We start from the raw sequence: 72,089 nt of genomic DNA on the forward strand, positions 1-72,089 counted from the left end.
ACAAGTGAAGGATAAAGTGACTGTACACATCAAATGCAATAAAATATAGAACACAGGTCTAGAGCAGCCTGCAAGCTGTCTGTCCAATACAAAATTAATAAATCCTCATCCAGAGGGGCATCTAGAAATTTCTTAGAGGTTCAAGGGGGATTTTTGATTGAGTACACACAATTAATATTGTCGACGTTTCGACCCAGATTAGACCCAGAACTGGGGTGGCAAAGTGAGCTAAAGAACGATGATGGATTCAACCCAGATCTGTGACTGGGGGTGAGTGTCTGAAAAGTTTCAGTGCTCCATCCTTCCTCTCTTTATGTTTGCTTTGGTGGGCCAAATTGTCAGACTATGCCCAGATGTGGGTTCCTTGCTCACTTTGCCACTGGATTCAAGCTAGCCTGGCTGATATGGGGTGATACTTCGAAACCGGTTCCATGATGCTTGATTCCGGTCTAGGGAAGACCTGGCTTGGCAGTTCAGTCTGAACTGTTCCCATGAACCACATGGTCAATGACTGATTTTCATATAGCTGGGTTTGAACTGGGGTGGCTAAGTGAGCTAAAGAATGATGATGGATTCAACCCAGATCTGTGACTGGGGGTGAGTGTCTGAAAAGTTTCAGTGCTCCGTCTATCATCGTTTTCTTTGCTAGCCCAAATTGGCAGACTATGTCCAGATGTGGGTTCCTTGCTCACTTTGCCACTGGATTCAAGCTAGCCTGGCTGATATGGGGTGATACTTCGAAACCGGTCCCATGATGCTTGATTCCGGTCTAGGGAAGACCTGGCTTGGCAGTTCAGTCTGAACTGTTCCCATGAAGCACAGGGTCAAGACCGATTTGCATATAGCTGGATTTGAACTGGGGTGGCGGAGTGAGCTAAAGAATGATGACGGATTCAACCCAGATCTGTGACTGGGGGTGAGTGTCTGAAAAGTTTCAGTGCTCCGTCTATCATCGTTTTCTTTGTTAGCCCAAATTGGCAGGGTATGCCCAGATGTGGGTTCCTTGCTCACTTTGCCACTGGATTCAAACTAACCTGGCTGATGAGGGGTGATACCCCGAATCCGGTCCCAGGATGCTGGAGTCCGGTCCAGCGAAGACCTGGCTTGGCAGTTCGGGCTGAACTGTTCCCTTGAGGCACAGGGTCAAGACTGATTTGCATATAGCTGGGTCTGAACTGGTGTGGCAAAGTGAGCTAAAGAACAATGATGGATTTAACCCAGATCTGTGACTGGGGGTGAGTGTCTGAAAAGTTCCAGCGCTCCGTCCATCATCTCTTTGTGACTCCCGCCCAGACTTGAACAAATGTTTAAAGCTAAACATAATCAAAATTCACCTAGCTTTTGTTCCAGATGTCAAAGGTAACTACTAGCTTTGGTTTGAAACTTGATTCCACCCAGTCACAGGCCTGGGTGGTTCTGAGGCAGGCAGGTAGCAGCTCTGGGTGGCGGGAAAGAAAAGGCGGTGGCTGGGAAGATACTCCAAGAAGAAGCTTTGAAGTCCAAGCAGCTTGTGTCTGGAGCAGCAGGGTGTGTCGATGGTCAGCAAGAGTGCAACAAACCAGGAAACAATGTGGGTGACCAGAGAACCCCTGGCTTAAATGCCCCTTCCTGTGCCCTACCAGCCACCCAAGTGACCTCAACGATCTGTGGCAGCCAATGTGTGCCAAATGCACTTTCCCCGGTGTCCCAGAAAGCACGTGTTTAAAAACATTACACCTGAGTGGCAAATGCTGTTGGCGTGCCCCTCCCCATAGGCCAGGTACAGACCCCTCCCGTGGCCAAGGTCTTCAGTGATGGCATTGTTCCTACTTTCCATTTTCAATATTTTTACAGAAAAATGAAGATGTTTGGGAAAACATTGGCTAAATCCAAATGCAAATCCCTTAGTTTAATTAGTTAAATATTTTCTTTTTGAAGTGTATTCAAGTGGGTATTCGCTATCCAGTTTTACTGTGGTGAGCTACCACCCTCTTGGCCATGGTGAGAAGGGTAATGGGGAATGGCATTTTTGACTCTGAGATAGTGGTATTCAGGCAAAATACACAGGGTTTTCTAGATCAGGCTTTGGTTTACATTTTTTCATCTAGAGTGAGTCAATTTTAATTTGGTTCAGTCTTTAAAAGGACAACCCTGTTCTCCACAAGGGTTTCTGAGTACACAGAATGCAAAACAATGTTTTTTCTGGAATTACTGAGCAATACAACGCCTCACACTTAATGAAAAATCTGTCTGAAGGCTTTACGTGCACCGTTCGTTTGTCCCATTTGCTGGTTAACAAGCATTTCCTCTTACCATGCCAACTTGCATGATGGATCGGTTTTTATTTAGCTCATCCGGGTCTTTGGCATGATCCAGAAATTTCGATGGGAGGGTTTAAATTTGTTACTAAACCTACTGAGTGATTATTAGAATCGAATCACGTGAAGTACTTACTTTAAATCGTAGGTTTCATTTGGTGTGTATTGCTTCAGCAATCATATTTATAGCTCACACAGACACTTTAAAATGTATGATGTTTTGGTTGCTAATGTGGGCCAAGGCTCCTAGGGTTGTTTTTTCACATATGGTCAGTCCCAGCCCCTAGACCTTGACCTGGAAGCAAACCACCCCTGGAGTCTCTTCCCGCTCCTGGGCAACCTTACCCCCATTGTCCCCCTTTAGCACATATTAAACACAAACATATCCTTAGAAACCTTTTGGGTTAGGCGTTGTAAACCGCGTCTGTATTTATTATGCACAACACATCAAACATTAAACTTTACATATAATTTTACACATTAATACGTGGAAGCTCCCATAACACCCCATATACAGTATTATTTACAATTTTGGATGGCTAACCATAATACAGATTAATAAATAGCCATTCCTGCAATAACTAGCCATTGTGTATCCTGTATTGAGCTGAAGGAAGTGGCCCAATTAGGGTCACTCAGGTCACTCACAAACACCGCTCTGCCTTCCCAGTAAATGAAGAGTAGAGAAGACAGTAGAGAATACAAACCAGTTAGTTTATTGCTAATACACTGCAGCAGAGCCCAGTCTGACCAGTCTCCTGAGATGACTGCAGAGGGACTGCCCCTCAACTACTTGGTAACACAAAATATACATTTTCAACACCTCTAAAAACCAGCCCAAACTGGAATTTTCCAGCTCAGGCCATGATGAACAAAGAAGGCACACAAAGATGAGTATGTTACTGGGCTGAGAACAAGCTATCTCGACCCCAAGGCAGCTCGGCCAGTGCCTACCATTCCAAGACATGGGAACGGGTCTTTCTAACAGCAAAGGTATGCAACAATAAATGGTACATTCATTAGTGCAGCAAAGCTTCAACCTTGAGAAGTACAAGCAGGAGGCGCAGGGACAGCCTTTCTGCTGAGACGAGCACTGTGAGACAGAAACTTAATCTTGGTAATAAAAAAAATGGTGCCAATAAAGATGGTGCCATGAATGCTAACTTAACATGAAATAGAGTTTAGGCATAGCAAGAAAGGGCATTTTGATTCTGCACATTACCGAAATAACATTTCAAGTCTAACAGGCTCTTCTTTTAACATGCATGCTAATCTTTATTGGTGCTATGAGGTAAGGGTCATTACAATTCTAAAACAGGATGGGAAATATTCACACTTGAGCCACCATTATTAGCATAAGAAGTATCTAGTAGTGTTATTACCACATGATGTTAACACATATAATTAGTACTAGAATATGCCTTCATCGATGCTGAGCAGGTCTTGGATACCCTGCATCATCATGGTGCTTGCATAAGAATTACGCCTCGTGTTCGCAGGACGTCTCTTGTACATTGATATACAGCAGGCACAACAGGCAGGGAGACAGTGTAGACACAGACAGCAGGTCAGAATGATACCTGCTATGGCAACCAGAAAAATGAGAATCTTCCAGCCCCAAGTAGCGAACAGACCCAAGAACCACCCTGTAAGTGACCATGTACCATTCTCCTGATGTATCTCTGAGGCTATTTTGTGCAATTTCTATATGGCTGCATATACAGTGGAGGCGTGGTCTGGTATGTATACACAGTAGCTACTACCAATGAACGGACAGGCCCCACCCCGATCAGGTAAGATAACGTCTAAAACCATACAATTTTGGTGGGCAACATGCCTCGTAGCCTGGACCTCTACTGTGATATTTGTCAATATTCCCACAGTCGTATTAATGACCCCTTCCACTACCCGAGTGAGCCGTCGAATATTGAGACTATTAGCCATAGGACCCCCAAAAGAGTATGATGCATTTCATGGCATCAGTGAACCGCTGCAAGGTGGTGTCTGTCTGATCTATGTCATTAGTGCTAATCATTCGCTCAGACCAGGATACAGGGGTATCTCTACGATGCAAAGAATAGTCTTTATGGTAATTGGGAGGGGCTATGTACACAGGTGGAGGAGGTTAGAGAGGTAACACCTTCCCGACCATCCTTCAGGGAGCCAAACATAACTGTGAGCTCCACAAACAAAATAGACATTAGGTGGCGGGATCAGGGGTGGACTCTTAGTTACTCTAAGATTGTGTATGGTGTTGCACCTGCTCTCCCCAAGGGTCTACTTCTCCAACCCCCTGGATGCAAAAAGGGGCCATGACATCCACCACTGACAAGGGTATCAGCTTATCTTCAGTAACGTTGCAGACTTGAAAGGACTGATAGTATTCAGACGTGTTGAACTGCAAAAATGTGTCCCTCTCCACCTGAGACCAATTTCCCTTTCTTACCCCCTTGAACGCCTGCATACAGGAGCTGAAGAATAACCTGCCAAACGGCTCTTTACCTGTGAGAGCACCAGGGGGTACTCTATGCTGGAAATGTACATTTTGGTTCACGGTACGGGAACCAATACTCTTTAGTTCAAGTGGACTAATCTGAGAAGGGAAACTGATCATGCTGAGCAATGCAAACCACCCCTTACAACTACTGACATATGATAAGGGCATGGATAACAAATTCTCTCTTCTATGAGTCTCTAGGGGCAACAATCCACATACCCAACACTTTGTTGTATAAGCAGCGTGTGTCTGATGCAGGGTCTGAATGAAGACATTATCTTTATAAGACTTCATGTGCTCCTCCTTGTGGGGCGCCAGAGTAACAAAGATATGTTTGGGGGGGACAGGCATAGTACCAATCAGAGTATGCATAGGATATTTTCCTTCGAGAAAGTACGTTACCCCAAGCTCTAATATTAGAGATATAAGAATTATTGCTACAAATACAATTTTGCTTCTCGAAGCCCAGGAGGACCAAACAGGCTCATTTCATTCAGGGCGCGGAGCTGCAAAAGGCTCCTCCTCCTCCTCTATGGGACGACCAAAAGGATACATTCTTGTGCAACTGTGGAGAGACTTACACTTGCGCAATTGTGGTTAGACTAACACTTGTGCAATTGTGGAGAGACTTACACTTGGAGCTAAGCTGAAATAAACCAAGAAAAATCAAAACAATATATATTGTTCATTAAACGTTGGTGCTCTTGAACACCGGCAAGGGAGCTGCTCGTCCAGCTCATATTCTGCTCCCACGTGGCAGGGCAAAGTATCTTCTCCTCGAAAACACAGTCCACTTGCCCTGTTTGGTGACTATCTGAATAACGTACCAATCCCCCTGTCCCTAAGCTAACGTTGATACCAAAGGCCGGGTACATGTATACTATTCTTCTGCAATGCAGTCCATCCCTACTAGCCAGACTTTCCCTTTGGTGCACTGTTCCTCCGAAGGGGGCGCAAATTGTATCTCAGCACTCCAGGACAGCAGGGTCGGAGAACATGGGGTCAGGCTCAAGGGGACCAAGGGGTGAAGGGTCACATTCAGGCAAATCGGTGGATTGGGTCTCAGCTGAACGTGACTCAATCACAGTTGGGCCAACAGGCTGGGACTGCAGGATGGCCTTGATTTCAGGTGGCCCGCTTCAGTCAGCACTGCATTACTCTCCTCCTCAGTCGGTGCCCATGTGAGTTGGGCATCTGAAAAGGGGAAGAACTGCGGCACTTGCTCCCCCTCACAGTCCCTGATCCCATCTGCAACCCACTGATCATAGGGCAGTGGAAGGGGCACCCTTTTGCAATGAGTGCTATGTATCCAGTTCTTCCGCTTGTCAACTTTCACTGATTTTCTGGTGGCCAAAAAGACCTGGAGAGGTCCATTCCAGCGTGGCTCCGAGCTGCTCCTTTGGAAATTCCGCACCAACACCCAATCTCCGGGCCGCAGTTCATGACCAGGAGCCTCTGGAAGTTGCTGTAACATCTCAGCGATCTGTTGGTGAATAGAACGCCGATATTTGGTCAACTCGTAAAAATAATCGATAAGCAAGAGGCATTCAATTTCAGAGAACCTGTGCGGTCGCGGGGCTCCCCAGACATTTGCCGGGCACCCAAACACAACCTCGTACGGGGACAATCCTGTACTAGAGTGAGCGGTGACTCTCGTGGATATCAGTGCTAGGGGCAAAGCATCAGGCCACTGCAATCCTGTGCTCTCTTTGATCTTAGCCAATTTCAGTTTGAGAGTACCAATGTACTTCTCAACCAGGCCTGCTGACTGGGGATGATTTGCTGCATGGAACTTTTGTCTAATGTGTAACCTGTCACACACCAACTGGATGACCTTAGTATTGAAGCGGCTGCCGTTGTCACTCCAGATAAAACAGGGCAAACCAAAATGCAGGAAGAACTTTTTATGGTCACATTGTTTTAATTAAATGTTTTTGCACAGTAATAAGAAACAAGCAGGATAATACAAGTTCCAAAGATCGACGGATATTGCTTACATGCAGCTAATTCGTAGTTACAGAATCATTCAATAGATCCGTCAACATCATCAGACCTAGCATAGTTCTTGGATTATTTGCAAAACTTAACCTGGCCGTTGTCAAGCTTGATTACATGTATCATTGTAATACACTCCAAACTAGTAAAACAAAACTCAGGTGATTCATAAGGTAATAGAGTATATACCCTACATGTTCTGAAGTTGGTGGCGTTAACACAGAGCACAACCCCTTGTATGCCTCCATGTTGAAGTGTGACAGTGCAGAAACAGTTTCCGGTAATATGAAGGCACAACGGGTAGCCTACAACTGTAGAGGAGAGATTCAGTCCACCATTGTGTTCGTGACCAATATCGAGTGGAACCCTACCAATGGGGAGGGTAACATAACTCTAAGTAACGAAAAACCCTCTCCCTCCCCCTAAACCAACAAAAAAGGTGGAATGGTGGTGGTGTCAGATGTGCAGCGTGGTGGGTAGGTGGGCCAGATCGGAGCAGAGGCATATACTGTTGTATGGGTGGTTGTCATCATCACCCTAGAACTAGCTTGGTGTGTCACACAGAACACTGCAAAGTGGTGGTGATGCATGACCTAGAACTGAAAAAGATGCATGTCTCTAACGGATGGTGGGCATATGGCTAGGGGAAGCCTGTGAGTTAGATAGGAAACTAGTGGACCCCATTTATATTAAAAAATGTTATAGTCGTCTCTGAAGATATCCGTCACCCTCTCTAGACAGTATTCTCCAGAGCCGAGCTTGCCACATTGACAAGGTGGGGGCCGCTGTGTTCTTCCAAGCTGCCGCAATGGCGATTTTGGCCGCCCCCCTAAGCAGGACCAGAGAAAGGCCTTGTCTGCTTTGGTCTGATGTGTCAGAGAGGGGTCTCTAATGCCCAGAAGTACCCCCTCAATAGTTGTTGATATGGGGTACCCCAAAATAGTTTTGATATGAGCTAGTATCTCCTCCCAGAAGGGTCTGAGCACAGGGCAGTCCCACCAAATGTGTTGAAAGTTGCCAAGGAGGCCACAGCCCCTCCAGCACGTCAGATGTATTCTGGAATATTTTTTTAAGTTTGGTGGGGTATAGATACCGGTCTGTCATAGTTTTTAGGTGAGCCTCCCACAGTTCCAGGAAGTGGTTGAATTTGGCCTTATCTGACCATATCCCGGCCCATTCCCTTTCGGTTATGTCTCTCTGAGTTATCCAATCCCACATGGCCATATATCTTGGTCTTGGTGCAGGGTTGGAAGCTAGTAGAATCTTATATAAAAAAGAGATGGCCCCTTTCGTAGAGATAGCTGTTTGAATGATTTTTTTTGAATTTAGTTTTCTCTCGCGTAGCAGCGTTATGGATCTGAGGTGTGCGAACCCAGGGCTTGAGTTGAAGGTAGTGATAGTGCTCCTCGGGGCATAAATGAAATTCTCTCCTGCATGTCTCGAAAGTCAGGATGTCATAATTGTGAAATAGATCTTGTAGCATGAGGCAGCCCCCTCCCTCCAGGCGTCAAAGAACCCTTCGCTGAGAGCTGGTGGGAATGCCGGGTTGAAGTGTATTGGGGTATGTGGTGAGGGAAACGTAGTCCAATCAGCCCCTCCCGAGTCCCATGTCCTCAGAACAGTGCATGTTTGGGGTGCTAATATAGGCTTTAGCTTTCCTGTCCTTTTTGGGTTTCCATAATAAATCCCATAGCGATCTCCCCGCAATGGCCCTATCCAGACCCTCCAGGATTTCACGATTTCGCGGTTTGCCACGAAATCGGCACTTTTGTAAAAATGCAGCCATTTTTACAAAAGTACCCATGAAATCGGCACTTTTGTAAAAATGCCGCAATTTTAACGAAAGCGCCCACAGTGTTAATGCAGACAAAACACCTAACAAACAGAATACTGCTTTCCATGCATTTATGATTAGAGATCAGTTTCGTTTCATAAAGGCGTGCAAACAGTGTCATGTTAGGTGGACTGTGGGGGATTCTGGGATAGAAATATCCCATTTAATAGAGTCAGTGAAGTTGGGCAGCACAAATGCACGCCTATAGGGCATTTCATAAGGCATACAATGTGGCAGAGAGCTCAGTTCAGACCAAAGAAGGAGCTTTGAGGAGGTTAAGATGATTAGTGATAAAAATCAAGCTGGAAATGAAGGAACAGAAGTATAGAACAATCAATGTGTAAGGATCTTTCGGCTTTATTCTGTGAATCATCTTTTTTAATCGTGGTCCTGGTCTGTCAGTCAATCACTATGGAATGAAGGGTTACCGTAACAAATAAGCTGGGTTGTTGCCCTATTGCAGAGCTAATTGTGAAGGAACAGTGATTCTGCAATGGTTCACACTGCAATAATAAAACCTTCCGTTTTCTTTAGAAAAATAAGATAGTACAAGGAAGTGCAGCAAAATTGGTCAAAGTTTAATTGGAGAAAGTTAATTCTGAATTTGAATGCAAGGCACATTGATTTCAAGTCTGTTGCCCCTACCCAGACTGTATCTCTTGAAAGTAGAGTATTTAACTGAGGTAACTTGCAGCTTAACAAGTTCCCAGCACATGCTACAAAGAGTTGAGGAAGCTACTTTAGGGGCAAAATTGAATACCACATCTACTGTTTTAAAGGCTTTATAAATAACCATTGCATGTGACTGAAGGCATCAATGCCCAGACAAGAGAAACATCAGGCATAATGACTTTATTGGGCAAGAGCAACCAATAATGCCACCAATTGTGTCAGAAAAGGGGAACCCAACATTGAGCATGAATGCCAGTTTGTTGACAAGAGTAATGAACACTGTTGCTGCCAGCTCCCATAGAATAGTACAGACCCTCCAGGATTTCGCAATTTTGCGATTTTCCGTGAAATCAGCACTTTTGTAAAAATACGACGATTTTTACAAAAGTGCCTGCGAAAATGGCACTTTTGTAAAAATGCCGCAATTTTTACAACAGTGCCCACAGTGTTAATGCAGCGGCTTAGCCTGATGAAAACTAAATACTTTTGGGCTGGGTGGACTAAAGGAAAATGAAAGCGCATAAAACCCCACCAAAATCGGTTATTGAAAGGGGGGATGCTAAGCACCGTACTATGGAGGGAAAGTCTCAGATTTGTAAATAAGGATCCCGCTAAATGTGGTCGCTCAATAATACATTGGGCCAAGAGGTAAATGCAACAGAGGAGTTGTATAAAAAAAAGTAAGGTAGAATGGCAGCTATGTGTAGATGTGGCACCCACTCCCGACCCGCTGAGGCAGCAGCACTCCTACAATCCAGTGGAAGGCCGCTCAGCTGGACTCCATCACGCTGCCCCAGCATGTGCTCGATCTGCCCCTGCCGCTGCGTTGCTTTAACGAGAGGAAGAGGACAGCAGATGGACCTAAATACCCAGACCCTCCAGGATTTCGGTATTTGCTGCGAAATCTGCACTTTTGTAAAAATTCTGCGATTTTTACAAAAGTGCCAGCGAAATTGGCACTTTTGTAAAAATACTGCAATTTTTACAGAAGTGCCCGCGAAATCACTTCTGTGAAGTGGAGGCAGCATCTGATCTACTGCCCGGTTCATTATAGTGAACCAGAAAATATGAAGTGTGTGAATGCAGCTCGGTTTTCTGCTACGTTTGTAGTGACAGATTCTCATAATGCAGAGAGGAGGACATGATTTAAGGGAGCTTCCTAATTGGGTCAAACAGTTTTTGGCTGAGGCATTTCGAAGACTTGTGTAGCACAAGGTATCCGTCTCACTCCACTTAAGGATTTTGCATGTTAGTGAAGCGTTGCACTTACAGTGATTGGATTTCTGCTGCCTATTGTATATGGACAGTGCTACCTGCTTAGACTGATGGGGGCTGGCACTGCAATGCATAGTGCGGCAATATACACTGGCATGAAACTTGCAAGAGTCTCGTGAGTGCTTGCTGCTGTTAGGAAGGTGAGTCTGCCTAATAACGAAAACAAAGTAGTTTTTTGGAAGAGTATTGCGGCGCAGCTGCATGCAAAACGAGGGGCGGGGCTCAGGGCTTAAAGTGAACAGTCACGAATAGCGAAAACAAAGAAGTAATTTCAGAATAGTTTAATGTTGGCAGGTGATTTTGGTGGGATGGAACAGGTCGGAGTGTGTGCATGGGGTGGGGGAGGAGGAGGTGTGGAATGGTGCCAAAATGGTTGTACAAGATGTTAATGATATACCTCTGGTTTCCGTGGAGCAGAGGGAAGCTACTCCTCTTTGCCATGCCCCGGTTGTACGGCTAGTTCGGTACCACAAGAGGTACCTCGCCGTAGACGTTTAGGTGCTGTGCCTATATGAGTGCTCTGTCCTGTTACATGTGTGTGCACTGATTTATGTAGACACTGGGCATAGAGATCACCATGAAGGGCAGGGAGGGTTCAGCTGACCCTTGACCGAAACATTGCCCTAGCATTCCTTGGCCCCTTTGTTGCTGTAGTCTGCTCACATTTGATGAATGGGGTTTGTGGTGAGCTGCAGGTCAGGGATGACCCCAGATTTGCAATTTCTATACCCTATATTAGCCAAAAATGAGCTGCATGAGCAGTAACTGTTCCATACCTTGCATCCCAAGCAAAAACTAGGAGTGACACTTGTAGGGGACGTTTTATTCCCTGGAAAAAGCATGGTTTACAATGCATCTTGGGATCCTCAGTCAAACAGCACCAAGGCAGAGCCAGGGGCTTGATGCAGGTACAAGAGCGAACTTTGCCTGCAATAACTGTAAGAAACTAAGTGCGCTCTCCTTTGTCCACGCATAACAAACCCAGCTCAATCCCCGGTCTGGTTGATGCTGCGAAACCGCTGACAGCGTCATTTGTCAATTGTAAAGCACGACTACTCACCCGTTATGGTCTCAAGTTGCTGATTGGGTGGAGTGGATCTGCGGTATAGTCGAAGAGCAAGGTCTTGAGATCCTTCCTGAATTGAGGCAGAGACGGTGATTGGCTGGTATGTAGAGTCATGGAGTTCCAAGGCCTCGCAGCAAGGTAGCAGAAGGATCTACCTCCAGCTGAGGTCTTGTGGACCCATGGGGTGGGGGCCAGGGCCAGTTGGGCAGAGCAGAAATGCCTGGTGGGTGTGTGGAAGAGGAGGTGGTGGTTAAGGAGCCTTCACCTGTGGACTGCTTCCTCTGTTCCATATCCCAGGTTGCCTATTGAAAGTGGAATACTTGCTAAAACAGTTTCCATTGATTTAAGGCTGAAAATGAATGATTATGAGTAAAATAGAAGGCCGCAACAATGCCGCTAAATTTCTATATTTGTGCCGCTAAATTTCCATATTTGTCCCGCTAAATTTGCTAATCCATGCCGCTATATCCTGGGGGGTTTGATAATGTAACCAATGTTTTTCCGAGGCCCGTTTGGACCACTCTGTCTCTATCCGAAGTTGTGCAGGCTTGTAGTAGAGGCCAAGGTCAGGTAATCCTACACCCCCCTCATCCCTGGTCGCCGTAGCAAGTGAAACAGTAGACGTGCTCGGCCGCCTTGCCAGAAGAAATTAGTAATTAGGTATCGCAGTTTAGGGAGAAGGTCTCTATCAAGTTGTACAAGCAGTGCTTGAAAGAGGTATAAGAATTTCGGAAGCACTGTCATTTTAATTGCGTGTATGCGGCCTAGCCAGGAAATGAACATTGGCTTCTATCGTTTAAGGTCACCCTGGAATTGGCAAAGGGGGGGGGGGGTTGGCCTTGTAAAGACCTTGTACAGTCGGAGTGCGCCTTCTCTACTATGTCCAATTCTGCCTCCAGTGACACTCTTTCCTTGGCTCTCTGTTTGTTAAGTGTAGCGTTAAGCTTGAGGCTTTTGCCCCTAATTACTGCTTTAAATGCATCTCAGTTGTTGAAAATGGATGTGTCTTGTGGGTAGTTAAGATCAAAAAAATCCATGAAGGAGGATCTTAGGGCGTCCCACAGCAGCCTATCTCTGGTGAGGGAGGCCGGGCAGTGCCATTTAGTGGACTTGGGTGATGTGGTACTCCAGCTAAGGCAGATTGCGACCGGGCAGTGGTCTGAGATTGAGAGAGGAAAATCTTCGCTTCCTGGAGGGAACCCAACAGGTTTTCACTCGTAAAAATATAGTCTAACCTGGAGTAGGTGCGGTGTACATGCAAAAAAGGTATAATCCTTAGTCAGAGGAGAAAGTGAGCACCAAGCATCCCAGAGACCAAGGTAGTGTATTGTCTTTTTCACCGTAGAGGGGAAAGAACTTGCCGCAGCCCTATGAATATGTGTACTGTCGAGGTCTGCCTGCCAAGTGAGATTAAAATCACCCATGAGTATTATCGGGCCTTCTACAAATTCTCTGATTTGTTTTCAGAGGGCAGTTAAGAAGGCTAGTTGGCCCATGTTGGGGGCATATGCTGTGATGAATGGGCTTAGTGTGCCCATTAGTTTACCCTTAACCATGAGGAGTCGCCCATACTTGTCAGCGTGAACCGCCTCTGGTTTTAATGTGGTCGTCATGTGAAACATTAGGGCCACTCCTCGTTGCTTTGTCCCCGCTGAGGCTCTGTAGATAAGGCGGTATTGTTTGTGCCTCAGCCGCATCTCTTCGTCCCTTGTGTCTCTTGGAGGGCCACAACATCAAAATGGTGATCCATAATATACTTCCAAACCTGCTGACTTTTAAACGGTAAATTTAAACCCTTAACGTTCCATGAAGCTACGTGATTACCATGCTATCATGACTCCCCCCTCACTCCGTGCTCATGGCCATTCCACCCCAGAGCTCGCCTCCAGCTTGGATCGCTAGTGTAGATTACACCCCACCTACCTAAACTTTGTGCTATCTTGTACGAATTACAGCATCTCCAACATGTGTAGATGGATGTCCATTGCCTGACTTCCACCCACCACCATTCAAACAGAAAAACACCCCCCCAAGAAATAAAAAAAACACCCCAACAATATGAATGTCAGTGAGAGTCAGGTAGATGCAATGTCCTGACTGAAGATAGTGTCGCCCCTTCGGGCTAGTCGGTAGAGATAGGGGTCTAAGTCCCTCCGCACGCCTCTCCTGAAGGTTCAAAAAAGGAATGTCATGTGGATACACCAACCGTCAATGTATAAAGTCACTAGACTCCGTGCCTCCACATTCATGAGGGCGGCCATATGCTGATCCTATAATATAAGGCTGTGAACCCCCCAATGGCTATGCCAATTTAAATCAGTAAGTGCCACCTCTACCATCACTTGTGTGCACCCCTCAAACTCGTTGCCCACTGGGATCTTCTGGCGTCTTTGCCGTTCTTCCCCCCTGGCGGCCCCGGCAGGCGATCCCCCTCAACCGGGGGAAGGCCCAACAAAAGGAGACCCTCGTCGAGCACTGTGATATGACGGGTTTTATTGTCATAATCAAAGCTCAAGCCAAATGGGTAGGTCCATTTATATTTCACATGAGTCTCTCGCAGTTTCATTGTTTGGGAGTGAAATTGGTGTCGTCGTCCAATGTCGCCGGGGCTAGGTCCTGATAGAGAGTGCATTTGTGTCCCTGGAATAAAACTTCTCCCTTGTTCCTGGCCTCCTGTAGGATTGCTTCTCTGACTTTGAAAGAGTGAAATTTAACTAACACATCTCATGTCCGGCGCTTCCCACTCCCAGTCAGTCCCCCCACCCGATGGGCGTGTTCCATTTTAACATAAAGCTGGCACAGGCTAAGGATCTCGGCGCAGAGACTCTTGAGGAACACCTCAAGGTCCGGCCCCTCCGCGCCCTCTGCTAGCCCCCGGATTCGAATGTTGTCATGCCGAGCCCTGTTTACAAGATCTTCGGCTTTCAGTTGAGCCAGAGAAAGTTTGTGTTGAAGGTCTTACAGCTATTCACGTGTTTCCTTTGTGTGGCGTTCCAATCCCTGGGTTTGTGTTTCCAGGTCCACCACCCTTGTGCCCACCGAATCCATGTCCTGCTGTAGCGAAGTCAAATGCGTGGAGAGGTCTGTGCGGAGCTGATCAATGGAGGCCTACATGTCTTGGTTAAGCAAGGCGCGAAGCTCAGCCTTAAAGTCGCGCAGGGAGGACAATAGTTCGTCTTTGGTGAGGGCCATGTCGGTCCTGCGTTCTCCCTGGTCAGGAGGTTGCTGTTTGTCTGAGGGGTGGAAGAAACTGGTGACCTTGGGTGGTGGTGGTGCCTTTTTGGTGGCATAGATGTGGGCTCCCCAAATGCAAAAAGAACAGTTGATGCACAGAATGCAGAACAATGTCATATATTCACCGCAGTATTGAGATCTGGGCCTACATCCATCGTTTTTTGGTTCACCATGCCATTCCAGTTTGGACCCAGCCATATGCAAATCAGTCTTGACCATGCGCAAAATGGGAACAGCCCAGCCCGAACTGCCAGGCCAGGTCCTCCCTGGACTGGAAACAAGCATCCTAGTACCGGTTTCGGGCTTTCAGCCCTCATCAGCCAGGATAGCTTGACTCCAGTGGCATGGAGAGCACGGGACTCACGTCTGAACATACCTGTCCCACTCGGGGTGGCAAATGCAAAAGGAACAATTGATAGACAGAATGCAGAACAATGTCATACAATCACCCCAGTACAGAGATCTGTGCCTAAATCCATTGTTTTTTTGCTCACCATGCCATTCCAGTTTGGACCCAGCCATATGCAAATCAGTCTTGACCCTGCGCCCAATGGGAACAGTCCAGCACGAATTGCCAGGCCAGGTCCTTCCTGGACTGGAAACAAGCATCCTAGGACCAATTTCGGGCTTTCAGCCCTCATCAGCCAGGACAGCTTGACTCCAGTGGCATGGGGAGCACGGGACTAACGTCTGAGCATACCTGTCCCACTCAGGGTGACAAATGCAAAAAGAACAATTGATGGACAGAATGCAGAACAATGTCATTTATTCACCCCAGTACAGAGATCTCGGCCTAAAGCCATCGTTTTTTTGCTCACCATGCCATTCCAGTTTGGACCCAGTCATATGCAAATCAGTCTTGACTCTCGCCGAATGGGAACCGTCCAGCCCGAACTGCCAGGCCACGTCCTCTCTGGACTGGAAACAAGCATCCTAGGACCGGTTTCGGCTTTCAGCCCTCATCAGCCAGGATAGCTTGACTCCAGTGGAATGGAGAGCACAGGACTCACGTCTGAGCATATCCGTCCCACTTGGGGTGACAAATGCAAAAAGAACAATTGATGGACAGAATTCAGAACAATGTCATACATTCACCCCAGTACAGAGATCTGGGCCTAAATCCATTGTTTTTTTGCTCACCCTGCCATTCCAGTTTGGACCCAGCCATATGCAAATCAGTCTTGACTAACCCTGGGCGTCCGAATCGGCTACACCCACGGAGTAGGCGTAGTGTTGCCTTCTACACATTTTGCGTAGACAGCGTAGCCGGCAACACTACGCCCACTCCGTGTGCGTAGCCGAGTCGGCCGCCACCCGCCTCCCTCCCGCCCTCCCCTACATACATTATTTAAGCAACTAACCTTAATAAAACAATTTTAAAGCACTTACCGTGTCCGGTGTTCGCCTGGGGCTCCCTTCTTGGAATAGCGTCCCTTCCTGGATACCAATGCGCATGCGCGGCCGCCCGCGCATGCGCATTGGTATCCAGGACGACGCTATTTCAAGAGGGAGCCCCGGACGAGCCCCGGACATGGTAAGTGCTTTAAAATTGTTTTATTAAGGTTAGTTGCTTAAATAACGTATGTAGGGGAGAGCGGGAGGGAGGTGCGTAGTGGGGCTACGCGGAGTGCAGGAGTGGGCGTAGCTTCTCGCCCACTCCGCGTAGCTCCGCGGAGCCCCCCTATGCCCACTACGCCCAGGGTTAGTCTTGACCCTGCGCCCAATGGGAAGAGTCCAGCCCAAACTGCCAGGCCAGGTCCTCCCTGGACTGGAAACAAGCATCCTAGGACCAGTTTCGGGCTTTCAGCCCTCAGCAGCCAGGACAGCTTGACTCCAGTGGCATGGAGAGCACTGGTCTCACGTCTGAGCATACTCGTCCCACTCGGTGTGACAAATGCAAAAAGAACAATTGATGGACAGAATGCAGACCAATGCCATACAATCACCCCAGTACAGAGATCTGGGCCTAAATCCATTGTTTTTTGCTTACCATGCCATTCCAGTTTGGACCCAGCCATATGCAAATCAGTCTTGACCCTGCGCCCAATGGGAACAGTCCTGCCCGAACTGCCAGGCCAGGTCCTTCCTGGACTGGAAAAAAAGCATCCTAGGACCGGTTTTGGGCTTTCAGCCCTCATCAGCCAGGATAGCTTGACTCCAGTGGCATGGAGAGCACGGGACTCAGGTCTGAGCTTACCCGTCCCTCTCAGGGTGACAAATGCAAAAAAAACAATTGATGGACAGAATGCAGAACAATGTCATTTATTCACCCCAGTACAGAGATCTGGGCCTAAAGCCATCGTGTTTTTGCTCAATAAGCCATTCAAGTTTAGACCCAGCCATATGCAAATCAGTCTTGACCCTGCGCCCAATGGGAACAGTTCAGCCCGAACTGCCAGGCCAGGTCCTCCCTGTACTGGAAACAAGCATCCTAGGACAGGTTTCGGGCTTTCAGCCCATATCAGCCAGGATAGCTTGACTCCAGTGGCATGGAGAGCACGGGACTCAAGTCTGAGCATACCCGTCCCTCTCGGGGTGACGAATGTAAAAAGAACAATTGATGGACAGAATGCAGAACAATGTCATAAAATCACCCCAGTACAGAGATCTGGGCCTAAATCTATTGTTTTCTTGCTCACCATGCCATTCCAGTTTGGACCCAGCCATATGCAAATCAGTCTTGACCCTGCGCCCAATGGGAACAGTCCAGCCGGAACTGCCAGGCCAGGTCCTCCCTGGACTGGAAACAAGCATCCTAGGACCAGTTTTGGGCTTTCAGCCCTCATCAGCCAGGATAGCTTGACTCCAGTAGCATGGAGAGCACGGGAGTCAGGTCTGAGCATATCCGTCCCTCTCGGGGTGACAAATGCAAAAAGAACAATTGATGGACAGAATGCAGAACAATGTCATACATTCACCCCAGTACAGAGATCTGGGCCTAAAGCCATTATTTTTTAGCTCACCATGCCATTCCAGTTTGGACCCATCCATATGCAAATCAGTCTTGACCCTGCGCCCAATGGGAACAGTCCAGCCCGAACCGCCAGCCAGGTCCTCCCTGGACTGGAAACAAGCATCCTAGGACAAGTTTCGGGCTTTCAGCCCTCATCAGCCAGGATAGCTTGATCCCAGTGGCATGGAGAGCGCGGGACTCAGGTCTGAGCATGCCCGTCCCTCTCGGGGTGACAAAAGCAAAAAGAACTATTGATGGACAGAATGCAGAACAATGTCATAAAATCACCCCAGTACAAAGATCTAGGCCTAAATCCATTGTTTTTTTGCTCACCATGCCATTCCAGTTTGGACCCAGCCATATTCAAATCAGTTTTGACCCTGCACCCAATGGGAACAGTCCAGCCCGAACTGCCAGGCCAGGTCCTTCCTGGGCTGGAAACAAGCATCCTAGGACCAATTTCGGGCTTTCAGCCCTCGTCAGCCAGGACAGCTTGACTCCAGTGGCATGGAGAGCATGGAACTCATGTCTGAGCATACCTGTTCCACTCAGGGTGACAAATGCAAAAAGAACAATTGATGGACAATATGCAGAACAATATGATACATTCACCCCTATTGTGGAAATCTGGGCCTGAATCCATCGTTTTTTTGCTCACCATACTATTCCAGTTTGGACCTAACCATATGCAAATCAGTTTTGACCCTGCACCCAATGGGAACAGTCCATCCCGAACTGCCAGGCCAGGTCCATCCTGGACTGGAAACAAGTATGCTAGGACTGGTTTCGGGCCTTCAGCTCTCATCAGCCAGGATAGATCGACTCCAGTGGCATGGAGAGCACGGGACTCACATCTGAGCATACCCGTCCCACTCGGGGTGACAAATGCAAAAAGAACAATTGATGGACAGAATGCAGAACAATGTCATACAATCACCCCAGTACAGAGATCTGGGCCTAAATCCATTGTTTTTTTCTCACCATGCCATTCCAGGTTGGACCCAGCCATATGCAAATCAGTTTTGACCCTGCACCCAATGGGAACAGTCCAGCCCGAACTGCCAGGCAAGGTCCTTCCTGGACTAGAAACAAGCATTCTAGGACCAATTTCAGGCTTTCAGTCCTCATCAGTCAGGACAGCTTGACTCCAGTGGCATGGAGAGCATGGGACTCACGTCTGAGCATACCTGTCCGACTCAGGGTGACAAATGCAAAAAGAACTATTGATGGACAGAATGCAGAACAATGTCATTTATTCACCCCAGTACAGAGATCTCGGCCTAAAGCCATTGTTTTTCTGCTCACCATTCCATTCCATTTTGGACCCAGCCATATGCAAATCAGTCTTGACCCTGCGGCCAATGGGAACAGTCCAGTCCGAACTGCCAGCCAGGTCCTCCCTGGACTGGAAACAAGCATCCTAGGACCCGTAACGGACTTTCAGCCCTCATCAGCCAGAATAGCTTGACTACAGTGGCATGGAGTGCACAGGACTCACGTCTGAGCATGCCCATCCCACTTGGGGTGACAAATGCAAAAAGAACAATTGATGGACAGAATGTAGAACAATGTCATACATTCATCCCAGTACAGTGATATGGGTGTAAATCCATCGTTCTATTGCTCACCATGACATTCCAGTTTGGACCCAACCATATGCAAATCAGTCTTGACCCTGCGCCCAATGGGAACAGTCCAGCCCGAACTGCCAGGCCAGGTCCTCCCTGGACTGGAAACAAGCATCCTAGGACAGGCTTCGGGTTTTTAGCCCTCATCAGCCAGGATAGCTTGACTCCAGTGGCATGGAGAGCGCGGGACTCAGGTCTGAGCATACCCGTCCCTCTCGGGGTGACAAAAGCAAAAAGAACAATTGATGGACAGAATGCAGAACAATGTCATAAAATCACCCCAGTACAAAGATCTAGGCCTAAATCCATTGTTTTTTTGCTCACCATGCCATTCCAGTTTGGACCCAGCCATATGCAAATCAGTTTTGACCCTGCACCCAATGGGAACAGTCCAGCCCGAACTGCCAGGCCAGGTCCTTCCTGGACTGGAAACAAGCATCCTAGGACCAATTTCGGGCTTTCAGCCCTCGTCAGCCAGGACAGCTTGACTCCAGTGGCATGGAGAGCATGGGACTCACGTCTGAGCATACCTGTTCCACTCAGGGTGACAAATGCAAAAAGAACAATTGATGGACAGAATGCAGAACAATGTCATTTATTCACCCCAGTACAGAGATCTCGGCCTAACGCCATCGTTTTTTTTTGCTCACCATGCCATTGCATTTTTAACCCAGCCATATGCAAATCAGCCTTGGCCCTGCACCCAATGGGAACAGCCCAGCACGAACTGCCAGGCCAGGTGCTCCCTGTACTGGAAACAAGCATCCTAGGACCGTTTTCGGGCTTTCAACCCTCATCATCCAGGATAACTTGACTCCAGTGGCATGGAGAGCAGGGGACTCTTATATGAGAATACCCGTCCCACCTGGGGTGACAAATGCAAAAAGAGCATTTGATGGACAGAATGCAGAACAAAGTCATACATTCACCCCAGTACAGAGATCTGGGCCTAAATCCATAGTTTTTTTCTCACCATGCCATTCCAGTTTGGACGCAGCCATATGCAAATCAGTGTTGACCAGGCGCCCAATGGGAACAGTCCAGCCCAAACTGCCAGCCAGGTCCTCCCTGGGCTGGAAACAAGCACACTAGGACCGGTTTCGAGCTTTCAGCCCTCATCGGCCAGGATAGCTTGACTCCAGTGGTATGGAGAGCACGGGACTCACGTCTGAGCATACCCATCCCACTCGGGGTGATAAATGGAAAAAGAACAAATGATGGACAGTATGCAGAACAATGTTATACATTTACCCCAGTGCGGAGATCTGGGTCTAAATCTATTGTTTTTCTGCTCACCATACCATTCGAGTTTGGACCCAACCATATGAAAATCAGTTTTGACTCTGCACCCAATGGGAACAGTCCAGCCCGAACTGCCAGGCCAGGTCCACCCCGTTTCTCGTGTCAGCCCGAGTGAGAAGACGCGAAGCGCGAGCGAAAAAACTATACACTGATTTAGTCAGCTCCCCCCTGCGAGAAGAGAATAACTCCTTGTGAGAAGAGTAAAAAACTCACTGTGTCCAGTGGAAGGACTATAACATATCCATCGCCTATGATCGCTTTTTGAAGTATGAGTGCTACTTAAACATATGGAATTGTTGGAACTAAATAATGGAGTAGGAAGACAGGAATGACGCAGGTCTATCACTTCTGATCCTTGATGAGGGCACACAATTACGAAGGAGGACGTTTTCATTAATTGAATTTACAAAAGAAAAAATCATCATAGAATCATCCATCAACGTCAGGGGTCATCCCAAAGATACATGGTTGCCCGTTGTAGTCCTGATGAAGACTCGCCCGGCCCAGGCTTAATCCACCGTGTGGCCAAAAGTCAAGTCGAAACGTCGACGCTTAATATAGATCATTGACCTGGACCAATATAATTCCCCTTTGTTTGTGCATTTGATTCACCAATCATACAGGTTTTGAAAAATTGAAAATATGAAAATATTGCTGAATTGATTTAGGGTCACGTCTCAATGTCAGGATGATTATTGATCCTTTGTTTGAATCGTTGGATTGTTTTTTATGTCACACTCTTTGAAAATTTCCCCCTTTTTCTTCATCACTAAATCCACTTCACTTTCCTATTTTTTGCACGCTCCTTTCGGGGCAACCATTATGACCTTCTTGTATTATATAAAACATTTATATTGTCTATAAGTGGTAGAAAAATAAATAAATCAACACTGATTCTGTTTTTGTTGGGTTGTTTGCTTTGTGAGATTATTCTACCACGTGAATTATAAAATGTTGACCAATTGCGACATTTGAAAATAAAATATTAGTCCCTTGGACCACTGTTTCTTAATACTGCGAAATACCCAGGTCCTGGACACCCTGGACTGGAAGCAAGCATCTGAGGTTCTGTGGTTCTCGACTTCGCCTCATATTTAGCCGCCATTTTGTGACCGTCGCCATTTTGTGTTGCCTTTACTCAGGCAGCACGGCGAACGGAGTGTTTTTGCTTTTCCAGCTGCTATGCGTCTCTTCTGTTAAAAAGTAACCCCTTGTCCTTGTTTACGAAACCGATGTCAGGGTCTGGCCAAGTTTGTTAATCCATGTCTAGACTGATTGATCCTTGTTTTAGTTGACTGTTTGGGTCCCACCATTCTTCCTTTACTTTATCTTATTTGACTGGCCTTCGCTATTCTCTCCTTATATTCTCCTATTACACAACTATCCTTTGAAGCACGCAAATACGTCCTGCCACCTGCAAATTGAATTACATGCACTAGCATTGATTAACTTGAGGGGAGGAGAGAACACGGGGTCTGAAAGAAGGGCGTATTCAAGATACTTGACAGCTTGTTTTCAAAGTTTTCCTATTTGTCAGTTTTGTATGTTTTGGGAGTAGACATTGTAAATATGTGTGCTATAAAAGATTGTGCGCCACGGAATTAAGTGGCAGTCTCCTAAGAAAATACTATTGTACTTCTTGGATAACTGTGCTTAGCTGCAGCTAATAAACTCGATTTTCTATGCCTAACAGAGTGTCTCCTGTCTCTGTCTGATAAGGCAGGTGAACCCGGAGATATTAGGCGTGCCCCGCGCCGCTCGGCCCATAAGGCCAAGTTCTCCAACTGGCACCCAACGTGTGGGCGGCTTCAGTGGTAGTGGTTTGGCCCGAGGGTCGTGAGGAGCCTCGCAAGAACATTCTGGAGGATTCGCGAACCACGTCAAGCGACCCCTGTATGTCGAAGTGGACCAACAGTCTTTTGCAGCGCGGCTACTCCTTTCCGACGGCTGCTGACGACTGCTGCCCTGACTGCCGCCCTGCCTGGGCCCTCTGGTGATGATTGGTATCGCGAGACGTTAGACGGACATCTGTTGGCGTGAGAAAACACTTAGTTAAGTATTCGTGGGTAGCGCCCACTCTTTTGTCTTGTTTTTGTTATTCGACTTTTGCACTAGTCGAAGCCAAGGGGTAAGTTCGTTTGTGCTGTGATCATTGTTTTAACCCCCTTGAAGTTTGTGAACAGTCCAGTTTGTTACGAAATGCCTAGGCTTAGTACGTTTAGGAAGTTTTGCTGTCTTGACTGTAATAGGGATTCCCGGCTAGAGGACTCTTGTCCAATTCCTCCGGTTGGAACTCCCACTTATGAGCTCTATTCGAAACATGGTCTTAGCCCTATTATTTTTAATGAAACATGGATCCGATATACAAAGAAAGATGGGGTTCTGCAATGGCCACAAAATGGTAGCTTTGAGCCTGACATATTAGATAATTTGGAAGCAATTTTGTTTAAGAGAAAAGCCCGGCCGGCAATGTTTGACTCTTTCCACCTATGGCGTAAAGAAGCCAAACAGAAAGAAATTAAACAGGCGAAAAGACATAGGAAAGCGCAAGATATGATGATTTTACAGGCTGCCCAACAGCTTAAGAATAATGAGACTGATCAGATGATTGAAGTATCAGAAAGACAGCATTGTATGGCAGTAGATAGATGTTATCCTGTATTGCCTACTCCCCCACAGAATAAAGATCTTGACGAAGATCCCTTAATGTCCCATTTGTTGCGAGTGCCTCCGCCCTATGTACAAGGTGCTAATGCACCCCCAGTGTTGCCGCTTGTTCAGCCACCTGTCGGTCTGCCACAGGTCCCGGCTCTTCCACAATTGCCTCTTCCAGTAATTCCACCTCCACCCCCTTTGCCTCCGACTTCTGTACCTCAGTCTCCTTTACCGTCAGTTCCTCCTATGACCGTTGGTTCGTCTCCTGCTGTGCTTAATACATTGTCTCCCGTTCTACTGTCAGATTCCCCTACAGCTCGAAGACGGTTGGTCGATACTGTCTCTGGCCTTTTCTACCCTCTCTTTGGATCTTTTAACCTGACTCCTGCTTTGTCTTGTAGACAATCTCGTAGTCAACTTCCAGGTACTGACGAACAAACTGTGTTGGATAATCTTGCCCGTAAATGGATCACGAGTGGTCCACAGTATAGTGTGCCCGATATCATGAGCACCTTTTCCCAGTGGGATGAGCCCAGACAGAGATATGCTTTTAATGTCATGTGTGACACCCTTGTTAAAGGTTGGGAAGATATGGAATTGGGTCTCGTTCCCCAGGGTCTGTTAGATGTACAGGCTACGTTTGATAAGGGACTCATTGTGGGTTCAGAGGTTGAAAACGCCGTAAGGACACTTGTCACCTTTCGGTCTTTATTTTCTTCTCAGGCTTCTCTTGAACCTGATCCTGCAGTAAGACAAAAAGTTAAACATTACCCTATGAGAGAAGTTCCTTCAATATGGAGAGATGCAGTTCCACAAGCAGGTGCTAATCCGCCTATCTCTGCTCATTTCCAGCGTATATGGGTACATGTCCCCTGGAAACGGTCTGAAGTCTTGGCCCTTAAGCAGTCTTTACCGGACCCTCGTAAGAATCCTGCTGGGTATTATAAAGAGCTGTCCCAGACTGTTGATGCGTGTGTCATGAATTTGGCCGATATTGATTTGCTGATGGGAAATTTAGTCCCACAAGCATTATGGGCTGGGATTCGTAAGGAGGACCATGATCAACCTTTAGGTGGTGCCTGGGCTGCTATAACTGCCGCAGATGCAGCACAAGTAGGTGATGTTAAACCCGATGCTTTGATTACAGAATTGCCCGGTAGGATCATTGCCTTAATGAAAACGATGATGCCTGCCTTACGTGTTAACTGGGATAAGTTAGCTGCGTGTAAACAGAAGAAAGATGAAAGTGTCTCCGATTTCTTTACTCGTTTTGAGGAGACGTTTATTGACCATAGTGGTCAAGATATGAGTACTGAGGGTGGACAGCGATTATTTGTGGATAAATTCGTATTTAATTTACTTCCAGAATTATTACATAAATTAAAAGACTCCGAGAGTTCGTGAGCTATATCATCGTCTGCCCAGATATTAGCTACTGCTCAGTATTATGAGAATAGGGATAAGGAAGACAAGGATAAAATGGAGAAAAAGACTAAAGAGTTGAAGACGAAGGTTCTTTTGCAACAAGCTTATCCCACTCGTTCTGCTCAGCGTCCATTGCAACAGCCTCCACAGTTTCAAAGTTTGTTGCAGAAACCTGCACCTTTTGTTCGGCGACCTTTGTTGGGTCCTAATCAATGTGCTTATTGTAAGGAGGAAGGTCATTTTAAGAGTAGTTGTCCGGTTTTATTGCAGCGTAATGGTGGACTGCCAGGACCACGAGGTCGTGGTGGTTTTCAGTCAGCACCTAGGGGTAGAGGGCGAGGTGCGTTGTCTCAGGGACAGCGTTCTTTTCCCCCTCAGAATTCTATGAATTATTTTGATCAGCAGAATTCTCAGTCTGCACAATATTACAATGATGATTATTGTACTGAAAGTGAAATTCAGGATTTTCATACTAGCTAGGACAGCCATGGACGAAGCAAGGTAGTGGTATCAGTTCCAGTGGATCAGAATGGGCCTTATGTTAACGTTGTTGCATTGGGTGTTTCAGAGCCATTTCTTTTGGATACTGGTGCAATGAGAAGTTCTATCATTCACTCCAAACTCCCTGGGGCACCTTTGTCTGGCTTAACGAATGTTTCTGTAGGATTGTCTGGCGCCCCAGTTCACAACCCGGTTTCTTGTCCTTTGCCCATCTCCATTGGTCCTTATGATTGGGAAGCCCCGCTCATTTTAATGACTGGTTGCGGTGAGAATTTGTTGGGTTTGGATTTATTAAAACGTCTACATGCAACGTTCTATTGTTCCCCCTCTGGTCTACATCTTACTTTGGGTGATAAATTGGTTTCTCCTATGTATTTGTCTAAGGATCAACTACCACTTTAATTGCATTCACTTCCTGCTACGCTTTGGGCCACGGGTCCGAATGATGTTGGTTTGCTCAAAATTCCACCTTACGTGGTTACTGTCAAGCCTGATGTTAAGATACCACGCATTCCTCAGTATAACATTTCCAGGGATGGTGAAAGAGCTCTGTTGGCCATCATTTATGATTTGGTTCAGAAGAGTGTGGTTGAAAAACGAGAGGAAATGCTTGCAATAGTCCTGTTCTGCCTGTTCTTAAACGTACTGATCCTTCTAAGCCTCCTGTATACCGTTTTGTGATTGATCTTCGAGAGGTCAACAAAATTGTTGTCCCTCAGTTTCCTGTTGTCCCAGATATTACTGCTTTTCTCACAATGATACCTGCTTCGGCCGCTTGGTTCTCAGCTATTGATCTTAAAAATTCTTTCTTTAGCATTCCTATTGCTGAGGAGAGTAGGGATCTCTTTGGTTTCTCTCTCGGAGGCCAAAGTTTTTGAATTAAACGTGCACCTCAAGGTTATTGTGAAAGTCCCTCCATTTATAGTCAGGCTTTGAAATCCCAGCTCGACGCTTTTTCTTTGCCTCCAGATGCTACTCTTATTCAGTATGTGGACGATTTGTTAGTGGCTGCCGATTCAGAGCATGTTTGTAAAAATGCAACAGTTTCACTTTTGCGTCATTTGTCCGATTTACATCATAAGGTGTCACCTTCTAAACTACAATATTGCCGCCAAGAGGTTATCTATTTAGGTCATCTCTTGTCGAAGGAGGGAAGGCGATTGACCCCAGAATGTATTCATGCAATTGCACGAATGTCTGTACCATCAACACAAAGGGAGGTGCGTGCCTTTCTAGGCATTACCTCTTATTGTAGACAGTGGATTCCAAATTTTTCTCTGTTGGCTAAACCTTTGTTGGCACTTACTTTTAAAGATACACCCCAACCTCTTCCTTGGACTGATGAATGTCAGAAGAGTTTTTCTGATTTACGTACTGCTTTGTGTTCTGCTCCTGTGTTGGGTACTCCAGATTATAGTAAGCCTTTCACACTCTATGTGCATGAAAGAGAAGGTTGTGCATTGTCAGTTTTAACACAACAATTTGGAGAAAAACAAAGGCCATGTGCCTATTTTTCGGCTACATTAGATCCAGTAGCCAAGGCATTGCCTAGTTGTCTCAGAGCAACAGCAGCAGCAGCGATCTCTATTCGTCAATCTGCTGGATTGGTACTGGATCACACTCTTATTGTTATGGTACCACATGCAGTGGATACTCTCTTGAATAGAACAAAAACGCAACATCTCACGAGTGCTCGCTTGTCTGGGTATGAGTTGACGCTTTTGGCTAGTCACATACATAGCAAGCGATGTAATGTTTTAAATCCAGCAACATTGTTACCTATTCCAGATGAGAAAGATACACAAGAACAGCATGATTGTTTTCTTTGTACAGAAGAGGAAACTAAAGGCAGGATAGATTTAAAAGACACACCACTCGTGGACCCGGATGGGATCCTATGGGTGGATGGGTCTTGTTTCAAGCTTCCTAATGGCGAGATGACTGCAGCCTATGCTGTTACCACTTTGCATACAGTAGTAGAGACTGCACGCATTACACAGAATTCAGCACAAGCAGCTGAATTGATTGCACTGAGGAGAGCATGTGTGTTGGCAAAAGGAAAGAGAGTGACTGTTTACACTGATAGCCAATACGCCTTTGGCGTGGCTCATTGCTTCGGTCGTTTGTGGAAGGAAAGAGGATTCTTTACTTCCCATGGGTCTAAAATACAGCATGGTCAGTTGGTAACTGACCTTCTTGAATCACTTGCCTTGCCTACCCAGATAGTGATTGTGAAGTGTAGTGCACACAAAAAAATCATCGATGATGTAGGTCGTGGGAATGCTTTTGCAGATGAGGTAGCGAAAGAAACAGCGAGAGATGCTACAAGTCGCATGTATGTTGCAGGCCCTGTAAGATGGGTCGGAGAAGGAGGTATGTGTGAAGACACAGTAGAAAGTGTGACAATGATCCAAGAAGAAGCAACTGAGAAGGAATTGAGTAAGTGGAGAGAAAGTATGGGAATGTTGGATGCGACAGGGTGTTGGACGGAATTGTCAGAACACCAACGTTGGTTTTTACCAGATGCCTATGTATTACCAGTGGTTACTATGGCGCATGGTCCAGCTCATATCAGTGCGAAAGGAATATGTAAGCGTTTGGCTCTAGTATGGCAGAATGAAGGTATTCCCAAATGTGCAGAAAACGTGGTAAAGCATTGCATTGTTTGCTTGATGCATAATCCAGGAAAGGGAACACCAACTCCGGCAGGTCATTTTGCTCCCCCTACGTATCCCTTTGAGGTCTTACAAATTGATTACATTCATATGGAACGTTCCAATAACCTCAAGTATGTTCTGGTGGTGGTCTGTGCCTTTTCCAGATGGATAGAGGCCTACCCCTTAAAGGATAATACTGCTTTGTCCACTGCCAAAGTCCTCTTAAAGGAATTCTTCCCGAGGTTTGGTTTGCCGAGCATTGTCTGGAGTGACAATGGAAGTGAATTCGTAGGTCAAATTATGCAGAAGGTGTGTGCGGGTCTTGGTATTAAGCAGAAATTCCACGCGGCAAACCACCCTCAGTCAGCGGGTTTGATAGAGTACTATAATGGCACTCTCAAGCTCAATTTAGCAAAGATTCAGGCCAGCACGGGTCTTGCTTAGCCCGATGCTTTACCTTTGGCACTTCTCTCCACAAGAACAACTGTACATTCTCGTTTAGGACTTAGTCCTTATGAGGTCGTTTTTGGGTGCCCGGCTAATGTCTGGGGAGTCCCTCGACCTAAAAAGTATTCCGATATTCCATACCCATTGTTGGTTGATCACCTGCATGACCTCACCACTAAATTACGTGTTATTCATCAACAGGTTCAAAACGCTTTGCCGGAGGCTTCCTCAGATCCAGGGCATTCCATTCAACCTGGAGATTTCGTTTGTCTGAAGAATTTCCAGAGGAAAAAGAACCTGGGACCTCGTTGGGGACCCCCGCGACAAGTGCTTCTCGTCACACGTACAGCAGTGAAGGTCGTCGGGAAGAAAAATTGGGTCCACGGCGTGCACTGTAAGAGGGTACCCTTGCCTTTACCTTATGACCAGTGGGTCCAAGAAGGCGTAGATGACAGTGAAAGTGAAAAAGTACCCCGATTTGTACCTTTCAGTAGTGTACGCCTGGACTGGACAAGCTCTGAGAAAGAAGATGACGATGTGTTGCAAGAAGCTGTACCAACAAAGTTGTGATTAAATACAACAAACCCAGAGATTTTGTTTCGAGACCAAATGATACCTGGCAAGACACGGTACAACCTAAGACCTAGGTTGACAAAAGACAATTGAATTTTGTTTCCTTCTAATTACTTTTTTGAAAGACATTTCCTTTTCACTATCCATCAAGTTGCAGGGTCACGGTATGAGTCTTAGGCTGTGACCTGAGTAGTGACATAGGTCTGCAGGACTTGCAGTGTCATAGAACGGCTAATAACCACAACTAAGTGATCCAGGAAGATTACCGTGAGCAACGCTTTAGAGAATGGATAATAAAGTGGAAGGGAATGATAAGAAAGTTGCAGTGAAAATGAAGTATAAGAAATTATTGTTTAGTCGATGTGGCGTAGCATTGTGTATTTTAGTATGTTTATGTATTTTATTAGCTTGTGTGGGTTGGATTGTCCATACTATGCAGCCAGCACCTGCTCCAACTTCTGTTTCTTTGCCTTTTCCTGCTACTACCTCCCCGCATAAGCTCTATACACTCCCAGATCATGAGCACATTAGAAGAACAGAATACTTCAACAAATCATTCATCCAGTTGTTACATCAGCATCAACTGGGAGTCAACACTACTGATTGTTGGGTTTGTGGGCTTATGCCCCATAACGCTGAGAAAGGGATGCCATATTCAGTCCTTCCGTTTTCTTATGAAGGTTCTGCTTGGGCTTATTTGGCTATGTTTTCTAATGCATACCAGAATCAACTTCGATATCCTCTTGATGGTCCATATAATGGTGGAACAGATTTTAGTCATAGTTCTTTGATAAAAGGGATAGTGACTATGGCTAAAATTGCCGACATTGGTAAGATTCCCGTTGATGAGAAACGAGCATATGATGGTTGGAACGTGACTCGTTACGTTACTAGCCTTACTGATAAGGCTAGACAAAGAAGATCTTTGCCAATTTGGACCATACCTGATAAAGGTAACTTGTGTCTGCAGATAAATGATCAGAATAAAAAGAATAAACAGGAAAAGAGTGTTTGTTCCCATGCATATATCTATTCACCCTTGATTTCTTCACCGTTAGTACCATCTCAAGGTACATATTTTGTTTGTCATGATAGAGCCTATACATGGCTTCCCACCTATTTTTCAGGAACATGTTATGTGGCGTTCCTTCTTCCCCCTACATACACTTCTCCTTCAGGTCATCACAAAAAGAGATATGGCAGAGGGTTATTGATTCTAAAGACACAGCTGGACAAGAGGGAGGAGACTTTATCAAAGGGTTTCTTCCTTTCTGGGGCCCAATGGCCAATAGCAGAAACATTAGACAGCTAGTTTGTGCTGTTAAGGCTACGATACATGTAACTTCCGGAGCCTTGAGTAATCTGACAGCCGAACTTCAGGCGGATTGTCTTATGACTTTGCAAAACCGAATGGTTTTAGACATTGTCCTAGCAGACAGAGGAGGAGTGTGTAAATTGATTTGGTCTAGTTCTGCATTTACATTCCTGATAATGCCCCTACAGTATACCAAGCCATTTCTAAGTTACACGTGATTTCCGAGTCTATTCATCAGGACATAGGAGATTGGTCTGTGATGGGATGGATTTGGGGACTACTGTCCACATGGGGATGGAAAGTGTTAACTTTCCTTGGAATGATTTTAGCCATCATTTTCTCTTGCTGTCTTTGCAGTGTGGCCCCACCATCTGTGGTCTTTGTGCCACCTTGTGTGTCCCAAAGCCTGTGTCACAGAAAGCAGAGAACATTAAAATGATGCTGCAGCAACAGCTCAATGACCTCATGCCCATTGACATTGACTCAGACTAACTTGAGTCCTTTTGTGTTTTGCCTGAGTAATGGCAAAAGGAGGTCTGAGGTTCTGTGGTTCTAGACTTCGCCTCATATTTAGCCGCCTTTTTGTGACCGTCGCCATTTTGTGTTGCCTTCACTCAGGCAGCACGGTGAACGGAGTGTTTTTGCTTTTCCAGCTGCTATGCGTCTTTTCTGTTAAAAGTAACCCCTTGTCCTTGTTTACGAAACCGATGTCAGGGTCTGGCCGAGTTTGTTAATCCATGTCTAGATTGATTGATCCTTGTTTTAGTTGACTGTTTGGGTCCCACCATTCTTCCTTTACTTTATCTTATTTGATTGGCCTTCGCTATTCTCTCCTTGTATTCTCCTATTACACAACTATCCTTTGAAGCACGCAAATACGTCCTGCCACCTGCAAATTGAATTACATGCACTAGCATTGATTAACTTGAGGGGAGGAGAGAACACGGGGTCTGAAAGAAGGGCGTATTCAAGATACTTGATAGCTTGTTTTTAAACTTTTACTATTTGTCAGTTTTGTATGTTTTGGGAATAGACATTGTAAATATGTGTGCTATAAAAGATTGTGCGCCACGGAATTAAGTGGCAGTCTCCTAAGAATATACTATTGTACTTCCTGGATAACTGTGCTTAGCTGCAGCTAATAAACTCGATTTTCTATGCCTAACAGAGTGTCTCGTGTCTCTCTCTGATAAGGCAGGTGAACCCGGAGATATTAGGTGTGCCCTGCGCCGCTCGCCCCATAAGGCCAAGTTCTCCACATCCTGGGACTGGTTTTGGGCCTTCAGCCCTTATCAGCCAGGATAGATCGACTCCAGTGGCATGGAGAGCATGGGACTCAGGCCTGAGCATACCCGTCCCACTTGGGGTGACAAATGCAAAAAGAACAATTAATGGACAGAATGCAGAACAATGCCATACATTTACCCCAGTGCAGAGATCTGTGCCTAAATCCATCGTTTTTTTGCTCACCATTAAGCATGGGCGAAAAATCCGCTCCGTTCGCGGAATTTGCGCAATTTTCGGCAAATTCGCAATCCGCGAACTCTAGCGGATTTGCCAAAAATTCGTAAATTCGCACGCGGCGGATTTGTTTGCTTGGTGATACAATATTGCGGCGCTTACCGTCATTCAGCGTTTGCAGAGTTGTTTTTCTCGATATTTTGCTAGTGCTCGCTGCGGGATCCCGCGGGAGTTTGTCGACCGCGATTACATCACCGCGCCTTGCCATCTTGCACAGCACGCATCGCGAGAGTTCGCAATTGTGAACACATAGGTGCGGCGGGCAGCAACAATCTCGCACTCGCGAAATACAGATTTTGCAATTCTGCACAAGAAATCCACCAGCAAACAGCATAAACCTTCAGAAAATGATGATTTTTATCAGAATCACTCCTCAGGTTGACATTTGCCTGCACTTTTTTTAGCAAGGAGTCCATTTTTGGGGGGGGCGGAGGAAGGAAGTGCCCCACAGTCTCCAACTTCCTGTTCCTGTCCAACAGGCTCCTCCCAGTGCTTTCTTCATGTGCTGGTCACTTTCATTTGGACCTTGACCTGGAAGGATTACTCTTTGTGGATGCTGCTGGATATTTGGATTTGAGGCCTTTTTGACTTTCTTTGGATCACTTTTGGATTAGAAATCAACTTTCACAAGTAAGTTTGTTTGGGGCATTACAGTTGCTGCAACTACAATTTTGGAACTTTTTCAGAACATTATAATAATAATAACTTTAGCTTTATTCGATTTAGGTATAAAATCATAAAAGCACATTACGAAATATAAACACAATTACATTTCAAATAATTTCAAATCATATCACGGACTGTGTATTAAAAACCGCTCACCCTGGAGCTGTATTGTCCCGACCAAAAGTCAGTCTCTAGATGATCTTGTATAGGGGTGTAGTGATTCTCTAGGATAAAAATCAGATAGACCCCAGGTGTGTATTGGTCCATCTCCTATTTGTGGTTTCCAGGATTGGAGGTAAGGGACGACATCGCAATTAATGACCTTTATCAGCACCAGATCACCGGGTCTCTCTTTTCGAAGCGGCCCTAACCATCCCACCCTTCTAACACATTGTATTCTACCATCAATGTAAGGGGGTAGGGGTCTATTCTTTGTTAGCCAAAAAAGTGCCTTATTTCTCAGCTCCTGTTCACTTTCAGTTTTTCCCTTTGAAAGTTCCGGCACCCCAGACAGGACACCCACGAACGGGGCAGCCTCCGGTGGTAGATGGATGTGATGTGTTTTCCTTTGCATGTTCCTTATCTTGGTGAGTGGCCCTTTAGGGGGTATTGTTACGTTGTTCAGCCCCGTATTAACAGAACAGCTGGGTATTGTTTTTATTTTGATGGGAGCTTTCTCACTGGGATGAGTTGGCATAGCTGGGGTTGCCCGTTGGAGTTGGAAGACACTACTTTGTGGAGTTATTGAAGGCTTTACAGTATCGCGTGAAGGCTGTAGTAGATTGGAGTCCGCCAAGTTTTTTAGGGGGAGCAAGCTTGTCTTGATCTTTTCCTCTATTGCCGTGATCCTATCGCCAAGGTCGTTCATTCTTTCTATTAGCGGGTGTATTGCGGCACTAATCATAGTTTGTATCTGGGCCAAGAGTGTTGGTGAGATTGGGGGTTCAAGCAATTTATTTTCCTTAGCATGGGTGCCTTTGTGTTTGACCACTGATCGATTTCTTCCGCCAGAGTGGTCCTGGAAAAACATTATAGGGTTCGTGTTACCTGTTTCAGGTGGGCAGAGAGAAGTACCCAAGCGGTTTCCATAGGGTGGGGATACTGAACTGGGGTGGGGGCTTGTGATGACTGTAGGACAAAAGGAGGCATTAGTGTGCTCTGATGTCGACTTAACGGCTGCATATTTGGAATGGCATAAACCATTAAGTTCCTCCAGGAAAGATAAGTTTGGTGATGAGACGGCAAACTGAGGGGGAATGATGTCACTATCGGAACAGTCGGTGAACAGTCGGTCTCGTGCAATTCTTACGGGTTGTTGGACAGTGGACGGTGTAGTCTTGGTTAGGTATTGAACCATCGTCCCCTTGGCCAGGTCCCTAGACCCAATAGGAATTTTCGGGGCCCCTTTACAAGACATGTTGTGAATAGCTGCAGGCACCTGCAGGGACTTGAAAAGCTTTGCACAAGATGTCTTACCTATTTTGAATGCACGGCCAGGGGAGGTGGCCCGTCCCGTCCTCCTCTGGCCTATGATGGCCTTAGATGGTCCCGCCCTTGTCCCGGGCTTCTCCCGCGCGCGACTCGCGGGGCGAGAGGCGTTCCGGTGTTTTCTAGCGCCTCCGGGCGCGTCCGCGGTGACCCTGTTGCGCCGGGGCAGCTGGGAGCTGTAGTTCTCCCTCAGCTGCTGCTGGATCCGGCGTGTGCCCCAAAATGCGGTGACCACCCGTGCCGTTGCCCTCACGGCGGAGTCAGGTGAGTGGTATGGCCGTTGCCCTCACGGCGTGCTTGCAGTAGCTTTGGTTTGGCCCCCCAACGAGCGCTCGGCGCTCCGGTGTTTTCTAGCGCCTCCGGGCGCGTCCGCGGTGCCCCTGTTGCGCCGGGGCAGCTGGGAGCTGTAGTTCTCCCCCAGCTGCTGCTGGATCCGGCGTGTGCCCCAAGATGCGGTGACCACTCGTGCCGTTGCCCTCACGGCAGAGTCAGGTGAGTGGTATGGCCGTTGCCCTCACGGCGTGCTTGCAGTAGCTTTGGTTTGGCCCCCCCAGAACATTAAATAAAATATATTGTGGGTAGCCACAGTATCCAGTAGGACCAGGGTTAGTTATGGGTGCATGATACAACTGTTTTGTTGAATTTAAACATCATTGAGGCCATGGATGGGCTGGGATTGTGCTGAATTTTGTGTGTTTTGTCGATTTTTTGGGGCTGCTGTTGTGGCCTTTTGCCCAGGGGTAGTGAGTGGTGCATGGACTGAGTCTGCCTGTGGGGTCTCTTTAACGTAAACATCCTGGATGGCATTGTATTGTGGTGATTTTTGTGTGTTTTTCGTTTTTTTGGGGTGTACTGTTGATGTGGACTGGCCATGTGGGTGGTGGTGGCCATTTTGAGTGCTTGTACAGGCAGGCCCTCTACATGTGCTTGGGATGCAATGGGCCATTTTGAAGACAGGCAGTGTCTGAGGCCTGCACCCATTTTGCCTAGCTTTCATCCATTATGCCCAGGGGTAGTGAGTGGTGCATGGGCCTAGTCTTTCTGTGGGGTGTCTTCTTGAATTTAAACATCATTGAGGGCATGGATGGCATGGGATTGTGCTGATGTTTGTGTGTTTTTCGATTTTTGGGGCTGCTGTTGGGGCCTTTTGCCCAGGGGTAGTGAGTGGTGCATGGACTGAGTCTGTCTGTGGGGTCTCTTTAATGTAAACATCATGGAAGGCATGGATGGCATTGGATTGTGGTGATTTTTGTGTGTTTTTCTTTTTTTTGGGGTGTACTGTTGAGGGGGACTGGCCATGTGGGTGGGGGCCATTTTGAGTGCTGGTACAGGCAGGCCCTGGCCATGTGCTTGGGGTGCAAGGGGCCATTTTGAAGGCAGGCAGTGTTCTCAGGCCTGCACCCATTTTGCCTAGCTTTCATCCATTATGCCCAGGTGTAGTGAGTGATGCATGGGCCTAGTCTTTCTGTGGGTGTCTTGAATTTAAACATCATTGAGGGCATGGATGGCATGGGATTGTGCTGATTTTTATGTGTTTTTCGACGTTTTGGGGTGTATAACTGATGTTTCTCTGTCTTCCATTGCTTTTAGGTGCACAAGAGAACCACCAGTGCCAGTAAGAAGTCCTGCAGCGGTGTGTGTGCAGCACAATGTCACGTGTGGCCACAGACAACTCTGCAACTTGTGCAACTGCGGCCTGCTGTTCTGAGTGACATCTGAAGAAGATGGCCCCAAAAAAAGTTCCCCGTAGCTCCTCTAGCAAGAAAGTTGCCAGAAAGGAGCAGAAGAAGCAAGTTACCAAGCAGACTGGTGTGCCGCCCGCCACATTTTTTGGGAATAAAAAAAAAAGTACGCCTGCAGCAGCAGCGGGATCTGCTGGGGACCAAGCTGGGAGCAGCACCCCCGCTCCACTGGGCTCAGTGCCACCACCCCCACGTCAACTTAAGTCCAAGCCCTTGAGTGCTGCAGAGGCAGCCAGTCTACTTGTTCAATCACCATCGACCAGTGATGTTGGCTCATCGCAAGAAAGTAGCAGCAATGTCCCTCAATCAACACAGGTTGTTGTAACTCATCTGACGAGTGTTGACCAACCACAGCCGCAACAACAACCACATGTGCAAGTACAAGCCCAAGTACTTGTGGAAGGAGAGGCGGCGCAAGAAGAGGAGCAAGCAGAGGTGCATGGAGGGGCACAACAAGTGCCCACAATAGTTGTTCCTCCAGAAGTAGGGGCACATCTGGAAATCGACAATCAAGCCGAGGTATCATTCGAGGAAGCCACTCCTCCTGATGATCATACATTGTCTTCCACACCCGAGCAAGGAAAAGATCAAGGGTGGTGGTGTCTACATCTTCTTCAAGCCCACCTCCTTCTGATGATATGGATCTTACTTGGGAACCAGCACCACTGCCGTCTGAGAGTGAGGCTGAGGCACACCATGATCTGACAAAGGTAGCTAAGCGTAAAAGGAAGGTCGTCTAAACTCTCATAGTTATGGAGTGTGATGACGCTCAACAAGAAGTGGCGTATACTCCTGCTGCTCAAGACTCTCACGACGACGACGCAGTCATCACTAACGTCAATGAAGCACCAGCGGGCATGCAGCAAACAGACATTTTGACCCTAGCCCGACAAGCTGCTGAGCGTGATGATGAAGTCGACGAGGAGGCAATGGGAACACCGCAATTATTGAAGTTAACTAGTACACCACCACCTACCGCTTCCATATTTCTTCCTCGCCAGAAGGGACCTCCATCCACCTCGACCTCAATTAGTGGTGGGCAAAGTGCACAACGTAGTAAAGTTCATCAATACGCATCCTCCACTTCATCTGGCATTAGCAGCATGACCAGCACCAGTATCGCCTCCTCCGGCCCCCCCAGACATTTCAAGTCCGCAGTTTGGGACTTCTTTAGTATTTGCCCAAAAAAGGAAAACCAAGCCATTTGTAGCATTTGTAAGTTTGCAGTTAGTCGTGGTAAGCTTGGTACCAACTATGGGACTGGAGGCCAGAGAGGTCATCTTGAGAGACAGCACACTGTCCAATGGTTTGCGCACCTAAAGGAGATCAAGGAAGCCCGAATTGCAAGTCGAGCAAACGCTGATGTTCCATCTGATGATGACGAGGAGGAAGAAGCGTCACACACTTCATTTACACCCAGTACCCCTGTCAGCACACCCCCTGTGAGCCACACTAAGAGTGTGGGACAGAGTGAGACACCAAGGCGAAAAAGTTCATCAGCGAGCGTAACTGGGTCGAAGAAGTCATCATCATCCCGTAAAATGGTCCAGGGCAACATTAAAAGCATGTTGTTTTCAGACGCGCCATATGAACGCAACCACCCAACGGCGCGTCTGTATAACACTAAGCTGGCTAAAATGCTAGCGCTGGATCTTCTCCCTTTTTCTTTTGTAGAAGGGGTTGGTTTTCTAGAATTAGTGGCAGCGCTCTGTCCTAAATGGAAGGTTCCTAGCTGGTACTATTTTGCCCGAGTGCGGTTCCAGCACTACATGAAGATGTGCTGGAGGTGATTGGGGCAGCTTTGCAGAAGAGTGTTGTTCACACTATACATCTGACAACAGACATGTGGACCAGTGGCGCAGGCACTGATTACATGTGCATCACTGCACACTGGGTCTCTTTTTCAGGGGTTAAAGCAAAGCTAAACGCAGGTGTTGACCTGGACCAAGTTTTTAAAGCTGCTCGGAAACATGCAACACTAGCCATGTTTGGTTTGGAGAAACGTCATACAGCAGAAAACATTTTGAATGAGTTTAACACAAAGGTCTTGCACTGGCTGTCCCCAAAAAAACACGAGATTGGTTATGTTTCCACGGATAATGGCGCCAATGTAGTTAAGGCCATGGATCTGGGTCACTATTTCAGAGTGCCGTGTTTGGCGCACTGTATAAACCTGGTTGTTAAAAAATTCTTGGATAAAGACAGTCCAGCATGCGAGTTAGTGGTCACCTGCCGAAAAATGTGCAACCATTTCAGCCATTCTTTTAAGGCCCGAAAGCATCTGAGGAGCCTGCTACATGAACGTCGAATGCCAGTGAAAGCACTCATCCAGGAGGTGCCAACACGTTGGAACTCAACCTTCTACATGCTTGAGCGTCTGTATGAGCAGTTTACGGTACTCGATCAGAATTTCTTAACACTGGGTACAGCTCAGAAGGACCTGAGGCTAGATGCGGCGGAATGGAAGCTAGTTAAAAGCCTGACAGACATGCTTCGTCCTTTTGAGGTCTTCACGCGTGCAGTCAGCAGGGAGGACTGTAATTTGGGAAAAGCTATCCAATTGTTGCGCATGCTGGAGCACAAACTGAAGGCGGTGTCTTCTAAGTTTCAAAAAGATGAAGAAAAGCAAGAAGCTTTTGTTTTGGCGGAGAAATTATTAGAGCGCCTACTTGGCGATGAACGTCTTCAAAAGATCCACACAGAACAGCATTACATTTGTGCTACTATTCTGCATCCACGCTACAAAAAGGCGCTGGCAGGCAGTGCATTATTTCCTTTTGGTGATGAAGATGTTACAAAGTACAAACATTGGCTAGCCTTGTCAGCCATGAGGTTTGAAAGAGAACGGCAGAAAATTCAAGGAAAAGGCAGTACATCAGCATCAGCAGGCCATCCCCAGTCAAAAGACTCCACTTCTGCACCTGTGGCTGTGGCAGAAGTGACCTCTCAGCCGTTAAAGACACCGGCAACTGGATCATCTGCACCAGACACAACAGAAATATCGGGTGATGATAGTGAAGAGGATTGGCTAGCTGAGCTTGGGTTTGGGTCTCAAAAGGTCCGAGCAAAAAGTAAGCAAAGTGGAGGAACCGTGGAGAACCTTGAGTCGATGGTGCAGGACTATCTGAATGACTCAACAGAGGTCTATGTTAATGCTGACCCATTGGCGTATTGGCATGGGAAAAAAGAATTGTGGCCAGAGATCACCAACCTGGCTATAAATTACTTGTCTTGCCCACTCGCAAGCGTGTCTTCTGAACGTGATTTCAGTGCTGCTGGTGGCATTGTAACTTGCAAACGGACCCGCCTCTCGCCCAAAAATGTGGAGAGGTTAACAATGATCAAGATGAATCAGCACCTCATACCACCAGATTACAAAGTACCAGATTACACGACGGAAGACGAGGAGGACAGCAACTTAGATGAGGGAATTTCTTCTGTGTTAGGTGACACTGACCTACTCCTGCCTGAATTCGCAGAGTATGAGGACGAACTCTTCTTCCCTGACACCGAGCCCTGAAAATGAGCCAATGAATCAAGAACTTTCTTTTTCGTACTTATTCACTTTTATTCCTGTGTGTCTGTCTTTCTTTGTTTTGCACAGTTAATATAATTAAAACTTTAATCACCTGTACTTTTGCTTTTTGGCTGTTTGGGGGTCTTCTACTTGTTTTCGCCTGGGTTGACGGCTCTGGGGCCATTGCTGGGAAGGTCTAATACTGGATAAAACTGGTTTGGACAACATCCATGAGGAAAAAGTTTTTGCATTTTCTGACATTTCGCTCAATGTAGCGTTTTCGGGGGCCTGTTTGGGGGACTTCCTGGTGTTTGTGGGTGGGTTTAGGGGTCTGGGAGCAACGCTGGGTATGGATACTTTTCATTGCAAGAGATTTGAAGGGAATCCATGGAGGCAGAGCGGAGTTAGGGCCTAGCTGCAGAGCGCGCACTGAGTGATTTTAGAAATTTTCAGGAAAGTGACAAAGTCCCCATTTTTGTACTTTTGCTTTTTTGCTGTTTGGGGGTCTTCTACTTGTTTTCGCCTGGGTTGACGGCTCTGGGGCCATTGCTGGGAAGGGCTAATACCGGATAAAACTGGTTTGGACAAAATCCATGCGGATAAGCCTTTTGGCACTTTTTGTAACTTAGGGTTCGTTAGGGTTAGCCCTAGCAGCGGGATTGCATGTGTTTCGGGGTGTTCTTGATTTTTGCAACTGACTTCTTGGGTCTTAGAGCACTCGTGGGAATGTGTAATTTCGGTTGCAAGTGATTTGAAGAAAATCCATGGTGGGAAAGGGGGGATCACTTACTCTGTGAGAGGCACTTAGTGTTGAAAACATTTAGCCATTTACACTTAAAGGAAGAAAATGACACAGACTTAAGTTTCAGGAAAACAAACTTACTGTTAAACCCCTACCCACCAGACTCAAAAGCAGTAAAAAACAGGAATGCTCAGATAAAGTTTCAAAAAGTATATTTGTGTAGCCCTAACAAAATAATCTCCCGCAAGACCCTCCCTAACCCCAACGATTGTCCTTCAAAAGTCCCAAAAAGAACCCAACTCCCAATTCCCACCCCCCAAAAGTCTCTAAAAAAGGGGCAAGGGACACTACGGCAGGATGCTGTTCACTGTAGCGGCCAGGGCATCATACTCCTTGCGGAGGGTGGCATGGTCGGAGCGGAGGACCTCCACCAAGTTCTTATAAGTTAAGACCTCCTGCTCCAGGTAGGACACTCTGAGGCATAAGCGGCGCTGGCGTGCCTTGCAACTCCTGTGGGGGGCAGCTGATGTCTTTGCTGCTCGGCGGTGGTGGTTGGCTTTGGTAGCCCGGCTCCGTACCGCTGGAGCACTGCGTTGGCTGGCAGCCCGTGTGGGCCCGGAGGAGGATGCAGCTGTCGCAGTAGATGTACTAGTAGACTGCATGTCCTCCTCCTCCAGGGCCAGCAGCCGCCGATATTCTGCGACAGTGGCATCCAGCCTCCGTTGCCGGGCCATTCGAGCCTGCTCCTTCCTTGATGGTTTGTTGGATTTGGAAGGAACAACTATATAAAGAAAGAAAGACATAGTCTGTAACCAATGCTCTTAAGATTAACACAAAATGATTGAGCAGAAAGTTGTGTCACAGTACAACTAGCAACTTGAAAGCACAGTACATAACTATTGAGGCCAGTATCTAGCTAACCTCCCACTTCTTCATCCTTGCTCTAACATTAGTGGGAGTTTAAGGAACAAATTCTACGAGCACTATGGACTTCCATTACAGTCGACTATGACAGTACACCAGTCTTATCCTTCTTCTTCTCTCTTGTTTAGGAAAATTGGTACGTTATCTTCTGCAAGCCGGCATAATGCCAGCGCAGTGAACTTGCACCCGAGAAAAACAGACGCACACCATGATGAGTGAGACAGACTTGCGTTACTGTACCGGTACAGTACATGCAGGTGGTGAAGCTCATATTTTTCTATTACAGGTGGCACTGAGAATACTCTGTTAAAAGGGCTACTGCTTAATTAATTTAACGTTCACCCTACAGTGCAAATGAGTGCTAGCGAAGGAAAAAGAAGAAACTAAATAATCTGATTATCTATCACTTCACATGGGATGTATTTGATTACATATGGGATGACTTTAGGTGCTTTGCTTTTTATTGAATGAACAGTGATACACCCACACATGAATGACGTACTACTACTAAACTAAAATTATTAAGAGAGGTAGGGAGTGTCCACCGTAATAACCGGATATATGCTGTGCTTGCAGTTGCAATACAAACTACTGCTACTATTCATGGTAGTATTTGGACAAAATTACAACTTCTTTTCCTTGCCTTTCCTACACTGGAACGGACGTGCGGGTGCGGTGTTACATGCTCTTCAAAGTAACACTTAGTTCATCCAGTGACCGTCTACTCTCTCTAGATACACATATGCTATCTAAGAGTCAGATAGTACCATGATCCAGGCATCCATCCATTCAAAGTATATGCACACATACAGTTTCTGTTTCACCCACCAAGGCTGTTCTCCTTCCACCCATCCTTGCTTCATCATTCACCCAGCCATGCACCATACCATATTCTTTCCTTCCCAGCCACCTCGGGGAGACGGGGACCAAGCAAACACATATCATTCTTCTTTGCCAGTCATCATTAAATTTCTCGTCCTTCCACACTTACTTACACCCTTCTTTCGCTTTTCGTTCATCCCATCCATCAAGTTCATCTCAGATCTGATTGGCATTCTTCTCGCCAAAAACTTCACAGCTAAGTCGAAGTACATTTAGAGGAGGCTACTACCTGGTTGATTTATAATACACCCGTGCAGAAAGCACACTCTGCAGTCTTCAATCTCAATAAGTAAGGAATAAATAGCTTACCTCTGCCCGCCACCACCGTGTGAACCCTCACAGGCACATTGGTGTCGTCCGGCACTTGCACCGCCTCCTCCCCAGAAGTGTTGTCCTCCTCATCATCCAGCACCACCACCTCCGCGCTGGCCCCGCCACCAGATGTTCCACCTACAAAGTACATTTAAGATTGTTAGAATACACCACTCACTACTATATAATATTTGGTCTAGGAATAAAGAAATGTGAAAAAAAACAGAAAACAATGTAATAATTTGTGACTGTCTAATCTAAAGTAAAAAATTTCCTTTTTCCAGTGAAGGCTCAGTGCATAGAGCTATTGCTGACTAGAATGGGAGTCCAATGGAATTGCCAAATGTGCAATCTTAGTTAGCTACATAGACAGACTAATATGAATAATCTAGTAATACCACAGGGAGTCATAGTCGAGGCAGGATAAGAATTTAGATACAGTCTACAAGAAGATCAAAGACGATTTAGAAAAAATCGAATGAGGAACGCTAGGAAAATAATAGGTACTCTATATTAAAATGAAAACTTACTGGGGTCAGCAAAGGAGCCCTCGCCTGGCCGATCCTGCCCTTCTACAGCAGCAGCAGCAACCACCTCCTTGTCTGTCCTCTTGCCCCTGGGGGGAGCTGATGTACAACATGAAAGAAAGAAAGACACGAAAACATGGATGATTGTTGTCAACCAAATCAAACATTTCAAAAGAACAATAACAAAATATTTTGGCGAAATAGCAAATAGACAACTATTCCACGGGATATATTGACCGATCCCATGTGGTCTACTACGTTATTAGTATTGCTTGATTTGCAGACCGTCGACTTGGAAAGTTCTTATGTAACTCACTAAACAAACTACTAAAAAGGTTCGCCTAGGACTGGCAGGCAGCAGTCCGCAGCACGCAAAGTGACAGACAAAGTCCATCGTGATTGCAGATCAGCGACAACACTAAAAAGTTTCCTACTACATTAACCAGTCATTAAAATACTCAAACTATCAATCCTCCACCACTATTTCTTCTTATCGCCATGTGTACAAAGGAAGGACTGGACTTGAGTCTGTAGGGGCTGATTTAGAAGCCCCTTGCGGCTCTTTTGCTCCATTGTTGCGTGACTTTTGTGACGCAGCGGCAGGAAAAAAGAGGCGCCATGGTGCGGCGTATATTAACAATGTGACGCATATGGGAGATGCATCACGTTGTAAAGCCCTGCTCCATCAGGGGGCGTTCCGGCGCCAGGGAGGGCGTTCCTGCGCAGGAACGCATCCTAAAAGTGGCTGAGTGACATCTACAAGATTTTAATCGGTCACTTTGAGGACAATGATGCGTGACTCAAACCCTGCGCCTGCTTGAAGCAGACGTACGGCTTGACGCAGCATTGGGGAGATAGAGGACCCCAGAGCATTGCTGGAGCTGCACCATCGTTGCGACGCAACTCCAGCAATGCGCCGCCTTTACGGCACAGAAGCGTAACGCTTCGGTGACGTTTTGGGCACATGGTGCGCCGCATTGTAAATACGGTGCACCGTGGGTGGTGGTGGCGTGGCGCACAATTACTGGCGCATCCCTGCTACTTTGCAGGGATGCGCCGGTAATTAAATATCTGACCCTTAGTGTCTAGCATTACACAGTTCTTTAAACTACACTCATGCATAATTTCACAGGCCAATGAAATGAACACAAAATCGAAAACAAATAAGCATAGTAGCAGCGCTACTGAGAAGGAGAGCAGTGCACCTGAAATGCACAGAAGATTTTGAAATATAATTTACCTGCAATGTAATCAGCAGCATTATTGCTCTTGGTAAAAAACAAAAATGTGCAAGATAATAACACACAGAGCAGGAGAAAACAGAGTAGTAAAGAAATAGCTACTACTACTCACCAAGCCCGTGGATCTCAAGGCCGAGCAGGTCCAGCAGATTGCGTTCCCGGTCCAGGATATCCGTCCAACGGTGGGTGACTTGGTTGTAGGTGCGCCGGACCCGAGATTGTTGGTACATGGACCGGCACACCTTCTCCCACCGCTTCCGGCGCTCCCGGAGCCCGTAGCCGCTAGCGATCTTGCCGCCTGCCATGATGGTCCTGGGGAGGCGGCGCTGAACATAAAAAACTAGTGCGGCCACCTCCTCCGCGCTGAAGATCTCCCGGGGCGTGACATTCTCCCCCCTCAAACGCCCGCACGGGAGCCGGGCACGGGGTGCGGGACCCTTCCCCTTCGCGGGCTGCTTCCCGACTCCCTTTACCATGGTCTGGGCAGAAAGGAAGCTAAATAATAAAGAAGAAATAGAATAGGGAAGAAGAAAAGAAAAGAGTTTAAAAAAGTAGTTTAAAATTAACAAAAAGTAGCAGAAAACACAAAAATATAGAGCTAGAAAAATAGAGGGATAGATAATAAGTAAAATAGATTAAAAAAAACTTCAAACAAGCAAAGGATGGCAGAGATTCAGAGAGGATACAGAAAGCATGCCCAGAACCATAGCAATGAATGAGAAACAAGATGGCCGCGCCCGTTCACGACCGCGTGGGTAAGTTCGCGCGAGATTTTCCTCGCGATCACATGCGAAATTGTACTAGCAAGCCGCACACTTTGCGAGATTACACATAGCGCCCGGAAACTGAATTACGTCACGCAAACAAGATGGCCGCGCCCATGTACGACCGCTAGGGTAACTTCGCAAACCTGTGATGATGAACCAGACGTAGAAACAACATAGTCGCGGCCGTTGCGAGCCGACAAGTAAGTTCGCAATTGCGAACTGGTTCACAAACCTCGCGAACTGGCAGAAACCCTTGCGAACACAAAAAATAAAAATCCGCAAATTCGCGGGAGTTGGCGGATTTTGCGGATTGCGAATCCGTAAATACGCAAGTTCGCGGATTGCCAATCCGCAAAATCCGCCCATGCTTACTCACCATGCCATTCCTGTTTGGACCCAGCCATATGCAAATCAGTCTTGACCCTGAGCCCAATTGGAACAGTTCAGCTCGAACTGCCAGGCCAGGTCCTCCCTGGACTGGAAACAAGCATCCTAGGACCGGTTTCAGGCTTTCAGCCCTCATCAGCCAGGATAGCTTGACTCCAGTGGCATTATCCCCTTTGATATCGCTTTGTTCGCCCTAAGTTGACAGGGTATGCCCAGACGTGGGTCCCTTGCTCACTTTGCCACTGGATTCAAGATAGTCTGGCTGATAAGGGTTATGAACCCGAAACCGGTCCCAGGATGCTTGCTTCCAGTCCAGGGAAGACATGGCTTGTCAGTTCGGGCTGGACTGTTTCCATGAGGCACAGGGTCAGACTGATTTGCATAAGGCCGATTCTGAACTGGGGTGGTGGAGTGAGCTAAAGAATGGTGATGGATTAAACCCAGATCAGTTGACTGAGGGTGAGTGTTTGATTTGCTCAAACGCTCCATCCATTATCCTCTGTGGTATCGCTTTGTTCGCCCTAAGTTGGCAGGGTATGCCCAGACGTGCTTCCCTTGCTCACTTTGCCACTGGATTCAAGATAGCCTGGGTACAGGGCCCCCTCTGTACCCCTGGTGGATCTGGGAGTGCTAATACATACGAAGGGCGAATGTGGTGCGCATTGGAGGTCGCTGGACACTCAACCCGCCGGTGTGGGTCGGGAGCTGAGATGATTCACATCCGCTTGGCCATCTTGCCCGTCCACGCCCCCGGAAGAACTCTTTTAAGAGTACCTCCTCCATCGCCATGGCAGTGTTCTCTTTCGTGGGGTAAGCCTCAACCTATTTACTGAATGCACAGACAACCACCAATACATATTTCAAGTTGTTGACTCGTTCCATTTCAATGTAATCCATCTGGAGAACGTCAAAAGTGAAGGAAGGTGGTGCAAAACGTCCAACTGGAGTGGGAGTACCCTTCCCAGGTTTGTGCAATAAACAAACCATACAGTACTTGACCAGGTGTGCTGCAACTTTGGGCATGTTGTCATTTCGCCATACAGGTCTAACAGTCTGCAAATTCCCTTTGCACTAATGTGCGCTGTCCGTGCGCCATGGTGACCTCAGGGAGGACATATGCATCCGGTAGCATCCATCTCTGATTCCAGTCCAGGGAAGACATGGCTTGGCAGTTCGGGCTGGACTGTTCCCATGAGGCACAGGGTCAGACTGATTTGCATATGGCCATGTCTGAACTGGGTGGTGGAGTGAGCTAAAGAATGGTGATGGATTAAACCCCGATCAGTTGACTGGGGGTGAGTGTTTGATTTGCTCAAACGCTCAATCCATTATCCCCATTGGCATCGCTTTGTTCGCCCTAAGTTGGTAGGGTATGCCCAGACGTGGGTCCCTTGCTCACTTTGCCACTAGATTCAAGATAGCCTGGGTACAGGGCCCCCTCTGTACCCCTGGTGAATCCGGGAGTGCTAATACATAAGAAGGGCGAATGTGGTGCGCATTGGAGGTCGCTAGACACTCAACCCGCTGACGTGGGCCGGGAGCTGAGGTGATTCACATCCGCCTGCCCATCTGGCCCATCCACGCCCCCGGAAGAACTCTTTTAAGAGTACTTTCTCCATCGCCATGGCAGTGTTTTCTTTCGTGGGGTAAGCCTCAACCTATTTACTAAATGCACAGACAACCACCAATACATATTTCAAGTTGTTGACTCGTTTCATTTCAATGTAATCCATCTGGAGAACGCCAAAAGTGAGGGAAGGCAGTGCAAAACTACCAATGGGGGTGTGAGTACCCTTCCCAGGATTGTGCAATAAACAGACTATCCAGTACTTGACCAGGTGTGCTGCAACTTTGGGCATTTTGTCATTTCACCATACGGGTCTAACAGTCTGCAAATTCCCTTTGCACTAATGTGCACTGCTCGTGCGCCATGGTGACCACAGTGCGGACATATGCATCCGGTAGCATCCATCTCTGCTTCCCAGATTTGTCCGTCCAACACCCATCCTCATCCAAATTAGCCGTGCTCTCTTGCCATATTGCTAACTCCTCAATTGTTGCCTCACTCTGGATTTCTTTCACACTCTCCAGAGTATCTTCAAAAATCACATTTTCAGGCACATCTAGCTGGACCTACCACAAACATCTTCTTCATTTTAGTCTGGGCTGTCACCTTTGCTGTCTGATCTGCAATTGCGTTCCCTCTCCCAACATCATCAGTTATTGTCTTATGAGCACTGCACTTAACTATTGCTAGTCTCTTAGGAAGTGTCAAGGCTGACAACAGTCCGTGTATTAGTGGTCTGCTCCCTACCTTTATTCCATGGGACGTAAGGAACTCCGCCCAGAGCCGCCCAAAATTATGGGCTACTCCAAAAGCATACTGGCTGTCAGTATATATATTGACAGCCAGTCCCTCACTCAACGCGCAGGCACGAAGAAGGGCCACTAGCTCTGCAGCTTGCGCTGATTGGTAGGGAACTCATGATGTCTCAACTACAGTGAGCAGGGTGGTGATAGCATAGGCTGCTGTTGTCGTGCTATCTGGTAATTTAAAACAAGAGCCATCGACATATAGCTCCCCTTGGGGTTCAGATAGGGGAACATCAGCCAAGTGTAACTGTCCCCTCCTCTCTTCCTCCGGGCGGAAGATGCAATAATGCACATCCGTCTCCTCACTCTCAGAAGGGAGGGGTAGTAACGTGGCTGTGTTCAGAGTAGCATATCTTTTGATGGTGACGTATGGTGCAAACAGGGTCAGCTCGTACCAGTCAGAGGAACACTAGTAAGGTGCTGCGTCTTCGTTCTGTTCAAAAGTATGTCCACACCATGTGGAACCATAACTATGAGATCAGTGGGGGAGGAGCCAAGCTCGCGATCGTAATGGTCGCTCTGTAGCTCGGCTCCGTCAGCCTTCCGGCCTGACTCGCAAATCCTGCCATATATCCTGCCCCGGGACGATACACTCGAACAGAGATTGAAACGCAACGTGTTGCTCTTACTCACCGTCTGACCTGGAGGCTCCTACGTGCCGCGGCTCCGAAGTTGTGCCCCCTGAGGACCAGGGCCTCCGTGGTGATGAAGCCGGGGCCTCGCCTACTGGACCCAGCCTGGCATTGGTGTACGCGTCGGCCCCGGCCGAGAGAGTGAGCCGCTGGCGAGAGATCGTTGTGCGAACATTTCGGTGGTCCTGATCCGGACTTGCCTTGGCGGCCGTGGAGCTGGTGTGGGGCACGGTACACCGAGGGCTGATCGTGTGTAGGAGGCCCCCCTGCCGCGGCTCCGTCCATCCATCCTGGAGCCTGGTGCCCGGGATCTGCTCTTCGAACACGCCAACGGTATTGCAGGCTGCACCCCGACTTTGGCGGCTCTCCTTTCTGCACCAAGGCTGCATTGGTGGGACCCCCTTGGTTTCTGTAGAGGTCCGCATCTGTGGCCCTGATCCGGGAGTCGTGGGAGGTGGTGACGAGCCTGACTCCACAAAATGGCGGCCATTGGGATAGGCCGTGGATATCCTCCGGACGGCGGACCTGGAATACTGGACTGCACGGGGGCCTGGCCATGTGTGCGCGAGCCTACAATTGGCGACGTTCTGGAAGCACTGCGGTCCTTGCATGCGGCCTTGACCCCCAATGCCCTTGGGGGATCGGTGCGGTCCGCCGCCATCTTAGAGGGCCGGTCTTTCACGGTCCCCTCTCGTCTCGGTGCTGCTTCTGCCTCACCCCCCTCGGCCGCGCTGAGAGCTACTGCCACTGACCGTCGACTGGTATGCGTACGACTGGCTTTGGAACCTTCTGCGCTTCACTGTTTGGAGTTTGGGGGCCCGGATGTCGTGCTGGGGTCTGATTCTACTCGAGTGTCCGAGAAACATGATGGCTTGCTACATCTCTTTGCCTTGCTGAGGTCGTGTTTTTGTTCTGCAGGGGAACCCCCGCTTTCCCGAGCAGCGAGACTGAACTCCTGTCTTTTCCTGCCCCTGTTAACGCTGTTGGGACACTTGAACTGTATACCTGGACTTTTGTTCTTTTGTTTGTGGATTGCCCTCCCTGGCCTACGTCTCCATCGGACTAATTTTTGTTCGTGTGATTGCCTTGCACCGAGTTGTTCACTTCTCGCTGTCGTATGGTGGGCGCTACTTGTAGCTAAGGAAGGCCTGGGGTGAGATACATTGCCTCCGGTGGATTGTTGGTATACATATCCGTGGCGTGCTTTCCCAAATGCAGAGTGCGGTGGGTGACCCCCTTGTATGTTTTATGATGTTCGAGTTTGTGTCGTTTTCGTCTACACGTATTGCGATTGACTGGTTGGGCGGAGGTCTGAGGCCGACCATTTTGTTTTTGCTTCTTCACTCCTCCCTCCTATCTTTTTTGTCTTCATATTCTTCTTCTTTTTGTCTCCTTATTCTTTTTCTCTTTCGTGTTTCCTACATTTCGGGTTCGGGATTAGGGCGACAGGCACGCTGCTGGGGGGGTAGGCCGTAGCCTTCTGCAGGGGTGCTGGGTGGGATGGGTGGGTTGGGTTTTCTTTCCCGGTTTATTTTCCTTTGTTCTATGGCCCTTTTCTATCCCTTTATAGGAGCGCCGCGACTGTCCCTGCCTCCCGTGGTATTATAGGGATGGGGTCTGGATTGCTGCTTCTCTCCTTCTTGTGGCTATGCTGCGTTTCAGTGCCGACTCCCATCCCTTCCTTGTTGCTAATACTCCTGCTCTTTCTGTGTCCTTACTACGGGATGCTTGTCACGGCGCGGCGCTCTTCTCTTTCAATCTGTATTTTTCTTTTACCCCTTTTCCTTCCCCTCCCCTTCTCTTTCTCTCTCTCCCTAGGGTTGTATGACGGGTTGGCTTTAGTGATGTCAGTATTCCGGTTCCACCGTTCTATCTCCGCTGTACTATTGGGTGGTAGATGTGCATACGATGAGTTTACTTGTATGTTGATTTGAATTATCCGCATCTGCTTTCGTACTGATGTAGATTGTAGTGACAATTCTCCGCATTGCTGCCCCTTTAGTTTTCTTATGGCCAATAGTTTGCTCTGAGAACCTGGATTCATTTATGCTGTATCCGAGCCTGTTATACTCCTTATTGTATTATTATAAAATTAACCTTCATTCTCCCTGTTTGTGGGCCGTCCAGATTCTCCCCCCCCTTCCTTTTTCGAACTGTATTGATTGCATATTATCCTGATTGTTTCTGCATATTTTTCTTCTGTATTTTTTGATTGCTCTATTGTGTCGTGGCCGGCCGGACTGGTTGTAGGCCCAGATTTGTATTTCCTTTTTGTACAAATAAAGGTTTACAAAAAAAAAAAAAAAAACTATGAGATCAGTATCAAGTACGAGCCCTGCTGATTGTCAGACAGAAATGGCCATGGCCGCTCTCAGACAGCTCGGGAGGGCTCTGGGGACGTTGTCAAGCAGAGCAGAGAAGTAAGCACACAGCCTTTGCTTACCTCCAAAGGTCTGTTTTAAGACACACAGCGCGCAGCCAGCCACTACGTGTACATACAACGTGAACGGCTTCTGGGAGCCTGGAGTGCCACGTACAGGTACAAAGCAAAGCACTATTTTTAATTGCTCAAAAGCATGCTGGCATTCATGCGTCCAGGGCAGGGGTTCATGCACATCTTTAGTGGTTAAGTGCAGTAGGGAGTTTGTTAGTAAAGCAAAGTTAGGAATTAAGTGACAGCAATACGAGGTGATACCTATAAAGGTTCTCACATCTCATTGCATCTTAGGGATAGGCATCTTTGTTATGGCAGCAATGCGCTCAGGTGTTAGTCTCCTTTCCTCCTTCAACAGTAGGTAGCCTAAGTAGGAGACCTCCTGTCAACAATCTTGAAATTTAGAAGGGGATACTTTATCTCCATGATGTGCCAAATGTAATAATAATTTAACTGTTGCATCCCTGCAACCCTGTTCAGTATCCGAGGCTATCAAAAGGTAATCCACAAACTGTAATAGGACATTACCTGAGGGAAGGAGAAGGGAGTCCAATTGACTTTTCAAAGCTTGACTATAAATACTGGGACTTTCTGTGTAGCCCTGAGGGGCCCGACAGAATCTAAAACATCTGCCGGACAGGGAGAATCCAAATAAATACCTACTATCTGGGTGTATAGGAATGGAAAGAACGCATTCTTCAGATAAATTACTGAGAAGTATGTAGCAGAAGGAGGAATCATGAGCAGGAGAACAGTGATGTCGGGGACAACATGAAACTGGGGAAGCACTATCTTGTTCACCTCACGCAAGTCAATCAAAAAAACGGTAGACATCGGGTTGATCATCTGTGGAACCTGAGGGTGCTCTTTTTAAGATAGGAAGAATAGGGCTATTGCACACGTTAGCATCTGTCTCTTCCACAACACCAGATGCAATCAAATCCTGTATAATCTCCAGCATCACCCGTTCTCCTCCCTTTGGGATCTTGTACTGGGGAAGGCGAGGTAGGACAGCCTTGTCCTTAACTCTAATGGAAACCGGAGGGATCTGTAACAGCCCTACATCTGTGTCACCCATAGCCCACAATGTCATCGGCACCTCTTGAAACTCAACAGGAAGAGGATCATCTTTCGACAAACATTGCTTAGAAGTGCCCACGTTTGGTCCATTGGTCAAATAAGCGCCATCCGGAGAGCACGAACTAGTTGCATGTAACTTCTTCAACAGGTCCAAACCCATTACATTTTCTCCACAACTATAATAAGAAGGGCAAATCTACAGTGAAAGGACCAATGGTCAGGGCAAAGGGCTCGGATATGGTGCTCACAACTGACATGCCTGAGATGCCTACCAAAACAATATGTTGGTCAGACAGGGCTGCCCCGGGGACCAGTGAACGGGAAACAGAGCTATTCATTGCGCCTGTGTCCACCAAGAATTTCTTTGCTGAGCCCTGCAGCTCAGCAATGACATAGGGTCCACGCTGGTCCACAGGGATCTGGACTGATCCCCCACCCTGCCCCTGGCTGTTCTAGCCGTGGCTAAATCCCATCACTTCGTCCAAGTCATAATCATCATGGTAATACTGGCGCCCCTCGGATCATCAAAATAGTGCTGTTGAGACAGACCTGGCTGCTTCTCACGTGTCCGGCCTCCACCATATCCAGCTGCTGCCCTTCCTCTTCCTCATGATCCCCGTCCCCTCGGAGCCTCAACCCTTTGCAATATGTCGGACATTCGCCCCGCCAATGCCCCTCCTCTTTACAATATGCACATTGATTTGGCCCCAAGGGTGTAGTATTCCTGCTAGTGCAGGGCAACTGTCAGGCCGGGCCTATTCCTCGTCCTCTACCGCCACCCCGAGACACCTGCTGCATCAACACCTTTGTCTTCAAATCCTTATTTTTCTTCTCTACCTTCACTTTGTTCTCTCTGTGCTCATAGTTCTGTGCCATACTCAATATCACCGATGGAGAGGAGGTACTCCAAGTGCTTTCCGAAGCCTGCAACCGAGCCGCGATCTCTGGAAGCAAGTTAGTAACAAACCTGTTAACAAACAATCGTACGCCTCACTCCATCGACAAGTCCTGACCGCTAACATCTAGGAACACCTCCTCAAACCAAGTGAAAAAATCAGACCCCCTTTCATCTTTCTTCTGACGATATGCTGTTAATTTATCCCAATCTACTCTTCTCGGTGGGATCATGGAGTGCATATAACTGATAATTCGGCCTGGCAAAGCTAGTATTTCATCCTGGGGTTTCTCACTGGGCTTCCTCACCTAGTCCCGTGCCCTGATCTCCTCCCAGGTGCCCCCCAACTCCACTACATGGTACAGCTTGTGTAGCTGCCGCCAAATATCAACTGGCACCAAAAAAACTTAAAACATCTCAATATTAGCCAGGGTCATCATCAAGGATGCAGCCTCAGTCAACTCTTTGTAATAGGCAGTCTGATTCTTCCTAGAGTCGGGCAACTCGGTCTTAAGAGACAAGACCTGACTCCTTTTCCAAGAAGTATAAACCCACTGTTCCTGAAAATGGCCCTCTACTCGTTGCCTAATAACTTGGTCCTCTCCATTTCGAAGCTCTGGTATTTCAGGGTGATAAATGGGATGCACCTCCCTCATCGGGAACTGATACACTACAGTCGGACTCTTTTGAATCAACCTACCCCGGTATCCCATCAACGTGGCAACATTACTAAACACACCATTAGGGGCCATGCCATTTGCATACACACTATCCTGAAAGTCATAGAAGATTTGGGAAACAACACCATTAAAACACTGTTCTCATAACCCAATCATAGTAGCTGACATATGCTTAAGGGCATGCTGCTGCACAAAGGCTCATAGTCTTTCAACACACTCCACACATCCTCCACACTGTAAATCGGATTCCGGGCCCTCTAAGAGGCCTGGACAGCCACTCTCCTTTTAATCTGCATCACCAACATCAGACTGAATTAGTACTCGCCCCATCCGTTCTTTAGCAGCCTCTCAATACCCATCTTCCAGTCCCCTAAGTGATGTTCCCGCATACAGCAAGGGTGAAGAATAGGAATGTAGAGAGGATACAGTCGAAGATGTTGCAGGAGCTGTGGACCCTAATGTCTGTGTAATGGGTGTGAAAGAGACGGGCAGGGGAGAGCCAGGCGCAATGGGCGCAGCAGATCAGCCCACAGTGGCTGCCTGTTCGACCAATGGAGCCGGAGAAGAAATGAGAGGTATTTCATCTGAAACAACTGAGGTGGAGGCAAGGGAGCCAGAGGCGACAGCATGGGGTGTTGGTGAGGCTGCTGTATATACCCTTTGCGGGGCATAAGGAGGGGATGGCCGCACATCTAACAGATCTTCCACAAAAGGATCACCTTCATCTCGGGTATCATAGGACTTATCACATTGTAATCTAAACCTTCGGTCCGCACATTCTATGTCCTTTTCTATCCTTTCCCTCTCATATGCTATAGCTTTTTGCGTTACTGTCTGCGTCTTCCCTCTCCGGGCCTCCTTCTCTGCCGTTATCCATCTTTGCTTAGCTTCCTTTCGCCATATCTGAAGATTGTCAAACATAGACTGCCTGCTCCTTTTTGCGAACGATTTATCCTGCAGGAAATTCAGCTTTTGTTCATCAAAGGTACCCGTCAAAGGCCACTGCAACTCGGTGTTGTCCCTAGTATATTTGTGCCATAGCATACTAAACATAATAGGACCAAGGCCAAGCTTGACGTACATGTCAAAATTCGGAGTGCCTTCCGGAGGCGCAGACTGCTTCTCCTCCAAGCGAGCATCAGCAGAGCAACAAAGGCACCAAAACAGCAAAACATGCTAAAACAAGGCAAATTTAACAAAACAAAAAAATATACAAAAAAATCCTAGGTCTGCGTCAGCCGCTCAAACCCCAAGGACCGGCCCACAAAACGCACCAATTCTTCAAATCAGACTCCCCATTACGAGTCTCAAACACTAGCCAAACCCCAGGCATTTCCAGGAGAGGCCATTTTACCAAGTCACCTGGCAGAGTCCACAAACACCCACTTTTTCCAACACGGCCACAGACCTGCCAAGTTCAAAAGCAAACCAAGAAATGGTCTCCAGACCACCCCTAAAATGATTCAAGACGGCGCCATTTGTACCAAAAATCAAGACAACTCACCTGGTGCACACAGGTCAAGCACAGTTATTCTCCACTGCCGACTCTTCAGACCAAACGGTCAGATCCAAGGGTTTTGCCTTTCAGGACCCCAGCCAGGATGACAGCTAGACAAGGAGCCGCCCGATCAGACAGGCGGGGCAGCCGCAAGAACCAAGCTAGATCGTGTGAGGATCCCCAATCCGTCCAGACGCAACCCCGACCTCCACAACCCGACTGCGGGCGGGATGAGTCACCTGGTGGAGTTCCTGTTTGGGCGCCATATGAAGGAAGTGGCACAATTAGCGTCACTCTGGTCACTCACCTCCACCTCTCTGCCTTCCCATTAAATGAAGAGTCGAGAAGACAGTAGAGAATACAAACCAGTTAGTTTATTGCTAATACCCTGCAGCAGAGCCCAGTCTGACCAGTCTCCTGAAATGACTGCAGAGGGACTGCCCCGGACTACACGGTTACACAAAATATAAATTTCCAACACCTCTAAAGACCCGCCCAAACTGGAATTTTCCAGCTCAAGCCATGATGAACAAAGAAGGCACACAAAGATGAGTATGACACCGGGCTGGGAACATGCTATCTCGACTCCAAGGCCACTCGGCCAGTGCCTACCATTCTAAGACATGGGAACGGGTCTTTCTAAGAGCAAAGGTAACAATAAATGGTACATTCATTAGTGCGGCAAAGCTTCAACCTTGAGAAGTACAAGCAGGAAACATTGACATTGGGAAGCAAGATGGCGGCCGCTTAGGAGGCCGACAGCAGCAATAGCGAGACATGGCTGTTTTGAGCGGACAAACCCTAGAGGAATACAGAATCTAGTAGATCCACTGCTTACCTGATTTGAACCCCCACACCCTATGTGGAGACCCCAGCATTTCTGCTACGGAGTCTGGGCGGCCCGGATCAAAGACGGACTTCGGACCCTTGCCGAAGTGAAGTACCTGCATCGCCTGGAGTTCCTGGAGTTTCGCCAGCCGGGGAGGTGCGTTGATATGGCTCCAAAGGTAGCCACAAATCCTGCTGATTCTAAAGCGTCGGTGGGCCGGAAAGTGAGAGGAGAGAACCCATTGGGGATGGGATCACCGGAGCAAGTACAGGGACGCCAGCAGCAGCCCCAAACGCGTGATCCGCCAGTATCGAAGAGAGAAAGAGGCGGAGTCACAGCGAAGATTCGCCTGGCCAGCCCATCGGTAGCTGAGCTCCTGCAGCTGCAGAAGAAGGAACAGACGGGAGCAGCCAGCAGGGGATAGGGAAAGCTCAAACGATGCCAGGAGGTGAGTCGGGATGAAGTGCGGGACATCTCTTCTACGAGAGCGGTGGCGGCTGATCTGCTTAATGGGAGGCAAAGGGAGGAGGCGGTCGACCTCCTCCCCAAGAAAACTGTGGTTGGAAGGGAAGAGGATGCCCCGGGTGCTGAGAATGGGGTTGTTACCAAAACCCTAGCAACTGCTCTGGCTCTGGCTCCACCAATCTCCCCCACACTTCAAGCGACTGTGGCAGAGTGAGAGGTAGCAGGTAAGAAGGGTGGTGCATACTGTATTGAAGTACTGCAAGGTGTGGAAAATGATGTACAGAAACTCAATTTGGTGGCTGGAGGGTCAAACTCAAACCTGGTAATAGATTTAGCTGGGGCAAGCAACTTAGATACGGATCCAGAGGATAGTGACTCAGCACATCCTATAACGGCCAAGAAAACTAACCATCGCCTGGGTACGCAAGGGCGGGAAAGGAAGGATTTAAAGTGGGATTATTCATCCGTAACTCAGCTGTCGGGTTCTGCGTCTGGCATAACCCCCACAGAGGTTGGTCTGGCTTCCCCTACACTAGAGGTAATACATCAGGCTATTTTAACTCATAGGGAAGAAACTCGCCAAGACAGCCGGAAAGCCCAGGCCGCTATGAGGAAAATGCAAAGTGTTGTCAGGAAGCTCTCTAAAGCTTGTGCCAACATTGGGGAAAGGGTGACTAACCTTGAGGCGAGAATTGTCTCTACAGAATCGGAGGCGGCAAACGCAGTGACCAGGTAGAAGCTCAAGGCTCTCAAATTAAGGATATCCAATGGAAGCTCAAGGAGTTTGAGAATAGATAAAGGAGGAATAGCCTCAGGGTGCTTGGGATTCCGGAGGGGCTGGAGGGGTCCGACGCTAGGTTAGACATAATTGAGCTTTTCAAGTCCTCATTCCCCGGTCTGTCAACCTGGAATTGGGCAGCAGAAGTTCAAAGAGCACATCAATCAATCAATCAATCATTTGTAAAGCGCACTACATACCCGCAAGCGTCTAAAGGCGCTGGGGAGGGGGGGCGCTACTGATCGAAAAGCCAGGTCTTGAGTATCCTCCTGAAGGTTAGCAGGTCTTGGGTCTCTCGTAGGCCTTGTGGGAGGGTGTTCCATGTCTTTTATTTTTTATTTATTTATTTTGGAAGTCTTCTATAGTGCTGGCCAGACCCGAGGGTATCGGAGCGCCTTACAACACGATGAGGAGGAGACAAAAATACAGGGTAAAGGCAAGGAAGGAGAGATACAGAAAAAGTTAACATGGAAGCATTATAGAGTTCAACTGAGTGTCAGAGGTAGGCCGATTGAGGGAGAAAATGTTCAAAAGGAGGTTTTACAGTTCTCTTGGATCTTCGCGGTGAGCCGATTGAGGTAGAGGGGTCGAGGAAGCCTCAGGCGAGGCATAGAGGAGGAGGGGTCAGGAGGTAGTATCAAAGTCCTAGGAAGGCACGACTGGTGGTGGAGAAGTTCGTTTTGTGGTGTCAGCCGGGGGGCTGAGATATGGAAGAGGTAGGAAGTGGCTGTGTGTTGACTGGTGGCTACCCGTTGGGGGAGCGCTGACGGGAGGCAGCCAGGAGGAGGCAAGAGCATCACGTAATTGCGTTCGGGAAGGCGCGGTTGAGGTAGAGAGTTTTAACAAGGCTTTTGAATTTTGGAACGGAGGGGTGGTTCTGATGTTGATTGGGATGGCGTTCCAGATTTTTGGGGCGTTTCCTGCGAAAGAGCGGGCAGCAGTCTTTTGTTTTTAAGGGAATGAGGAGGAGAGAGTTGGAACTCCTGAGGTTTCTTGCTTGACCGGCTTTCTTAAGTTTGGAGGTTAAGTATTCCGGTTTCCCTGTGTGCAGGGCTTTGTGTATGAGGCAGGTAGTTCTGAAACGGGCCCGCATTTCAACTGGTAACCATTTCAGATCTCTGAGCGCAGGAGAAATGTGGTCACATTTCTTGATTCCGGTGACCATTCTGGCTGCAGCATTGAGGGTGGTTTTGAGCGGGGCTAGGTGGGAGCGAGCAGTCCCGGAGAGAACTGCGTTCCCATAGTCCAGTCTTGACAACACCAGGGCTTGGGTTGCTTGCTTGAGGTCGGAGGAGGGGATGTGGGGTTTGATTTTGTTAAGGAGCTTCAGATTGAGAAAGGCGCTCTTGGCGGAGTTCTTGATGTGATTGGACATGGAGAGTTTGTGCTCAAGGGGGATTCCCAGTGATTTGACCGAGGTAGCCAGGGTGAGATTTCGGTTGAGGGCATCAATAGCTGTCAACCATTGAACGATTTGGGGGATATGTTGAACAGTTGAGGGGAGAGAATGGTGCCTTGAGGAACTCCTCTGTTGACGGGAACGAGTTTGGAGGCAAAGGATTTGATTTTTATTCTTTGTGAGCGGTTTTGGAAGAAGGAGGAGAACCACTGAAGGACCACTTTCTCTGCGCCAGCTCGTTCATTGAGAGCTTTGATGAGAAGACTGTGGTCTACAGTGTCAAATGCAGCAGACAAGTCTAGGAGGATGAGGAGACAGCAGTGGCCAGCGTCGAGGGAGTTGAAGATGTCGTCCATGATGTTGAGGATTGCAGTTTCGGTGCTGTATCCTTTTCTGAAACCAGATTGGTGTTGGTCGAGGAAGTTTATATTGTCAATGTGTTTGTTCAGTTGACGAAGGACGCATTTTTCGAGGACTTTGCCAAGGAAAGGGAGATTGGAGATGGGACGGAAATTGTTCCGGTCGGTTGCGTCTAGGCCTGGTTTTTTCAGAAGAGGAGTTACTTGGCCGACTTTAAGGCAGTCTGGAATGGAACCAGTTTTTAGAGAACTGTTTATGATTTCGCACCAAAGTGGAGCTAGGGAGAGTTTCTGCTCTTTGACCATTTGACCGGGAATGGGATCGAGGTTGTGAGAGGATGGCTTGGAGGAGGAGATAAGATTGAGGATCTCCAATTCTGAGACGGGGTCAAAGGAGGACCAGGTTGCTGCTCGATTTTTTTTTTAGGAGATTTCGCTTGTTGGAGAGCAGTTTTTGTCTGGGGGAAGAAGGTTAAGGTAAAGAGAGAGTTTGATCAAGTTGATTTTTTCGTTGAAGAAGTTGACGAAGTTGGCGCATAGGGTTTTTGAGGGCTGGACGCTGCTATTCGTTGGTTTGGACGTTTGTTTTTTGATGATGTCAAAGAGTTCTCTTAGTCTGTTTTTGGCTTGATCCAGCGCGGCGCAGAAAAAGTTGAATTTTTCGTTGTTGATGTGGAGTTTGTACTTTCTTCTTGCTGCTCTGAGTTCCTCGTAATGGTTGGCGGAGGGGTCTTTTCTCCAGAGGCGTTCAGAGGCTCTGAGTTGCCTTCTTTCCTCATTAATGTCCTTGTTGAACCAGGATCTGGAGGGAATGTTCCTGGATTTTTTCAGTTTCAAGGGGGCTAGTTCGTCAAGGATGGAGGACATGGTAACATTGTAGTGGGCTGGGAGTTCTTCTGTGGAGAGGCCTACCGGGGGGATGGGCAGGCGGGAGGATATTTTCTCTTCTAACTCATCTGTGTTGATCTGCAATACGTTTCTTGATCACGAGGGTGTTTAGAGATGGAGGGCAGAGGCATGGTCTGAAGAGGGAGGTGGAATAGGATAAGGTGATGGTCTGACCAGTCGACGGGCAGGATGTGGTCTATGGAGATTGCGTCATGATTGGCGATGATGGCATCCAGGATTGCTCCTTTGTTGTGGGTTTCATGAGAACAGTGCTGGGTGAGGTTGTTGGAGAGGAGAAGGTCATTTAAGCTTTGTACAGGAGCACTGTTCTTATCATTCCAGTGAAGGTTAGGGTCGCCTAGAATGATATTGTTGGAGTCTTGGAGCGAGCAGTGGGTAATTAGGTCAGTTAGGTGTTCTGTGAAAGTGACGGAGTTGCCTGGGGGGTGGTATAGGAGGTGGAAGTGCACTGGGTTATTGTTGGTGGTTTTGATGATGGCGGTAAGGCATTCGAAAGAGTTATATATGAAGTTCTCGGTTTCGGACACCGATAGGTTATTGTTGTGGATGATGGCCACGCCTCCGCCTTTTTGGTCATTTCTATCTTTCTTGATGATAGAAAAACCCGGGGGGACGAGCATATCTAGGATCGGGGGCGAGGAATCATTGATACAGGTCTCAGTGATGAAGGCAATGTCAATGTCATGGGTGAGAATGGCTTCGACTAGTTCTGTTGCATGTTTCGAGGCAGACCTGCAGTTTATGAGCATGCAGTTAGTGCGGTGGGACCCATTCATTTGTTCCAAGGGGATGGTGATGAGAGAGGAGGGAGGTCTGAGGGGTTTCTGGACAGAAGATTCTATTCTGGTCCCGATGATTACATGGATTGCGGAGTATAGGACGGGGGAAGGAGGGGAGAAGTATGAGGAGGCCAGCTCGATCGCTTCCTCCGGGGACATGGCTTCTTCAGTCCTTCTTGGTCTCTGAGCCTGGGGGAGGGGAGGGTGAACTGGCTGCTTGGGGGCGGGGAGTTCGGAGGCCATGGGTATGTGAGGGATGGGGGCAGGGGGAGGAGTTGAGGGGGATGACGGGAGGATGGAAAGGATGAGACTCGTGCCCTGAAGTAAGGAGGAGAGCAGGCGTTCAATGTTGGCGAGGTGGCAATCAGTCTCATCTTGACGAGGGGTGGGGAGCCATTTGGGGGATCTCTTCGGTGCGGGGGAGCGCTGGGGGAATTAGGATGACTTCTGTTGTTAGTGAAAGGGATGGGTTGTGGTATGGAGAGTGATAGGGGATCGGGGAGAGATGGCCTGTTGTTCTTGTTAGTGGGAGGGAGACAGGGGTGGCGAGGCTTGGGGAGTGGGTTGTGGGGACCCAGCGAGGGATGTTGTGGGTTCCGAGCCGGAGGTAGATCAGGGGGGAGAGGTAAAGCGGGGGGCCGCATCAGTGGAGAGAGGGGGATTTCCGGAGGTCAGAGAGTGCTCTACGGAGGATGGGGTACCTGGAGGAGGAGTGAGGTGAGAGTTCCTTAAGGGCGATTAGTTTTCCAGGCGGAGGGTGATCGGCGGGCAGTGTGGAGGAGTGGGGGAGCTGATGTAACATAGCGAGGGAAAGACGAGGTCAAAAACTTCCAGGTTGGCATTGTTGGCTTGGATCAGGACTGTGCCGTTAGAGTAGATGGTCACCGATGTGAGCCCACAGAGTGTTAGGGGGCGTAAAAGGATAGTTTGCAGCTATGGGTCGTGTTAATCGTTTTGGGGATTTGGCGACTGATATCCAGTAGGAGGGTCTGGAAGTGTGGAATATGAGGTCCATTTTTAATTGGTCTAGGGCGGAGGAGTGGTAAAGGTCGGCAAAGAGGGATTCCGGGAATTGTCTGAGTAGTTTGTGTTTAAGGTTTTTTGGGGATTTCAGAGAGAGGAAGGACGGGAAGGAGATCAAGAAGGAATTAAGGCTGTGCTGTTTTATGTAGGGCGAGGAGAGCGGGTTAAGGGAGGGAGGAGCTAAGGGGGGCAGTCTAGCTGGGCAGAGAGGGAGGGCAGAGTGAGGATAGTGTCTAATTTCAGGAGGGTTGGTTAGAGACCAAGGGAGTGAGGGGGTAACCATTGCGGGGCGGAGCTGGTTAGGGGATGACTGGGCAGCTGGGAGTGATGGCAGGGGCAAAGATGCAGTCTCCAGTGCGTGTGGCTCGACGGTGCTAGCTAGGGGAGCTATCTGGGCAGACGATGACGTGGAAATCTAAGGAGAGCTGGCAGGGACCGATAGGCAGTTGCTGGGGGGAGGACAGGCGCAATATCCTTTGCTAGATTCAGAGAAACTCAAGGAAGCATTGAGGCTGGCAGCTTTAGATGGAGATGTCTTTGCTGGCAGCCATTTTTTGGTCTGGCAGGGTTTGTTGTTCTTATTCCGGTTTGGAGCAGGAGCAGCTGGGGGAAGAAGATCTATGGTGGGAGGAGGTCTCAAGAACGGGTGGTGGCGCGACAGTGCCACGAATTATTCCACAGGGAGAGAGAGGCTAGTAACAACCGGGTGGGATTAACTTAGGGGTGCCGCCATTTTAAAGTCAGGCAGGTCTTATCGCCCGGGTGAGGGAGGCTCGGGGTGCGTGTCGAAGCAAAAAGCAGTCGCCAGGGCTTAATGGTGGGAGCAGCTCGAGATCGTTAACAGGGTTCACGACGGTCTCCTGGAGAGGGTGCAGCCCGGAACTTACTGGTCGGGACACCTCAGCTCGGCCGCCATTTTTGGGTCAGGCGGGGAAGCGGAGGAGAATAGGGGGCTCAACTTTTTGTGGGGGCCGCTTGGGGGCGAGTCAGAGGCAGGAGTCGGGTCGCCGTGGGTCAGCGTCGGCACGACTCACCTGAGCCTCTGACTGAGAGCCCTGCAAGTTGATTGTTGCTGGTGTTACTCGATCGGAGAGTCCTGTCGGTCCGCCATCTTTGAAGCAGGCACGGCGAGGCGGAGAGCTGCACTCGAGGTTCGCGCACCAATTTGTTCGCCTGGATCAGAAGAAGAAGAATAGAGGGCGTCCCGTAGCAGCTGAGGTCGGGAGCAGGGACCGGCGCTCAGGTAGATTCCGGCTTCGTTGGGTCCAGTAAGAGGGTTTCCTGGGGTCAGGAGAGGGCAGGGGAGAGCCGATCACCTTGGTCTGTGATGCGGCGATGTTCCCTGTCTTCCTTCACGAGTCAGGCTGCTCCCACTACTTCGGCGGTCCGGTGCGGGTCCAGAGGCTGGGTGGGGGGCATCTAGGGAGAGCTCCCTGCTTGGACAAATGTTTAGTGCCTGGAGCTCGGCTTCCGAGCTCCCACCCCTGCGGGCTCTGCGGCGAGGTGGGAGAAGGATCTCCTGCCTGTGGTTATTCTTCGGATGCGCGGGACGGTGGCGAGTGAGAGGTCGGCAGAGCGTAGCTGGTGGTTGGGGATGTAGAAGGAGAGTCGTCTGTTGAGGTAGGCTGGGCCCGTCTTGTGGAGTGCTTTGTGTGCGTGGATGAGGAACTTGAAGGATATCCTCTTGTTGACGGGGAGCCAGTGCAGGTTTCTCAAGTGGGGGGTGATGTGGCCGTGTCGTGGTACGTCAAGGATCAGTCGTGCCGAGGCGTTTTGGATGCGTTGTAGTCGTTTGATGAGCTTGGTCGGGGCTCCCGCGCAGAGGGCGTTTCCGTAGTCGAGTCTGCTGCTGACAAGGGCCTGGGTGACTGTCTTTCTTGTATCTGTCGGGATCCATCTATAGATCTTGCAGAGCATGCGGAGGGTGTTGAAGCTGGAGGAGGAGACGGCGTTGACGTGCGTGGTCGGTGGGTGTTGGGCCTGCCCCCAGTGCCGTTGGCCACCAGGAGTCGTCCCAGGCTGAAGGGTTGGAGGCAAGGATGAGGACCTCCGTCTTGTCCGAGTTCAGCTTCAGACAGCTGATCTTCATCCATTCGGCGATGGCCTTCATTCCTTCTTGGAGGTTGGCTTTGGTGGTGATGGGGTCCTTGGTGAGGGAGAGGATCAGTTGAGTGTCATCAGCGTAGGCGATTATGTTGAGGCCATGCTGTCAGGCGTCATGTGCGAGCGGGCCATGTAAATGTTGAACAGTGTCGGGCTGAGGGAGGGAGGATCCCTGGGGTACGCCGCAGGTGATCTCGGAGGCTTTGGAACGGAATGGGGGGAGGCAGACACTCTGGGTTCTGCAGGAGAGGAAGGAGGTTGTCCATTCCAGAGCCTTGTCTCGGAACCCTGCACCCCCTTTAAGCCTCGGATGCAAGCAAAAGAAGGTTCTAAGCCACATGCGATGCTTGTGTACTTTGCCAATTTCCTTCTTCGCCAGGCAATTTCTGACAAGGCAAGACCGGAATCTAAGAGAACAAGTGGGGAGATTTTGTACTTCATGCACCCAGATTTCTGCCACTCTACCGTGGAAAGACGTTGGAGGTTAAGGCAGCTTATAAGACCTGTTCAAGAGAAAAACATTCAGATCTATCTGATAAACCCAACGCAGCTTAAAGTGATCCATGAGAGGCAGACCCATTATTTTTCATCGGAAATAAAAGCAAAGGAGTATCTGGACGCTTTGGACAAATAAAGTTTTTAAAAAATAAATAAAATAAGGGGTATTGGTGTTGGGGGAAGGAAGGAAGAAGGGGTTTTTTTTGGTTTGAGCATGCAGAACTAGACCTACGAAATAATAGGATTAGTCGGGGTAGTCTAGGTTATCTATGGATTGTGAGTAGCCATGTCGCTAATGCTGTGATCATCCTATGCACAGACCAAAGTCTGAGCGCTTCACTAGGGAGGGGGGAGCACGATGGAAGGGAGGGGGGAGAGAGCAGGGAGAGGTTCAGGGGCAAGGGGGGGTCGGGGAGGTGGGAGGTCATGGGGTGGAAAAAATTCATATAATTAATGCAATTTGGTTGAAAGCCTGGAACATAAAACAGTTGAAATATATGAATAATAAGGGCTGGCGCAACTTATTAAAGGAAAATGGGGAAGCTTAAGATATGTACAATGAATGTAGGTGGCTTAAATGACTGGAGCAAGAGGCAACGGCTGGGCAAATTTGTAAGGTCAAATGGTATGGATGTGGTCTGCTTACAGGAGACCCATATACCATGGTGAAAAAGGAATTTATTGAATATTAGAGAATATTTGCGATGCAGGGCGCGCTACGAAATTAGTTTTATTTATTAAATTGTTTACTTACCTCCAATTATCCATATTCTGTTTTTTAGCACCCCCCTCCCTGCCCCTCCCCCCAATGGCCTGCGCTGCTAGCTTGGCACCCACACACCTGTGCAGGGATTGGCCGTAAAGGTCTGTTTGCAATGTGCACTCTCACACCCCCGCAGCCTCTAGCTGCTTTGCTGGAAGCATCTCCTGGGGGGCCCTGAGAGACCGCTGTCCCAACTTATCCCAATTAAAAGGGATGCCTTCTAAGGACTGTAAATGCACCACCAATCATGACCCCACCGCCACAGGGCAGCATAGTTCACCTACTCTCTGCCCCCTCCCTTCAAGAAGGTCATGCCCTGCTTCACCCAAGGGTCAACCATGCCAGCATATTTTCCAGAAACATCTTGTTACCTACTTTTGATAGTTGGGCCCCGTCTGGCACAAAAAAACTCTCCCCCTGTATGCACCCGTGTGGAGTAAGCTGGAGTTTTGGAGACCTAAACAACGTGTCTACTCGGTTAACAAAATTACCTGCCGCAAAAACATGTTTTAACATTTGCTCATTCGAATGGCCGATAACTTATACTTCAATGAACTCTGGCATCATGGCATACACCGGGGCTGCACAGAACACCGGCAATTGAGGCGACCCAGAAGGCTTCCTGCCTGTGTCAAAGGACTGGAAAACTATGAGAAAAGAAAGGCAAAATAGTTAAGGACAACCTTAGCAATGCCTAGAGTAAGTGCAACCTAGCATAACATTAGTAGCATTCCGAGGACCATCTGCTAATCCTCTGCACTGCCTATCCTGAGAGGCCCATCACTGTAGCCTCTGCGGCTGCCCCAATTTTGAAAGAATGAGAGATGAAATCTGTGGAGTTGATCCCCTCCCCCCTGAGGGCCAGCACCCTGGAGAACTGAAATCTCGTCTAAAGCCAGTGACCTAACTAGGGCCACCTGGGTCACTCGCAACCACCTCTCAGTCTTCCACACAAATGAAGAGTCGGTCAGACAGTAGAGAATACAAACCAAGTATATTTTATTCAGGTACACTCGAACGGAGTCCAGTCTGACCAGCCTCATACGATTGCTGCAGAGGGACTGACTTCAGCAAACAAAGAGATACATTATGTATGTTTTCTGAACCAAGAATATCCCGCCCTTAATGGAAATCTACTAGCAGGTGCAGCTAAAACAAAGAAGTACAGTAAGATGAGGTTCGACTCTGAGACCGGGCACACATTATCTTATTTGTTAAGTGAATAGGGACAACTTCTACGTCCCTGCCAATTGCACAGCTGAAGTGCGCCACCAGGGCGCTTAGATAATGTAATCAATTTTAATCCATACTCGCCGTGTAATCATTATAAATCTGTGTTCTTTATCAGTTTTCCATATTCTCAAATGTCATTATAGCCACATACGGTTAGGTTTGCCAATTTCCCAAACTTCTTGTGTTCCAACAGTGTCCATCCGGACCTCTTTAAAAGAACATGACCAATGCAAAAAATGTATCCAAGGCAGTGTTTTATTGAATAAAAACCCAATGCATTTTGGGAAATCTAGTGCCCTTCTTCGGGGGTCACTGTAAATAGCAATAAAAACAATAATGCTTGTTACCATTTATGAAAATACAAGAATAATTCATACTTTTAAACTGGCATTCACATGTTCGTGTTTAAACATATCACATTGCTTGTTAACGCTTTATAGTTCCCTCTCCTCTCTACTGCATACCTAATAAACACCCACCGTACGCCTTGATCAGTCTCTCATTAAATTGATATTTCTCACTATTAATCTCATGGTGACACAAACCTGCACAACAATCTCATTTCCCTAATGCCCGACATTCTTTGTACTACCATCCTCATGCATCTTGACCTTGTTGTGTGGGAGACATTGATTATGATTTTAGGTCACTTTGGTATTTCCTCAAAGATCACGGCCCTGATCCATAATTCATATAATAATACTGAAGCCAATGTAATTATCAACACTTCCGAGGGACTGAGTATATTTTATTCAGGTACACTCGAACGGAGTCCAGTCTGACCAGCCTCATACGATTGCTGCAGAGGGACTGACTTCAGCATACATAGAGATACATTATGTACGTTTTCTAAACCAAGAATGTCCCGCCCCTAATGGAAATCTTCTAGCTGGTGCAGCTAAAACAAAGAAGTACAGTAAGATGAGTTTCGACTCTGAGACCAGTCACACATTATCTTATTGCCAAGGACATTCTGTTCGTGTCTATCGCTAGGCTAGTATGAGAAGGCCTCTGTCTATGGGAAAGGAATGCATTAATAATAAAAGTGTATTCATTAGCAGAGCAAGGCCTAATTTTGGAGAAATGAACATTTCCAAAGCCTGCTTCTCGTGTCAGAGAATATGTAGCTGACAACATGATTCAAAATGGCAGCTACACATAAAATGGTGTCGCGAATGCTAACTTAACACGAGAACAGGCACAAACAAAATAGTAAAACATTTTGATTTCATCAGACTCTCCTTTTAGCATTCGCTAAACATTTTCAGATTGGGAGTGGGAAAGATGTAATATGCAAATAAACAGAGGACATCAACGCTCAGTGCAATCCATATACTCAGTATCGGGAATAGACATTGCAAGAGATGATGCAGATCCAAAAATGCCTTTGTCAATCTGCATCATGTTAGCAATGCCCTTTTGCAACAGGATCGCAGCAATAGTGTTATGAACTGTCTTTCTCTGTTTAGAGAACATTTATACAGTAAGTACAGCAGGTCGGGAGACAGAGTATACAGGGGCAACATGTGAAGAAAATGCCAGCCTTCACAGCCAGAAAAATAAGAATCTTCCAACCCTAGAAAAATACCATTTTCTTGGTGTAGGTCAGATGAAAGTCTATGCAATTTCTGTATGTCAGCATACACATTGGGGGCGTGGTCAGGTATGTACACACAACAGCTACTGCCAATGACACGGCAGGCCCCACCCTTATCTGCAAGTATGACGTCTAACACTATCTGGCTCTGCAAGGTAATTAACCTTGTATCCTGAAGCTCAGCAGTGATATTTGTCAGAATACCAGCTGCTGTATTAATAACCCAGTCAACAACCCTTGTCAATGGGCGAATTTTACGGCTATTGGACATGGGGCCCCAAAAGTGTATGATACCCTTCATAGCATCCTCAAACTGTTGTAAGGGGGTATCCGTCTGATCTATATCCTTTGTGTCAATGACCATCCTGACTCGGGACAAGTATACACTCCTACGCTGCAGCTGATAATCTTTATGGTAATTGGACGGAGCTACATACACATGGGGAAGGAAAAAAAGAGATAACACCTGCCCGAACATCCTCTCGGGAACAAGACATAAGCTTGGGATCTACAGACAAAATAGACATTAGGGGGTGGATTTAAGGGCAGACTATCGATCGTCTCAATCTGTATGTGGAACTGTATCTGCTCTCCCCCACCTTTATCTTCCCAGTCCCCTGGACACAGAAACTAGCTGTTGTGTTGACCACAGACACTGGTATTGGCTGGTCCTTGGTAACATTACGAACCTGGAAAGATTGAAATACTCGGACGTGTTAAACTCTTGGAAATCAGCCATTTCCATTCAAAGTCACGTCTTGTTCTTTACTCTTTTGTATGCGTTCATACAGGACTTTAAGAATAATTTACCAAACCTCTCTTGTCCTGTCGTACCTATGGGGGGGAACCCTGTGATGGAACCACAGTGCGAGAATCAGCAGGTGTCCTTTCCAGAGTATAGAATTTAGGATGGGGCGCACCATACTGAGCAACCCAAACCAACCCTCACAACTACTGATGTATGACACTAGCATGGACAACAAATAATCACTTTTATGAGTAACTGAGAGAAGCAATGCACAAATCCAGCAATTTGGTGTGTTAGACACCTCATGAGCCTGGTGCAACATTTGTATAAATACATTATCTTTATTAGACTTTCGGTGCTTTCCTTTGTGAGGGGTCAAAGTAACAAACATGTGTTCAGGGGGATGGGTGTTGTACCAACCAAAGAATGTACAGTTTACTTCTCCTCTGGAAACCAAGATATTCCAAGTATTGCTATTAGGGCAAACTCAACAATTAATGCAAAAACTATTTTACACTTTGTGGACCAACCCCCGTTCTGGACGCGGTGGTGCAAATGGCTGTTCCTCCTCAGTACTAGGCCGACCAAAGGGATACATTATGAAGCAAAAAGGGGAATGCAGTAAAAGTAAGAACAAAGAAAATTGTTCCCAGTGTCCGTCTGAGCCTTACTGGTACAGGTTCCTATTGTTCATCAACTTTGGCACTCTTCAGCACCAGCGGTGGAACTGCTCAGTCCTAGCTCTTGAAGAATCCCACATTGCACTGGATAATCTACCCACCTCCAAGGGAGCATGTTCGATCTATCCTGTCCAATATCAGAACAATGCACCATTCTCGCCTCACCCTAAACTAACACAGTTGGTACTATTGACAAAGTACACCCTGACTTCCGCAGTCCATCCCTACTAATCTGACTTCTCCTTTGGTGCACCGTTCTTCAACCGAGGGCACAAATTGTACCTGCTGACTCCAGGCACAGAGGGGTCAACAAAGAGGGGTCTTTTATTGCTCGGATCTCAGGGGGGTCTGCTGCATTTAGCACGTCGTCATTCTCAGCATCTACTTGGGTCCATATGTGGAGAAGTGTGGCTCAATGGTTAGAGCAGGCAGACCTTGATGCAGAGCTCTGACCAGGGATCAGGGTTCGATTCCCGCCTCGGCGGGTCTCCGGCTCATTAATTCCCCTGACTGGATATTCTCGCCTCAGTGCCTGTTCTGATCATGGGTCCCACGCTGTAACTCTGGGCAATAGTTTGCTTAGTCTCCACAACGGCCCCAAAAGCGCTGGGATGCCTGGCTGCACCTGGGGGGTGCCCAGGAGTGGACATTTCACAGGAAAGCCAGGAAGGGTTACTAAGCGGTATACAGACAGCGCCGGGACACCTCCGGCGGAGGTAGCTGTGCGCTTTACAAATTCCGACATTTACATATAAGCTGCACGTCACTAAAGGGGATGAACTAAGGTATCTGCTCTCCCTCAGCATCCCCAATACCATATCTCACCCATTGGTCATAGGGTTCGGGCAAGGGTACTCTTCCGCAATGGCTGGAATGAATCCAATTCTTTTAGCCAGCAACTTTTATGGCGGTCGTGAGGGAGAGGAGGACTAACTCAGTCCCCTTCCAACAGGGCTCCAAGCTCTTTTTCCGCTGAAAGTTCCCAGCAACACCCAGTCCTACGGCTGGATGTTATGACCAGGCCCCTCTGGTATGGGTGGAAGGGGCTCGTGAATTTGTTGGTGAATGAAACACAGCCTTTTAGTTAACTCACATAGGTAATCTGTCAGTAAAGATTACTCGATTTCCGAAAACCTACGCAGACGCGGGACACCCCAGACATTCGCCGGGCATCCAAACACGACGTTGTAGGGTGACAATCCTGTCCTAGCGTGTGCTATTGTTCTTGTGGACAAAAGAGCCAGTGGTAAAGCATCTGGCATTTGTAACCCTATGGTCTCCTGAATCTTTGCCAATTTCAGTTCAAGAATACCGTTGTACTTCTCAACCAAACCTGCTGACTGGGGGTGATTTGCAGCATGAAACTTCTGTCTGATGTGTAGAGTCCTTCACAAACTAACTGACTATCTTTGGCATTGAAATGACTTCCATTATTACTCCAGATCAAACGGGTTAAGCCGAAGCGAGGAAAGAACTCCTTCAGGAGTATCTTTGCAGTCGCAATGGCTGTATTTTCTTTGGAGGGGTAAGCCTTAACCCATTTACCTACTGCACAAACAACCACCAACACATACTTCAGATTGTTAACTTTTTCCATTTTTATATAGTTCATTTTAAGGACCTCGAAAGGGAAGGTGGTGTAGGAGTACCCTTGCCAGGATTGTGCATCATGCACACCATACAGTATTTCACAAAATGCATAGCTGCATTTGAGATATTGTCATTTTGCCATAAGGGGTCTAACAACTTGCAAATACCCTTAGCACTGATATGAGCTGGTCCGTGAGCCACCGTGACTACAGGAAGAACATATGCATTTGGCAACACCCATCTCTGCTTCCATGACTTGTCAATCCAACATCCCTCATCATTCAAATTTGCAGTACTTTCTTGCCGCACCGCTAACTACTCCACCGTGGCCTCACTCTGTATTTCCTTAACGTTCTCCAGTGTATCCGCAAACATGGTCACCACGGGCACCCACCTAGCGGGACCTGCTACAAACATACATTTCACCTTTGTTTGGGCTGTCTCCTTGGCTGTCTGATCTGCAAAGGCGTTCCTCTTACCCACATCGTCAGAAACTTTCTTATGGGGCTGCACTTCACTATTGCCAACTTCTTAAGGAGTGTCAAAGCAGACAGAAGCCTATGTATAAGAGGATCATGCTGAATGTGTGTCCCGTGGAAAGCAAGGAACACTCTCTCTGCTTAGAGCCACCCAAAATTATGGGCGACCCTGAAGGCATACTGGCTGTCAGTATAAATATTAACAACCAGTCCCTCGCTCAATTCACAAGTTCGAATAATGGTGAATAACTCAGCTACCTGGGCGGACTGATAAGAAACTTGTGATGTCTCAACTACTGTACGCAGCATAGTAATTTCGTATGCAGCAGTGGTGGTGCCATCTGGTAATTTGAATCAAGTGCCATCGAGATAAAGTTCCCCTTGGGGGTCAGATAAGTGAATATCAGTCAGGTCGACCCGTCCTTTTGTCTCTTCCGCTGTCCAGAAGATACAATCATGTATGTCAATCTCCTCATTCTCAGAATGGAGGGGCAGTAACGAGGCTGGATTCAGAGTGGCACAACGTTTGATCATTATGTGCTTTTGAAAGAGTGTTAGCTCGTAACCGGTCAGACGTGCACTGGTGAGGGGCTGTGTCCTTGTCTTATTAAAAAGTGTATCCAAAGCATGGGGTATCATAACTGTGAGGTCAGTATTGAGTACAAGTCCTGCTGATTGTCCTATTGAGATGGCCACAGTCGCGACCGCTTTTAGACGACTCGGGACAGCTCGGGCTGTAGTGTAGCTCCTATTTTCCCAATAGGCTCTGCGCATTGGAATAGTACCTACAGCAGTAAAGGCCTAGGCCAGACGTTAACTAGGTCTACTACTGTCGATACTAGACTTAATTTTTGGGTTTGCCAGCTAAGCTCAGAGTTCGCTAGAAACTTTCTCGAATGTTCAAGGGAGGAATTAACTCCCCTGATTAGACAAGAAGGGATTTAGTTTCTGACAACCATAGAACATGACAACTTTGCTCTCCCCTAATCAAGAGTCAATCTCAAGAGTCGTGTGAGCACAAGGCAATTATTTTACTCAGTCAGTACGTGCATTCTTAGTCTCATCAGAATGTAGAGAAAAGGAAGAGACGGGCGTGTTCAATAAAAGATGTTATTTATTGATCAGTCTCTTTTCTCGTACAAGAGAAATGGATCGATATTATTGCAATACTTATAGTTAAGTAAAGTGCATACATTAGAAGCAATAGTATAAAATAATACTGT

This window comes from Lissotriton helveticus, chromosome 1_1 (assembly GCF_964261635.1).
Source record: "Lissotriton helveticus chromosome 1_1, aLisHel1.1, whole genome shotgun sequence".
NCBI lineage: Eukaryota > Metazoa > Chordata > Amphibia > Caudata > Salamandridae > Lissotriton > Lissotriton helveticus.